General features: G+C 53.8%; 1 protein-coding gene and 1 long non-coding RNA gene across 3 annotated transcripts in view; one reads left to right on the forward strand and one right to left on the reverse strand.

The window, feature by feature from the left end:
• Positions 1-7,147: 7,147 nt before the first annotated feature.
• SNX19 (sorting nexin 19) lies at positions 7,148-53,204 on the reverse strand. Its single transcript, XM_006122288.2, has 11 exons — positions 50,970-53,204; positions 50,001-50,139; positions 47,581-47,681; positions 46,645-46,764; positions 43,816-43,946; positions 41,836-41,932; positions 41,051-41,201; positions 36,923-37,052; positions 13,744-13,928; positions 12,464-12,551; positions 7,148-11,466 (listed from the first exon to the last, which is right to left on the reverse strand). The coding sequence occupies exons 1-11, from the start codon at positions 52,596-52,598 to the stop codon at positions 11,331-11,333; spliced, it is 2,907 nt and encodes a 968-aa protein (XP_006122350.2). The 5' UTR covers positions 52,599-53,204; the 3' UTR covers positions 7,148-11,330.
• A 4,671-nt stretch (positions 53,205-57,875) lies between these two features.
• The window catches only part of LOC142820556 (uncharacterized), a 12,496-nt gene continuing 197 nt past the window's right edge, over positions 57,876-70,174 (forward strand). The window contains exons 1-5 of one of the 2 annotated variants that reach the window (XR_012897777.1): positions 57,876-58,096; positions 58,835-58,979; positions 67,013-67,175; positions 67,327-67,417; positions 69,520-70,174. The exon at positions 69,520-70,174 is cut by the window's right edge and continues 197 nt beyond it. This is a non-coding gene — a long non-coding RNA (uncharacterized LOC142820556). The remainder of the gene's footprint in view (positions 58,097-58,834; positions 58,980-67,012; positions 67,176-67,326; positions 67,418-69,519) is intronic. The other variant, XR_012897778.1, reaches the window with a different exon arrangement.

The raw sequence follows: 70,174 nt of genomic DNA on the forward strand, positions 1-70,174 counted from the left end.
TGAGGCGTTCCCCCACTGGGAGAAGCTTTTTCCAATTTCTCCGGCCTTATTGCTCCCTCCTACTTCAAGTTTAGAATTAGAGACACAATAAAGAGCCCTTTAATGGGAGGGGGAGCATTGGGGAGGGGGAAAAGCAGGTCCCTTGCTTGAGCCCAGGATTCATCTGCCTCTCCCTGTGGAGATAAAGAGGCCCTTTCACCCCAGCAACCAGAAGGTTCAAGCTGGATATGTGCTTCCTAGATAGGCTGTAGCTGGGAGCTGCCAGCCTGGGGCCTGCTTGTGGTGACATTTTTACCTCAGATTAGACAGTATGTCTCCAAATGCATTAGAGTCAAGGCCTAACTGGTTGCTGGGGAGACAGGCCCTTCATCAGGTTGCAAGTTTGAAGGAGAGCTGCTGTATCTATGAAACCAGGCCTCCGTTGGCTTCAATGGCTGCTTTTCTTCAGATTAAAGTTAATAACAGCCTCCCCCTACCTTCTATGTTGGCAGCAGACTCACAGCGGAGCCCAGACCTGACGGAGGTGGGAGCTTAATGCTTCAAATCTCCCTACCGGAGAGCTCGCTCCTCACCGGCTTTTGTTCTCTGCTTTTGCTGAGTGATTTTCATTACAAATATCCTCTTATGGTGTGTGCGTGTGGAGAGGCCAGGAGGGGTGAGCGGCCCACACAAAGAGAAGGAAAAGGCCACTCGCTATAGAACCTGTAATTACAGGGGCTCTGCCTCGCCTTGCGGAGGAGCTGACGGGATTCCTACCAATTGGACATGGCAGCGTTTCACACGCACAGCCCCTCCGAGGGCAAGCGCTTGTTTTTATTTCATTACCACTGGCGGGGATGCAAGAGAACTTTGCCCCCCAAAACACTGAGCTCCCAAGCGGTTTGGGGGATTTTTTTTAAATTTTAGCTAAAGCTCGACTAACTTTGAGTGTTCCCCAGCAGCCTCTGTGCTCTCTGGTTCCATGCTGGAAAGGCAAAAATACGGCTGTTATTGCTGTAGCCAAGATGCAGGCAATAAGCACCGGAAAACTCAACAGAGTTCTTGTTCTCTTGCTACGAGCGTGTCCAGCCCGTTCTAGAAAATGCAAGCGGTTCTAATAATTGCCAAATGGGTGCTGAACCAAACCTCTGAAGCTTGTAAGATCTGCCCGCCTTGGAGGAATATCTGCCTAAACAAACTCACTGCTTCGTTATAAGAATTTTTCATCCATCCTGCTACAATAACAATTACAATGAATACATAGAATTTGGATCAAGATACTCAATTCAGATACAATTAAATGAAAATAGAATGTCACCTCCTAATTACAGCCAGTGGTGCATGCATTGCATGAGTTTCTTCATCCATATTAATATTTACACTGCACCATTACCATTATAACCAACAGCCTCATACCCTTTAATATACTTTACACCACAACTCCCATTTTAGAGATGGGGAGACTGAGGCGCAGAGTGGCTGACTAATTGGTCCAATGGGAAGTGGATTTGTCCATCTGGGAAGTGTAAGAGAGCAGCCGAATACGAGCAATTATCTTTGAGACCTCCTGAAGGATGGGGGCAGTCCCAGAAGACTGCAGATGGGTCCACAGTGCCCAAGATGTTGGCAGAATATGTGCCAGTGTATGCCAAGGATCCCCATGCCTCAACTGAACACTGACAAATACACAGCTGGAATAAGCCCGGCTCATCTGTGTGTTAGTATTGATAAAAGTGATTGTCTAGGAAGGAGTCTGCAGAAAGGGATTTAGGGGTCATAGTGGACCACAAGCTACGTATGAGTCAACAGTGTGACGCTGCTGCAAAAAAAGCAAACATCCTTCTGGGATGTATTAACAAGAGTGTTGTGAGCAAGACACAAGAATGCATTCTTCTGCTCTACTCTGTGCTGAGTAGGCCTCAACTGGAGTAGTGTGTCCAGTTCTAGGCACTACATTTCAGGAAAGAGGTGGAGAAATTTGAGCAGGTCCAGAGAAGAGCAACAAACATGATGAAAGGTCCAGAAAACATGAGCTAGGAGGGAAGGCTGAAAGAATTGGGCTTGTTTAGTTAGAAAAGAGAAGACGGAGAAGGGACACGATGGCAGTTGTCAAGCTCCAAGGAGGAGGGAGAAAAATTATTCTCCTTCACACCTGACGGTAGGACAAGAAGCAATGGGCTCAAATTGCAGCAAGGGAGGTTTGGGTTGGACATTAGGAAAAACTTCCTGCCTGTCAGGTTGGTTAAACACTGGAATAAATTGCCTAGGGAGGCTGTGGAATCTCCACCACTGGAGATATTTAAGAACAGGATAGACAGACACCTGTCAGGGATGATCTAGACTAGTGTTTCTTAAACTTTTTGAGATTATGGAACACCAAACAATATTTTTTTTATGCGGAAGACCTATGAAAATTTTCTTCCAAAAAATTGTTGTCAGATAAAAAAAAGACAAAAACAAAGAAGACCTGGAAGTTGTTCATGGAACACCAGTGATCCGCAGAACATAGTTTAAGAAACACTGATCTAGACAGTGCTTGTTCCTGCCGTGAGGGCAGGGGACTGGACTCAATGACTTCTCAAGGTCCCTGCCAGTCTTAGGAGTCTATGGACGTAGGTATTCAAATTCTGATCTCCAACAGAAGGTGTCATGCCCTGGCCAGTAGAGAAGATTCCTTGACACCAGAGAGCCTACTGTGGAACATTAAAAAGGACAATATCCCCTCCCTGACTCTCATGAAGATAATGGCATAGAGTGTAGAGAGAAAAGACTTAGAGGTGACCTGGTAATGGACTTTAAATAGGGGAAGGGCTATTCAAGAGAATCTAATGATCAATTGCTCTCCATGGAAGGCAGGACAAGAGGTAATGGACTTTAACTGCAGCAAGGAAGGTTAAATTGAGAAATAACAAAAATGTTGGTAACTCTAAGGCTAGTTAAACTCTGGAATAGGCTCCACAGGGAGGTTGTGGAATCCGCCAGTGGAGGTTTTGAAGAACAGGTTGGCCAAACACCTATCAGCATCGGTCTTAGGCTTCCTCGGTCCTGTTTCTCTGCAGGGGGCCGGATTGATGAAAATTCAAGGTCTCTTAGAAATCTACATTACTATGATTCCTTGACAGAGCAGGGAACCTGTTTCTTTCAGCCCCAGGCTTATTCTTTAACTACTGGAGCCTCCTTCATGACTACTATCTCGATCTTCAGTTTGTTCTTGAGTGTAGTAGGTAAGAAGCACGTCTCCTATTTTTAGTAATTTCTTCCTGTTGCCCTTGGCTACACATTCTAGATCAGGAAGCATGCTATGCAAATGTGGGGGCATCTGCAGAAAAGCTCACACGTGGGCCAGCATACCTACTGGTCAGAGATGGGAGACCTGGGTATTAATCCCAGTTCTGCCAGGGGTGAATTGTGAGACCTAGGGCCACTTTGTTTATTTGTATCTCCATGTAAATCTGGGCTAAAAAATCCACCCACCTCTGTAGAGTGTTTTGATAGCCAGAATAAAAAGGAAGGTGCATTCTAAAAACAGCTATAAGACCCCAGTCAAAATCACTGTGCTAAAGTCAGTCCTTCCCTACAAATGCTTAGGATCTATACAGAAGCCTGTATATGTGTTCTGCGACCCACCCTATAGCTGTGAAGGTTGGATCAGGATCCTGGTTTGAGTGTCTATTGTTCCCCCACCTACCACAGATACATTCCTCATGGGGGAATTCAGCAAGTGTTGCATTGGGAGCCATCGTAAAATTGAAGAATTCCTGCAGGACTGATACATTCAGGCCTCGGCTTTTGAGTTGGTTCTCTGTAATGAGGTTCAGTTTTCTAGCACACCAGAGGCCAGCTCCCAGGGTTCTACTTTGGATCAATCTAATTCCCACCCTCTTTTTTCCTTCCCCTTTTTACTTGTTAATTTCCATCTGGGTCTTAATTTCCTTCACCCTGAGATCTGTCCAGGCCTGGCCTCTGCCTACGTGTGATCACACGCTTTAGTCCTTTACTTTTCGGGGAAAGGTCAGTAATAGAGTTTTAGTGTGCGGAGAAGAAAGGCAGGGGCAGAAAGACAGAGAGTGCTCACAAAGTTCTGGCTGTGAGCCTCTCTGAGAAAATGTCAGGTTGGGGAGTCTATAACAGTCTTAATCTGCAGTACAAGGGGATTAAAAAGGCCATTCTCACAGGACAAAAAAGAAAAGTAGAAGCAGAAGAGGAGGGGGAGGTAAGAGGCAGGTTAAAAACCCAGAAATAAAGAGCATCAGGATTTAAAAAGCTCTGTCCCCTGGTGTAATAAATGCATCTGAAGTGGCCGGCATGGAAAAGGGGCCTTAGCAAATGGCTTTGCTTTTGCTTTTCACACTAAGCACATGCACTTCAGCTGTCTTCAATCAAGACAGACTGTTTTGTTTGGCTGGGTTGATTTCCAATGGCAAAGGAGTGGGAGGGGAAAACAGGTCCTTAATGAGTTTCTGCCAGACTCAGCACTCCAGAGAACTGGTGGGTATTATTTTAAAAGACTGATTTATGGTCTTTGATCCTCATCACCTTTGTCCACCCTCGGGACTGGCGCTCAAGTGAGCCCCACATGTGAGGACATGGGGGGAAAAAGGGGGTCTGGGAACAGGAAGGGAGTGTGCTGAATTCTGGGAGGATTTGCTACAGGGATGCTGAGCAGCCTTTGGAGTGGCTCAGTGAGGGGGATGAAAAGATTAAAGGAAGGAAGGAGATTTTTAAATACAATTGAAAATAGAAGTTCCTTGGGGAAGATGTAAAGGCCCCTGAGGTGCAGGGCAGCCCGGGCCACAAAGACCGTAAGCAAGGAGGATGGATGCTCTGAGATGGCCACAAATTATTTGCACTACTATTTACTGACCTGTATGCCTGCGAAGGGGGACCCCTTTGTGCTAGTGCTGGATACACAGAGTAAGGAACAGTCCCTGCCTACAAGGCTGTACAATCCACTCCCCAGCCTACAAAGCTTATCGTAGGCATGGACAGATGTCCCATTAAAGTCAATGGGACTATCGACACTGCATTAAGTAGAGCATGTACGGGAATCTTCAAAGGGGAAACGGAGTGACATGAAGTGATATCATACAGCTGGTCACAGCTGGAAAGAGACTCCCCATCTATTGCCCTATCTGCTAGATGGCACTGCTGCCAGCAAAACACTTTCCTATGCCCTTCCACTGATTGTAGAAGCAGAAGTGGGTTATACAAGTGAATACAAATCGACTCTGTTTAATGAGCTGTTCACCGTAGAGTTAGGGCCAACATTAGATTTCTACCTGGCTTTCAAAGAGACAACTTCCTTATCTATCGCCTGCCACCATCCCCATCCCTTGTGCTGTGCTTTCACCCACTTTCTTTAGTCAAGCAGGGTGGATAATCATGAGACACCCCTAAAGAACATCTGGAGGGCTGCAGAAAGTGATGTAGGCAGTTCAGTAGGCAGAGGTTTATCGATGAGATCCAATCTTGCAGAATGGAGTTAGCAAGCGCCAGAGGTGGTCGAGTGCCTTGAGAAGTTGTACTAAAATGTAACAGTACTGGCGAAGTTCACACTGGAAACAGGAACTCACATATCCAGCGGGGCCTGGAAAATGGGGTGGCAATAAGATAAGAGGAATATAGCTACCGGAGCACCATTATTCCAGTGCTCAGGTGAAGGGAAAGGCCTTTGAATGAATCATCATCCGCCATGCTCTGCATCCCTAGGTGGTGACTTCCCTAGTGCTCTGACACTATCCCTGCACAGAGTGATGCAGCAGGTACATCACTTGTCTACTCCAGCAAGGCTGTGCCTGCACATCTGGTGCATTGGGAAACTTGGCCCCTGTGCGCATAGTCCTGGGGGTGCGCTGGATCAGCATTTAGCCATGGATATAGTTCCAAGCAGGTTCTGTAGAGTGTAGTCCCCCACCCCCCCCATTGGATCTGGTATTAATTATCCAGTGTTCTGCAGAGAGATAAGTACTTAATCCTCAAGCTGTTGACACTGGAAATGGACCAATCTTCCCTGGGGTGGATATTATGGAAAGGAACTTGGCTCCAGCAGCTCTCCCTGCCACATGTGCTGTGCAAATGTTCTCTTACTCATAGGTAATGGATTTCATAGAGCATATGGGATCTTTCTGTGGCAAAGCTAATCTGCAATAATATATGACCCAAGCGCTTAGTTGTATACGATTTCTCCCATTTTTTAACCTAATATTTTAATTCCTACTTGGAATTTTTCTTTTCTAACTCTCTCCTCCTTTTTGCTTTTAATTATCAATCACCATCACTACACAAAGGCATGTAAACTGGTGAAAATGGTGAAACGTGGGCAATATTTGTGCGACAAAAGCTTTAGTGTTACTTTCACTTCTCTTCTGTGCCAGGATTTGCCACCTACGCTCTGGGACAAGCTATTCACCCACTCTCTGGTCTCTCCTCAGTTTTTGGTCATCCTCCCTGTTTTATACTCTTCTTTCTTCACCGTGCTTGGTGTGCAAGGATATGTTCCGCTCAATATGCATTTAAAATCCACAAGCATGTTTGCATTTTTAGGTAGAGTATTATATACACATGACAAGAGCACACTTCACAGGTATTTTGGTACACTATTTGTCTACATTGCTATGTACAGGTGTTGTTATGCACAGTATTATCATACACAAGTAAGTCCTCACAGAATTGGTGTCTGGTTTTGTCCCCAAGTGAAAACATAGGGAGTTGGTGCACCATTACAATTCTGCCGCTGTTATAGGGGGTTGTTGTTATTATTTGGGCTGTGGTAGAGTTTAGAAGCCCCAACAAAGATCAGGGCCCTGTTGTGTACTCTATATACACAGTCCCTGCTGCAAATGGCAGGTGTGGAAAGAAGCACATAGACGTGAAATGACTTGCCCAAAGTCACCAAATATGGGAGCTGTCGATCTCGGAATAGAACTGAAGCCTCCAGTCCGGCAGGGTCATGCCCTGTCTGCTGGAGCACAATGTCTCTCTTGTGGTACAAGCTGAACCTCTCTAGTCCAGTTCCCTCGGGACCTGACTGGTGCCGAACCAGAGAATTTGTCTGATCAAGGGAGGTCAATATTGTCTGGCAGCATCGCCAACACTTCCACTGCTTACTAGGCTCTTAGGAGACAGTTAGGGCTAAGCTGGAGCTAAAGAACAGCCCAGAACCCTGAGAACCAGAACTGGGAGCTGTAAACAAACTTTCTGGGACCATGGGAAAGTTGGCCACACCCAAAACGGGGTGGTCACTATTTATTTTTGTTTCTTCCACATGACAGCTCACGCAGTGCTTAAGGCTCCTCCACAAAAGTAGCACAGGGCTTGTCACATCTGAGCCATGCTCTGTTCTGTACCTTGGGTAGGGATGGGTAACTGCGGAGCTTTTGCTTATGAATCCCAAAATATTGAAGATTTCCTTGCTGTTCTCCTGTTCCTGCAAATGCCCCCTTATTAACAGGCTGTGACAAGCCCCTGAATTCCTGCCAGTAAAATGAGTTTGCGGAGTGTGGTGTAGCGAGGAGGAGGCAGCTGGATTCTTGCTAAAGAGGGATTTTCTGTGAGGGATAAGAGGAGATACATTGTTAACTCAAACCCACGGAACACTTTTTCCTCTGCACTTTTTCCCCTTTTCATTTGCAAACTCGGGCCAAGTGGCCTGTGCAAAGGACAGAAACCCTAAGAGAAGCTTGATCTTAATACGATGCGCATAGGCATGTGCAGGGGGTGTGCCCAGACACAACCTAATGTCTCAAAAAAAATGGCTTTGCGTTTTAATGTAATCACATGATATGCTCTTTTATGTAAAGCTTAGTTGTTAATTTAAAAAAAATTAAAGTTTAGTTAAGTTTTAGTTTGTTTGATGAATAAAATAATGTCCTTTATGACTGAGTATTCAATAAATGTTCACCTTAAAAAAAAACCTCCCTGGGTGCACACCCTAATGAAATGTGCTGCGCACGCCTATGACAACGTGTGCTGGGCAATGGCAGCAGACAAGCTGGGGCTTTCAGAGTAAGCCAGCAACAGGCTTTCTCTTCCTACTTCTACCCCTGTGAATGTGGGCAAGTCACATCACCGCTCTGTGCCTCATTCCACCACGTGTCAGCCAGGAGCAAATAACGCAGGGGAGCTCCGGAGCAGCATGCAGTGAAGTCTGCAAAGTTCTCTCAGCTCTGTGGACAAAAGGGACAACACAGCACAGCACAAGCAGCAGCGTGTACGCTTGACACGCCTCCCACTGCAGCACCAGGGCTCTGGCTATGTCCTGCAGAGTCTGCAAGAGGAACTCACTCCCCAAGCCCAGTATGATGAATGGGAACTGATTCATTCATCCACACCTGCCCTCAAATAATGTCAGAGATCAAGGCAAGATATCTGAACCCGAGTCTCAGCCTCTCTGCTTCCCAATCCTATTTCCTCCAACGTACAAAAGTGGCTTTAAGGATTGCAAAAATACCCCTCTCCCCTGCCTTCTCTGTGACACTGCACGGTCTGATTTATAGGCGAGGGGCTCGCCCACCTTCTCACAAAGCAGCCTTTTTATTTTGGCATCTCCGGTTGACGTTGGGTACAAGTTGGGACATCCAAAATCACGAGCTCATGACCACGCAGCAGCCCAAGAAAACCAGCCAGGGCTTGGTAATGTTCTTTCAGAGACTGGCCTTGTCTCTTCGTGCCTCTCCTAGGCTTCTTTCGGGCGAGGCAGGTCAGGGCATGCCGTAAACGCAAATACTGGGCAAGGGGAGCAAAACAGCAAGCCTGCGAGTCAGGAGGAAGGAGCAAAGTGGGACGCTGAAGGTCAACCTGTTCCCTAAGAATGAATAAAGGAAAGTGAAGCTGGGAAGACCTACGGGGTCCCGACTTCCACACCACGTGTTCTGCCACCAGGGAGGGACTATCCTCTATAGTATGTTCTCCAATTCTTTGCTCAGATTCACTCTTGAAATGACTCACCCAATGGCCTGTATCCCTTTCCACTTGGGAGGCTAGTCCTTCCCCTAACGGATCATGGCACTGTTAGGAAGGCTTCACACGCAGGCAGCCTAAAATTTCCCTTTGCTCAATTTCATCTGATCCCTCTTTGCTTGTAGACTCCCCCAGGCCATCCTAAATAGCCCCCACCCTTGGCATCTCTACCTTTCACAACCTTGTAGGCAACACACACCAGAGTTGATACCCACATGGTGGCTGTCTCCCTCTGGGAAGAGCAGGGTCTGTGTCTTCACGGCCAGATGCCTACCCCTCTGGCTACACGTCCTCTCTAATGAAAACCCTGCGCACCCGAGTCCAGCACAATGATTAGGGAACAGCAGGCCGGTGTGGCCGGCTAATACATTTCTCTTTTTGTGCCTGGAGGCTTGAGTGTGGCACATGCAAAGGAATCACATTGGGGTGTTGTGCAGAATGCAAATGATGGCCAGGACCTTGCAGGCATCTCTCATGCCAACTCTCTCCCACTCACTGTTTTAGACTGCAGAGACTCACAGGAGGCAGGGTCCCCTTGGACGGCAAAGTCCAATGCCAGCCAGACTGCGGCTCGTGACCTGATGAAACATGGCCCATGGGCTGAAGGAAACGACAATACTTTTGCTGATGCCTATACTCCCCGCTCACCTTTGTAAAGTTAGTTCAACAGCTGGGCACCATAAGCCTTTGGTATGTAGAGATCGTCACCCGGAGCATCATACAGTGATGGGAGATTATATATAATCACCTTGTGTTGCTTCTATAACATCCCCTCTTTCTAAAGCACTGTGCAAACAACAGAGCAACACTAATAACACCCCTTTTTACAGCTAGGGAAACTGAGGCACAAACAGGTTAAAGTGACTTGCTCACAGACACATGGCAAGCCAGGGCAGAGATGGAGGGGTGGAGGAGATTTGCAGTCCTAGGGTTCTCACCTATCCAGAGCATTCAACCATCCTGCCTTGAACTCTGACATTACCTGAGGGCAGGTTTTCATGAATTATTCAAGTTCCCATTCACCACAGTGGGCCCGTGGAGTGAGTTCCTTTTGCAGACACAGAAGGACATGCCCCTGTACTCGCTGCCTCCTTTAATCACCTCCCATGCATCATCGCACGGTGAGGTGAGGCATCTCCAAGGACTCGCAGCAAGAGGCAGTGTATGGTGATAGCAACTAGCGTATTGCCCGTGGGCCTCATATGGGTTGGTTCCTTTTCTCCATAGAGCCCGGCCATTGTAACCCAGGGACCTTCCCCTCCCTTCCCCCCACACTTACTCGATGACATGGGGTGGATGAGCCATTGCCCCATAATTTTCCATTTTCCCTGCAGGGGCACATGACGTGGGGGGAGGGGGCTCTGCATTTCTTTTTCACCCCAGATTCCTCTCCTCACCCTGGGCAGCAAGGAATCTCAAACCAAGATGATCTTGGAGTTGCGATGGTGGGAGGCTGCTTCCCCTACTGCTGAGGAGGGCATGGGCTTCTGCTAGTCACCCGGCGCTTTGAAGTTCCCAGAAATGTGGATGGTTGCTCATGATGCCGACTTGGGGCCATGGAGGAGGTTCCACTCCGTCATTCGGGGAGGCAGAGTTCTTCCCTCTTGCTTCACGCTGGGCAGACAAATGGGCAGAGTGAGCGATGGGCAGAGGAAGGAGACCAGGGGGAACGTGCCTGGAGACGGGAAGGACAGCACCAGAGGCAGGAACTCTCCCCGGGGATGTCCCCATCTCATCCTCGGGAGGAATGGAGGTGGAACGGGGACATCACCACTCACAGAATCTGAGAAGGTCAGGCAGCTCCTCATTGGGTGAAGGCTGCATGGGGCTCAGAGTCCTAAGGGGTGAATTCATTCCCGAGGAATAAAGGCTGGATCCTTCTTCTCGTTGCCCTGGATGGTGTGGGAGTCGATGGGCGTTCTTGTGACACCACGTCCTGGGGCCACATCTCCGCACATCATTGCCAGAGCCCGAAGCCTTCCACGTGCCACCCTGACCACTCCGGGAGAGGGCAATGCAGACGGAAGAGGGCAGGGCGTGACATTACTTCCGAGTGGGTTTTGTGGCTGGCCTGGTCTCACTTAGCAGCCCGCTTGCCCCAAGAGAGATCAGGCGCTTTCCCGCCATGAGCTCCTTGCTCTCCAGCACGTGAGTTATGGAACGGGCACTTGTGTTACACACAGACATCTGCCCTTGCCCTCACTGGGTACAGTCAGTCGCCCCGCCAACTAGGAGAAGCCTGGAAGAAGCCTCACATCAGACCAGCTGGGGAGTTGATTAAGAAACTCCTAGGCCTGCCCAGAAAACACTGAATGCCAGTCGCCGGATGCCTGGCAGTTCTTCACTTTTCTCTGTTGCCCGTTCTCCTGTGCTGTGGGCAACCGCGGCACTGCTTAACCCGGGGACGTGCCTGTGGTCTGGAAGCTGTTGGAGACAGATGAAGCTACAGCTGCTGTTCTGGGGTCCTCCCCCGAGTTGTTAAGTATCAAAAACTCCAGCAGGACATCCGAGAGGCGATAAACCAAGTGCCTGAAAGAGACAGAAGAGAAAACAGGCTCAGCACTGCACGGAGACGGGAGTCCCACCTCTCTGCTACCAGAGGCGACTCTGCACTCATGCAAGCAGGGTGTGCCATTAGAGCTCACATTCTCTCAGAGACCCGGGATGGGGTGTGGGCAAAATCCCACATACTGAAAAAGAAACACTTCAGTGGACAGGTGATTCCCCTCCTCCCCCAAACAATGCTTGTCTGCTGCTGCTGCTGAGAAGTTTGGAAGGTTAGAATCAGTCCCAGGGAGAAGGATTAGTACCGGCTGGGTGTCTGTGTGGCTCAGAGATGCATAATGCTCAGTGGCCTGCCGTCTGTGTATGCAGCACATCCCCGCAGGCCCACGAAAACCAGGAACAGGACTGCCCTGTCTGGCTGTGCCCATGGGGATGACTGTGCCTCCAATGGAGCTATAAAGTGTAGAACGGCGTAGCTATGGCAGCACCAGCAGCAGAGGCACAGCTGGGTCACGCAGAGAGCACGCCGGCCTGAAAGGGGTGGGCATGTACTTGGCTAGCTCAGCTGTGCCTCTGCTGCCACGGACTGTGCTCCCGCAGCCACACGACTGTTTGTTCTCACGCTGGCTCCAGGAGAGCTAGTGTGCGAGGGTGTGTGCACACCTGTGGTGCAGACATCATAGTAAAGCCTTTCCAAACAACTGGGCAACCCAGGACTGGGTCCGGCTTTGTCTCCTGCCGCACCCTTGGTCCCAATGAAATCAGCAGCTCGGCTGAGCGAATTCATGGCATGGTTAGATCACTATTTCTGACCGTGCTCTCAAGTCAACGTCTCAGGAGATGAGCTTTCAGAGTGAGGCCCCTTGATCTGAGACTTTACTAGTTGCAGAGAATTTCCCCATCACCTGAAACTTTCAAACCAGGGGGTTTTCCACAGTCCACCACACAACGCACTGCTTAGTTGTGGCCTAGCAATGGCCGTCGCTTTTGGAGGCTAAGGCGGCCCTATCGTAGAGGCTACCTGTTTATGATGGGTTGTTGTAGTGATTCCAGCACCAGGTTCCAGCGCAACTGACATCTGCTTGTTCCAAGGATCTCCAGAATTAAATCTGTAACATCAGAGACACGTTTTATCTTTAAAAAAAAACCTCCGTGTTTTAACTACTATACAGGACACACTGCACTTGTTCAGGAATTTCCACTCAGTTGATATTAAAAAGGCTCTTTTACCTGATTAAATGTCCCCAAAAGTGATACTGAGCTGGAGAAATGCCGGTAAAATACACATCTTAAAGCCCAGACTTAAAAATCCAGCTCTAGACCCGAATGTAAACCTCCAGCTAATTATAATAAACAGCAGATGGGCAAGAATCTTAATGCACTTTACAAATGCACTTTACAAATTATCCACAGATAGATTACTTCACCCACTTCTGAAGTGCAGCCACCTCTGGGGTGAACCGCAGAGGGAATGTAAAAGAACACCAGCTGGCCAGCACTTCAGGGTTAATGGAACAGTGGCCCAGGGATAAGCCAAAGGAACTCTGTTTTATAGCTCCTCTGAGAGACCTGAGGTGCCTTCAGCAGAACAGCCCGTGCTTGCTGTGCGGGGACATGAGCGCCCTAGGAAGCGGGTGAAGGAAGAGCACTGCCTACCTCGTGGCCAGGACAAGGAGGAGATGAGGAGGCCTGCATCAGAAGTCGCCAAATATCAGGCGGTCTCCCGCCGGGCGCTGGACTTTGCTGAGGTGGCACTGTGAATTATCTCACAGGACTGTCCGCTGGGAGCTAGTGCAGACCCAACTGGTGGGCCATTTCCCTCCTGGAGTGGTGTGAATTTGCCGTGCCGTGGATGGAGCACAAAGGGTGTCCAGAGGGCACAAAGTTCAGAAGGCGGGAGTTAACACTTCCCAAAGGGTTTCATACGAGAGGGGCGAGCGAAGCAGGGATGGCTTCAAGTCCAGGCCTCCACCATCACGCAAGGAGGCTCGCTCGTGCCCTGAAACCAGGTCCCTGAGGTGACAATGCAACCTGTTCATGGGCAGAGATCCGCAGCCGCTACTTTGCCCTGTTCTCGGGGGGGGGCACCCAACTTATGACAAACTCCCACTGGTTTGCCAGCAGCCTCTCACTGCTCCCGGCCTGTGGCGCTCCGTGGCTCCAGGGGTTACTGTCACTCCCGCTCTCCGTCATAACAAAGGGGTGGGGTGGATTTCAGCGCCTGAGCCCTAAAGAGCCCAAGCGTGTGAACCGGTTACCACAGCCCGGGGCTCTCGGGTGTTTACCGCAAGGCCAACTCACCAGGAAGGATTCCCATCAAGCTTTGCAAGGCCTGCTGTGCCGCTGCCTCCTTCTGCGCCTGTGTCCTAACAGGTTTAGGCACCGCCGGTAAGACTCCCCCGGGCCATATGGATTCCTGCAGCAGTCGTAGGTATTGGACCCAGCGCTGGGTGCAGGTCAGGTTAGCCACCTGAACTTCCAGCCATCTGCCGGCAGGCAAGGGGAGAGAGGAAGCGAGAGAGGTGAAAGATGGGAATTAGCTCTTGAGCCTCCCCGTCTGGGGAAGGGTTATAAAATGCAAATGCAAATGCGGCCTCTTTCACTGCAGCGGTCACAGGGCATTGCAGCCGCTTCACAGTAATTAGCTGCTCCTCCTCACCCACCTGAGGCAGGCAGAGATGGCTACCCCCATTTTACAGATGGGAAAATTGAGACACTGCGCACAAAGGCCAGATTCTGACCCTCTTGCGTGCCCCGGGGAGGAGTTACTCCCATGAAATCAGTACAGTTACTCCTTTAACCGGCTCCTGGTGGGATCAGTGCTCCACAGATCAGATTAGTCCTTGAAGACTGTGCTTTGCGCTAGCTCTTAACACTGGCTTGAGGGCAAACTAAGCCCGGGGCTTCTTGCTCCAAATCTGGGGCCTTAATGCTGAGAGCATCCTTAGTGCTTTTGGTTTCAGAATCAACCCGGCTCAGAGACTGAGATCCTCTCAGCTGAAGACAAACACAGGCCTCCCGGATGTGTCACTGGAAAAGGAAGACCGCTCCCAAGGCTAGGGTAGCATGCGGGGTAGTCGGTTTCCCTCCGTTCCCTGATCCCATTGCCAGCATGGTCTGGCGAGGGACTCTGGTCCAGCATCCAGAGCCCTCCTTGTCCCGTCCCACTGCTAGGAGATAAAGTCAAGTCAGGACCCTGTGTGAGTGATTTGGTGTCACTTGTACCAAAATCTAACCTCGGGCATGAGGAGCGGCTAAGGAAAGTGCCAAGGGGAGGCACTCGGGAAAAGAAGGAGCTGTAAGGAGACACCCGAAGATCTTTGCTAATGTCGGTTCATAAGACTAATGCTATATCGTCCTAGGGCAGGAGGTGAGATATACTGCTGGCTTTCCATCCCCTCTCCCTTAGCTCTGCTCACCTCCATCGCTGGAGAGCAGGGAAATGATTGCAATGTTCCTCCAAAAATGTGAGCCGTACGCCTATTAAAAGGACAGTTATGTACCCCCCAAAGAAACTTCTCGCTGGCCCTCCTGCTGGGTCAGGACTGTGCCCTTTATATGGTAACAACCTGCAAATCCCAAGGCGGTGGCCACGAGAATGTCATTCCAGGTTGGAGCCAGGAGGCATGTGCAGCCAGTGCAGGAAAGTTTCGTTGACACCACCCGTGCTGGCCAGCAAATGTTACTAAATCAAGTGTGGGTCCCTAGCCGCCAAGACATTCCAACGCTCTCCCAAGTAACAGAAAATGCCTCTGCAGCCAGCCAGCCCTCAGCTCCAGAGCTCCTTCTCCTGCCAAAATCAGCCATGCTGAGTGGAACCCGCCACGATCCTAATCCGGATGTGCCCGTCCATGCCAAGGCTCCCTCTGACTTTAGCAGGAGCAGGACTCAGCTCCGCGGCATGGAGAAGGCGGGTATGATCGCCCCAGCACTGGGACGCTTGTCTCTACCAGGAAGGGGCTGTTCAAGGAAGAGCGAGGACTAAGGGAAAAGTTTGCAATTTCTCCAGCCCTTCCATTTCCCACCTCCTGGTGCCCTGCAGCCTGGAATTCAGCATGAGCCAGGGAGTCCACACAGCAATGAACAACCCAAACTCTCCTAGCCTGAGCTGGATGGTAGGGGACAGCCACGGGCGTCTAGCTGCTGTCCCAGCAGATACCAGTCCACAAGAGCGGCAGGAGACCTGTCCCATTTGGCAGCCTGCGCGGGTGCTCGCAATTCCATCATCACTATGCTCCAGTGGCTTGTAGTTCATCCAAGAGCCAGGCCCTGCCAAGACAAACTTTATTTAACCTGCGCTCTGCCAGACTGTCTGCATTCTTCTCGGGCTGCCCATTCGGGCCCAGGGCTTCTTTCCCGGCTTCCAAACGCAAGTGGACAGAACGAGAGCAGCACTAAGGATAGAAACACCAAAAGGTAACCGAGGGAGAGAACTCTGCGTCCTCCCAATGGCTGTCTGGGCAGGGTTGCAGTGATCTTACTCCTAGTGCACCCCTCTCTCACGCCATCTCCCTAGCTATAAGCTTCCAGGCACCCACGTGCACACACACACACACACACACACACGGGTGCACACGTGTCTCCATGTTAAAAACAGTGACTCAAAGTAAAGACAAGAACATGACACCAGCCTTGGTTCTACCGAGCTGTAAGGCCTTTGGAATGCCCCTAAACAGCCCAGTTCCCGGCCCTACTCTGCGGCGCCTGGATGATTATTCCAGAGACTTGGGCCAGCAGGGGAAAAGATACCATCAGCAGCGCTTTGTGTCTTCCTCTGTGCCCCACGGCCCCAACCAGGTTCAGAGCCCTCTTGTGCCATCCCAGCACGTCCTTGGGGCTCAACAGACGCGTTTCCCCCAGCTGTGGAGGGCAAGGTAACCAGCTCCTGGTGTAGATGAGGACAACATGCATGTTTGAAAATGCGTTGGCTTGCGCTCAGCTTTGCCCCCAGCATCAGCATGCTGGAACATCTTTCAAATCTTGCCAGTCATGCTTAGTTGGGCCAGGAACGCTCTAGGGTCAGCCACCACCAACGCGCATGGTGTACAGGGCGTGGCACTGCGCCAACTCTACGGGCACTGTCATGCTGAAAATCCCATTAATGAACAGATTTTCAAGTGCAATCTATTTTCCCAGTCTAGGCAGCAGCTAAGAGGGTTGCAGAACTCCAGGGACGTAGCGTCAAAGCATAGCAATCGGGCCAAAGATCTTTCCAGGGATGTTAGATCAAAAGCTGCACTGGATTAATCTCAGCTATGCTCAACGACCTTTCTCTACTTGCTTCTGACAAAGAGCAAACACGTTTCTTGGCAGGAATGCCAGCGAAAGAGCGATTTTGGAGCTAATATTGCAGAAAGATAATGTTGAACATGGAATCATGAGTATCAGCAGTGGAAGACTCACCCGGAAAAGTTGCTCTCCTCCAGTTAGGGGACTGAATGTGCAAATGGGTGCAAGCCACAGCCCAGGACGGGTAGGGATTATTTAGTACACTCTATAATTTTGCATTTTCAGTCTAGTTCAGTGCCTCCCAAGCTGGGAAGTGAGTGCAGCACCAGAGGAGAGGACGAGTCCAGATCTGCTCCCCATCAGGCACCCACGTTTCTCCCTGCTCCGAGGTCAGCCCCTAATGCAGCTCGTTTCAGGAGCAGTTCATGTGAGCAGGGATGCGGCAGTCTGCTGTCCCAGCTGTGCTCAGCTGCAAGAGCACCCACGAGCTGGCTCCTTTCGATCCCCAGTGGGCACCGCTGTCCCAAGCAATCTGTCTGCTCTGGGGAGCAGCCCCACACACAGAGAACAGAAAAGAATCAGCATTAGGGAGTGAGATGAGGAAAAAAGAAAGGAAAGAAAGCGAGACACAAAGTGGAGGAGAAACAGAAAAGAAAAGGGACCACGGTGGGGACTCCCTTATGCCATGTCAGAACAAGGCTGGGAAGGTCAGAATTGCTAGACAAAATTAGACAAGAGTTTCCTCTAACACCAAGCGTGGCCGATACCACATGTAAGAAATGCCCAATGACCTGACCACAGGGGAAGTTCCTTCCAAACTCCCCACTCTTCATGGCTAGATCACTGGGGGTATGTCTACACTACCCTCCTAGTTCGAACTAGCGGGGTAATGTAGGCATACCACACTTGCAAATGAAGCCCGGGATTTGAATTTCCCGGGCTTCATTTGCATAAGCGGGGAGCCGCCATTTTTAAAACCCCGCTGGTTCGAACCCCGTGCAGCGTGGCTACACGGGGCACGAACTAGGTAGTTTGAACTAGGCTTCCTAGTTCGAACTACCGTTACTCCTGGATCAAGCCTCTGTATTTCTGTGGACAATAACTTTGTATTACAGAGTCACGGAAGTCACCAGGAGCACAAGGCAGTCACCCGAGAGCGCTGAAGGAACTCAAAGATAAAATACCGAACTAATAACTGTGCAGTTAAACCAGCTAACAGAAAGTTGGGACTCATTAAGGAAGGGATAGAGAATAAGACAATATTGTGTTGCCTTTCTACACATCCATGGCATGCCCACATCTTGAATATTTGGGCAGATCTGGTCGCCCCATCTCAACAAAAGATATATTGGAAGTGGAAAAGATACAGAAAAGTGCAACCAAAATCATTAGGAGAATGGAACAGCTTCTGTATGGGGAGAGACGAATAAGACTGGGGACTTTTTAACTTGGAAAAGAGATGACTAAGATAGGATAGAGTCTATAAAATCATGACTGGTGCGGAGAAAGTAAATAAGAAAGTGCTATTTACTCCTCACAGCACAAGGACTAGGGATCACCAAATGAAATTAATAGGCGGCAGGTTTGAAGCAAACAAAAGGAGGTGTTTCTTCACATGACACAATCAGTCTGTGGAACTCCTTGCCAAAGGGTGTTGTGGAGACCAAGACTGTACCAGCGTTCAAAAAAGAACTAAGGGTAAGTCCATCAATGGCTATTAGCAAGAGTGGGCAGGAATAGCGTCCCTAGCCTCTGTTTGTCGGAAGCTAGGAACAGTGACTCAGCATGGCTGCTCTAAAACACCTGGCATTGGTCACTGTCAGCAGACAGGACTCTGGTCTAGATGGACCTTTGGTTTCACCCAGTCTGGCCGTTCTTATGTTCTACATTCATGTGGGAGGCAGGAGTAATGTTTTAGACCCTTAGGCTGTGTCTACACTGGCATGAATTTCCAGAAATGCTTAAAACAGAATAGTTTTCATTATAAGTATTTCCGGAAAAAGAGCGTCTACATTGGCAGGCTGCTTTTCCGGAAAAGCCCTTTTTCCGAAAAAGCATCTGTGGCCAATCTAGACGCGCTTTTCCAGAAAAGAGCCCCGATCGTCATTTTCACGATCGGGGCTTTTTTCCGGAAAAGACTACTGGGCTGTCTACACTGGCCCTTTTACGGAACAGTGTTCCGGAATAAGGACTTATGCCCGAGCGGGAGCAGAATAGTTTTTCCGGAATAGTGGCTGATTTTGTACAGTAGAGCATCGTTGCTTTTCCGGAAATTCAAGGGCCAGTGTAGACAGCTCGCAGCTTATTCCGGAAAATCGGCTGATTTTCCGGAATAAGTGGCCCAGTGTAGACACAGCCTTAAAGTTTCCGGAATAAAAATGCCTCTTCTTGAGGCTGAGTGGATCAATGAATCGAAACCCCAGAGGATTCAAACCCAAACTCCTGTGACAAGCTGCCACGGCCACCCGGCACACCAATTACACTCAGCTCCAGCCCACAGATGTGCACCAATGCCATATGACAGCTAAGGGTTAACATTTTTCGTGCCTGAACTTAAATGTGTAAAGCTGCCAATCTGGCACCTTTCACTGGCGCTAAATTCACAAGTAATTTGTTGTGTTATTAAAGCCCTAATATTTTAAGGTAGACACCCAGACGAGACACGCACACACACAGAGGAAATCAGGTAGAAATAAACCTGCTGACAAACACAAATAGAGCTGGGTTTATTTGGAAGAGCGATAAGTTGCTATTTTCACTCTGGTATTTTACCCAGAAATAGGGCCCCAAAAGAAATTACAACAAACCCATCCCTGAACCATCTCCTTGTGTTGCAGAGGAGACCTGAAATAGACAGCAATTGACCCCTGAGGCTCAGCCACCAAAAAGCGCTGAAAATGCCCAGTGTCAAGAGCCAGAATGCAGAGGCAATGGGCCCTCGCCTCTTGTCTGGAGGAGCATAACTTGTCCATGTGGTAAGGATCCTCTTTTTGAAATAGCTATTGATGGAGGAATGAAGTGGCTGCTAAAAACGAGCTGATTTAATACCAGGGCTTAGGATGGAACTCCAAGGTCAACTGAAGGGGCCCCATAGCTGGAACAGGGGCTCGGGGATGAGCGTGCACAGTGGCCCTGTTTCACCAGCAAAAGATGATGGGCGCTGCTGATCTGGGAAGATCTTGCAAGGCAGGTACGGGAAGGTCTTGTAGGGAAGGCACGGCACTGGGGCTCAGCAGAAGTGGAGAAGGAGCGGTGTGTGGACTGAAATCTTGCTTGACTCTTAAATGCAAGATGGGCTTCTGTGCCCAGAGAGAGCTTGGCTGGCCGCCTACTGGATTCCTTGCAGATGGAAAAGCCTGAGTATAGTGTCCTCTCAAGCTTGGAAGGGAGCCCTTGAGACTTTGTCTACACACAGGAGTTGCAGCAGTTTAACTTAAGCCTGTTTTTAAACCAATGTAACTAAAGCAATGCAAACCCTTGTGCAGACACACCGATTTACAAGTGGCTTATTGGAGTTTAGCTTAAACCTGTTCCTAATGCACTCAAACTAAACGGAAGTAAGCCTGCCTTCAACTGAAATGCAGGTGCCCATGCAGGCTTTTGCAGCAAGTTAGCTAAATCAGTTCTCTAGCCCTTGAGTTAAATCAGTGAAGCCCCACATGCAGACAAGCCCTTGGGCCACCAATCTCAAAGGGCACGTCTACACTATGCAGAAGATCAATGCTGCCATGGTAGATCTTCTGGGGTTCAATTTAGTGGGTCTAACGAAGACCCACTCAATCGCACTCCGAGGGCGCCACCATCGGCGCTGGTACTGCAGCTCCTCATGAGGAGTAAGGGAAGCCAATGTCAGCCTCCCACTGTGTAGATGGCACGGAAACTCAATTTAAGTCAGTTGACTCCAGCTACATCATTAACCTAGCTGGAGGTGCATATCGTAATTCAACCTTCCGCTGTCGTGTAGAACAGGCCAGATGGATTCAAATCCCTGTTTGCGAGAAGTGAAACAAGAATGTACCGATCCCAGAGTTGCAGCTCACCACTCCCTCCCATGATCAATGACTGAAACAGAATTTAATTCTCCAATGAATGCATCTCCCAGGCAATCGGAAAGTGAAAAGCAAGGCTCCCAAGGGAGTACAATACGCCAAAGAGAAGGGTGAGGCATGGAGATAAATTCCTGGCCTCGTCTGCAGGGCGAGGATGGAATCCCTCTGTCTGAAACTTCAGAGGGCATTGTTACTCCAAACTCAGCATCACAAATGTCCTGCCAGGGTTATTTTGACTAGACCCAACAACTCCTTAAAAAACTAGTATTCTTCGGTAGCCACAAGTGGGCAGGACCTCCGAGCCTCAGCTCTTATCGGGAGTTCTTCCTTTGTAACATCCAGTAGGTAGATTTTTAAAACAGACACACTCCTCCTCTATAAAAGACAGGCACCTGGACAATTCGATTCAATTCGATTTCTTATCCCAGGTGCTCTCCTGCTGGTTGTCAGTATCTGCAGCAGTATTCTTCATTCATCTTCATTCATATGCTCTCCCCAGGGATAAGTTCACTCGCAATACAAATGATTTTTAAATGACTCAAGGCACCACACGCTGCAACTGAATCATGCCCAAAACCACGGGGAGCAGGAGAAGGGGAAAGAAATGAGGCTACATACGATTTTGTTTTGGGGGCTGTTAGAAGAACAGAAAATAAAGAAGGAAGATGGAAGTCCAGCAGTGGCTAGTAGCCAGGAGGGGTAGAGAGGGTGTCCCTGGCCTCTGTTTGCCAGGTTAGAAATGGGTGACAGGGGAGGGATCACATGAGGATTCCCTGGTTTGTTCCCTCCCTCTGGGGCACCAGGTATTGGCCACTGTTGGCAGACAGGACACTGAGCTGGATGGACCTTTGGTCTGACCCAGTCGGGCCGTTCGTATGTTCTAAGATATCCTCCCTCACCAGCCTCCACTTCCGGCACCTGGTGATGCTACAATGACCAGAATTTCTCCCTCGTGCTGTCAACAGAAACGCACGGAGTTCAGAGCTGGAAAACTTGGATCCACTGCCTGCCAGGCAAACCAGCCTTCATACCGTTTGCTGAATTGTTTGCAGCAGACAGGCAGGAAAAAAAAGAGCCCTCCATAAATCAAAGACTATGAAGCACCCTGAGCCCTTTTAAAGAGCTGGCCAAGAAGAAAGGAAAAGAAGTAAACCATCTCCTTGAATTACTGGAAATGTTCGTCTCTCGCTGCCCTGTAAAAAGTTTACAGTGGTTTAAGCTGCGAACAATGTGTTCCATACCCCCAGCCCGAGGACAATATGATGAAGTGTTTGTTCAGTGGTGCAGCAGCCTCCATCCTTCAGGGCTGAGCGCTTTCCCATTGAACAGGCTGTCTTGCCAATTTCACACCTGCTAAACACACCGAGCACGCTCCGCTCTCCCTCGTGCTGCAGGGAAGGGAAGGCAGCAGAGTGAAGTGGAGCTGATCCAGATCCAGTAGTCTCATTTACACCAGTACCAAGGGGGTCAGAATGGGAAGGCTTTACAGTCACTGGTGTAAATAACTCTACTTGATTCGGGCCAATGGGGCATCAGGCCTTTTCTTTTTCCCTTCTTACCCCACCGACAGGTTTGAGACAATGGGGACTATGTGTGGGGGGCAATTGTGTTCTGCTGCTCTCTGGGGTGCACCCGATATGCAGCCAGAAGGATTCATTCCTCTGGAGCTCTCAATCTTTCCCCGGGATTAAAAGCACCAAAGCTGCAACTGAATCATTCCCAAAGCCACTGGAGGTAGGCGAGGAGGAAAGAAACAGAGAATAATGGTAATAATAATAAAGTCCCATGTCCTTGATTTATAATGAAGACAGAAAGTTCCCCTGCCTCCGATAAGGTCTTAAGTATTATTGAAGCACTCGGCAATGCCCCACAGTGACGATGGTGACTGAGAGCCCTAAATTGCTTCATTAGCTCAAGTCTGACATGACACACAGAAAAGCACAGTTAACCCTTTGCCGACGAGATAAATTAACCCTTACTAAAGCGCGGACTTTTGCAGTCAATCCAAGGACAAGAGACGGTTAAAACAATGTAGTGACAGAGTTTGCCTGTTTCTAGATGGAAACTTCTGAGACAGACACAAAGTTTAGAGGGACAATTCCCAGGTGTTGAGGGAGATCTGGATTATGCCATTATCCAACAGGATTTCAATATGCTTCTTTTTCTGTCTCTTCCACACACACCCACTGCTCTCACCTGGGAAACAGAAATATATAGCTAGCTCAGATTTGGAGGTAAGATGGTATAAGATAGACTCTCTTACAAATAGAGTCCATCACAGACCCTCGCTGTGCAGAAGAGTCTAAGATTGTGTAATTGACAAGCTGAGAGGCAGGCGAAAGGGAAAGTAAGCTGGGAGTAGCTTTAGGTACCCTTTTCTGTTACTGTCCTTCGCTTGCTGTATAGTCCCCAAGGTGTGAGTTACCCCAGCTCAGATGGCCTTCAGCTCAGTAGGAGGAATTCCGGGGTGAAGCAGGGGGTGTGTGTGCGTGCATTACTCACACAGGATCTCTTTGGTGGTCCATGCTGGGGTTATTGTATCTGGGCAGCCATGCCAATGCAGCTGTGCATTCCATGACAATGCCTTGTACCAATGGGATTGGTCCCAGTCTCAAATCAGTGCATCCTGCATTGGTGCAGCACATCTGCACTGTGAGTTCACATGGGTGTTCACCCATCAGTGCAGCCACCTTCAGACAAATATCCCCAGGAGAGAGACGCTCTGAGTTACTACAGGGTTCCTGAGCTTCGCTGAGCGAAGCTATTGCGTGGCTGCCAGAGAGACGCCTTCCAGACTTTCTGGGACTCCTTTCTGAATGCAGAATCCTGGACTCGTTGGGTTCACGCGGAGAAACCCAACGCAGGCACTTCTTCACCGCTCCTGCAGAGCAAATGATTGGACAAGAGAGACGGTTCCCGGGTGGAGTTTCGCATCCAGACACCTTTGCGCTTGGGCAGGAGGGGAAGGTCGGAGCGTTCTCAGTTCCGTTCTTGCAGAGAGGGGGGTACATCACAGTCAACCCCCCTAGCATCCTGACGGCCCCTTTTTTCTTGGTGGCCTCAGCAGAAGCCATCAAATGGGGCATGGAGACTCAGTCCCCTCCTTGTCCCCGGGGAGATCCCACCAAGGACGGTGGCTGTGCGGCTGTGGAAGAAGCCCGTACGGTGAGGTGCCACTCTAGTCCTGGTCCAGCGATGAGCAGAGGGCCTCAGGGCTGTCACTGCACATGGAGGGTAAAGCCAACTGGCAAGGAAGCGTGGCACCAGGTGAGGCGTAGGGTCCACCTGTTGGGACAGCTGTACAGCTCAGTTGCTTCCTCTCCATGTTTTGTGGGATGGGAGGGAGGTGAAATGACCCCCAATTCCAGACCTCTCCCTGCCTCCTCACCTGGTAAGTGCCTGTCGCCCCCCAGCTGCCTGTTAGGGGGGGTGGCCAAGTCAGACTGTAACACCGGGCAACTGGCCTCCTGGTGCACCCGGCCCAGCTGGGCCCTGCCCACTTGCAGAGCCAGCACTGTCTCAGGGCGATGGCGGCTGTCACAGCAGGGCGCGGCCGCCCGTTGAATCCACGCACACGTGACAGGAAGAGCAAGATGGGAACAAGCGGCGGGGGCGGGGGAGGGGGCAGCGTCTGCAGCAGGGAAGTTCTTGCTTGTTTCCTGGGGAAGGCATGGCCAGCCCCGCTGCAGGTGCTGGCGTTGTGTGGAGACGGCGGCAGGCGCTTTCATGGCGTTCTCCTGGCAGCAAGATTCAGATTCGCTGCAGTCTCCGGTAGCGGGAAGAGAGGCCATCAGCAGCACCCAGTGTTCTCATTTTTCCATCCATGTGCAGAATGCATTTTGTTATCTGCACCCAGGCATGTGCGGATGTGCACCACCGAAAGACACACACGCTGCCGGCTGTGGGTGCTTTGCTCATCAGCCGGGCAGCATTTGAATCTCTCCTGGGTGGCCGCAGCGCACCACTTACAGGGAACCCTGCCAGCAGCCTGCCTCTGGCGCTGCTCAGTGTCCTGGTACCCCGGTTCCAACCTCGGTCCAGTTTCCCAGGGGCTTTGCTTGGCAGGAATGACATCCGTCTGGATCAAGGCTTTGCCCTCTTTCCCTTGATCCGCTTGTGCGGCTTTCCGCCACCAGCAGGATGGCAGTGGGAGTGGTGTGTTGCTTTCTGAGTCATGACAGCGCCTGGACCGGCGCTGCGGAACGAGCCGGCGACGGGAGCAGGCAGAGACCCCACAAGCCCGTGTCCTCGTTCGCCTGCGTCTTACCCCTAGAAGGGAGGGAGGTGGAGCAGAAGCAATGACTTCCGCTTGCCACTCTGGATGCGGTGCGAGGGAAGGGGGGAATCCCTCCCCCACCTCCATGCAGGGGGGACACCAGCCGTTCTGGGCCAGCAGAGCGAACGCCACCGGCTTCAGGGGAAGCCCTTGACTTGGCCATCTAGGCAGGACACAAGTCAGGACAAACCCCTCCCCTAGTGCCATAGGATCTGACATGGCTGCAGGGACGCCCTTTGGTTCTGTCTCTCCTGCGAGAAGGGCAGGCGGGGGTCCTTGGCGAGGCCTACCCTGCAGTCCCGGCAGCTGGATATTCGATCCCGCCCTCTCGCCCCGTGTTCCAGATGGCTCTGGCAGCCACGCCGCTGATTCACCTCCCTCCGGGCCTCAAGGAGCTACAAAGCGCAGGTGCCCGGAGACTTGGGGCCAGGCCAAATGCTGGCAGTGTGAACAGGCAGGTTTGCGCAGGTGCAAGAGGGTCGGGAATGCCGTGCGTCTTGGCCCCTTCTGCAGGCCAGGGGAGCCCGGAGGCTGCGCCAAGCCATTTGTTTTTGCCGGCAGCGTTGGCAGAAAGCGCTCGGGAGAGAGGCGGAAAAACAAACCAACCCCCAAGGCTACAAGCGCCTTGAGTCACACTTGGACGTCCAGGGCTGCCCGTGCTGGTAAGATCAGCTCATTCCAGCCTCAGTGCCCAAAGCCAAGGGGGCAGGGAGACGATGCGGCCTCCCCTTTCAGCTCGCCGAGTGGAGAGCGCCCAACAGGCTGGCCCATGAGCACCCGGGGAGCTCATCGCGACTGCCGCGGGGCTCCCCTTCCAGCCCCGAGGGGGAAGGACGATCAGCGACGAGGCTTTGATTTCGGAGTAAGCCGAGGGGCCTTTTTGATTGCGGTGCCCAAGAACTTGAGCGGCCACCGGCCTCCGGTCTTACCTGTGGCACCCTTTGCTGGCCCAGTCCTGGACCTGCTCACAGCTCGGCTACGGCCCCTCACTCCTGACCGGCTGCATTCGCCCCTGCTCCAAGCTGGGACGTCCCTTTCCAGCGGCACGTGACAACCATTTCCAGCCCTGACGGGGGAGGACAACGGCGGGGAACCTCAGGCCCAGAGGCTGGATGTGGCCCCAGCTTGCCTGGATTCAGCCTCCGAGGACTCCCCAGGCATTGGGGACCCTGCGCTGGCACTCCAGCCTCCCCGGTGTCCCTCCCCAGGGCCGGAGCACACAAAATCTACTAGTCTGCGCCCCCAGCCTCTGGGACGGGAGGGGGACATGGGGAGGGGGGTGTCATCCCTCTCCTCAGGTGGGGGCCCTGCCGGTGAGGGGGTTGGTTGGTTGGTTAGTTTGTCGCATCTCCCTCGCGTGCGGCCCCTGACTGCAGTTTGGGCAGCTCAGCGGCCCCCGACCCAGAAATCTTTCCCGCACCCCCCCACCCGCTCTCTTACACATCCCTGAGGTCTGAGCCCTGGGCGGGCCATGGAGAAGGAGGCAGCGGTTCTATCGCTACAGCAGGAAACTGAGGACACGCCCTTCCCCCGTGCTCGCTGGGGCCTGGCTCGGACACCCAGCGAGCCAGGAGGGCACGTGGAGTCAGGCCGGCTGAGGCTGTGGACGGTCACGGAGCCAACCCCGAGCGCTGTTCCTGGCCGGCCCTCCCACGGCCCCTTGTGGCCCCCTCGCCCTCCGGAAGGAGAGGAGAAAGCCTTCCACGGAGCCCCCAAGCTGCAGCACGCCCCCTCCCGCACGGCGCGGATCATTCTGGGCAGCGCTCCTCCGTGTGCGGGTCCCGTCCCTGCCCCCCCGCACCAGCACCAGTGTCTGAGCCCCGCCCCACCCTCCCGTCCCCCCGTCAGACAGGGCAAGGCCCACAGCCGGGGAACCGCGGCGCAGGGAGTCTGCGGGGGGAGCAAGGAACTGAAGTCTCCAGTCAGTGCCCTAACCACTGGACCACCCTTCCCCCGTTGGTCACTGAGAAGAGCGCTGGGAGCGAACTGGACGAGGGAGAGGCACAAGGGAGAGGGGATGGAGAATCCAGCTGGGACACGGTGAAACCTTCCCATTGCTCCTGGGTGCAGGGCAGATTTCAGCCACGGGCCGGCTTCTCCCCTCCATCTGCTCCGCACGGGACCCTCACCGCACGGGCACTGCCTGCACTGGGGCTTGTCCCCCCGCAGAGCCAACTCAAATCCCCTGTGACGTCCGCTGCCCCCCCGCCCGGCGCACTGGGGCTTTTCACCCCAGCTGGCCAGCCCAGGGGGGAGACTGGCCTCTCGCCAGGGCGTCCGTCCCAAGGGTCTGTGCACCGAGACGTAGCCTCTGTCCTCTCTGCAAAGCAGGCAGGCTGCAGACCAAGTCAGGGCAGAGTCTGGCCTCTAACCCACCCTCCCTGCTGGGTCACTAGCCCAGGCGTAAAGCCCCTCTAGGGCAGTCAGAGGTGTCCGTGTGGGGAGGGAAGGGGGCTAGGCTAAAATCCAGGAGGAGCCCGGGCTGAGCGTGCCGGGAAGACAGACGCTGGCTGGAGAGGCGCCCTCTGCGGAGACAACTCCAGGCTCAGCTCTAAACACTCTTTGCGTCCACACGCCACGTGGTCGATATGCAGCTAGAGACCGTGGCAGCCAACAAGCATCACCCCCGTCAGTGGCCTGCCCTGGCGCAGCTTTGTCATCGAGTGACACACAGGGGCGAGTGCGCCGTGTGAACGGGCTCCCTGAACTGGCCCACCAGTTTGTCTTCCTCCGAGCGCTGTGGGTAGTGGATATCCGGACTCCAGCTGCCCTCCTCCTTCCCTCAGGGCAGTCGCGACGGCCCTGGGCATGCTCCCGCCCAGCTAGATCTCCTGCCGAGGCATTGCGGGACAGCTGGCCAGATTTTCCCAGGATGCCACGCACGGTGGGCGGTGCGGCCGTGCAAGCTTGGCAGGCACGTGGGCACCACGGGAGCAAACCCAGCCTATTGTAATGGCACGTCCTCCCACCACGTTTCCTCACTCTCGTGTGAACGGCGGCCTGGCCCTGTTCTCAGGCGACCAGTGTTGGGGAGCCAGCTTTCCAGTGCAAAGTCCCGGGGGGGGCTAATTAAACCAGCCACGCAGCTGAGCCACAGCCCCCAGCCGAGATGCGGCGTGGAGGTGAAGCCTGACGGGGAAGGCGGCCATGGAGGTGATGGCAATTTATTGGTTGTCCTGGTGACCAGGGGCCTCATTCTTCACGGGGACTTTACCTCAGTGGGGAGCGACCTCCCTCGTGGCCAGCTCCCAGGCCGAACCGAGGGGCAGGAGGGGAACGGAACAGAGCCTGGCTGGGAATGGGCAGCCCCAGGGCAAGGCCTGTGTGAAGGCCGAGGGGGAATCGTACTCCCCACCACCAAATATTCATCCAGGCGGCCGGTACAAAGGGCCACTGTCTGAAGGGAGAATAAATAAGAGCTGGAATACCGTGGAACCAGGCAGGGTCCAAAGATGCTGCAGCTGCCCCTGGGGCCCGCAGGAACCCAGCCGGGAGGAGGACGCGCCACGAGGCAGATAACGGGATGGGTGTGTGGGGAGGAGTGATGTTAAGAGACTCTGGCCTAGCGGGAATAAAAAACCAGATAGCCCACGGATTCGGGGGGAGGGAAGGCAGCAATGGAGAGCTAGAGCACAGGCCGCTTTCTGAGAAGATGGGTGATTTCTCCAAAGTACATTCTTTAAAGGGCACTGCAAGAAAGAAAAACCATGGCAGGGCATCCGCGGTCACAGCTTCACGGCTGCGAGCAGGGACAGCGCCCAGGCGCACCTGCTCCAGGGCCGCACGTCTCCGTGGTCAGACTAAGGGAGTTTCCACCAGCAGCTTTTTAACCTCTCCAGGCCTCGTACCACTGGAAGGGGAAGTGGCCATGCGCACAGGCTGGCCGTCTAGCCAGTGGAAACTGGGCTCCTGCCATACAGGTGGGACCCCACTGAAATCAGCCTGAGGAAGGGCAGAATTTGACATATGGTGCATAACACTCACGTGTGCCCGCGTGTGCACACACACACACACACACACACACACACACACACACACACACACAAGTTTTGGACTCAGCCCTGGTGGGTGGACACGTCCAAGCAGAGTGGCTTGCGCAGTGTCCCACCAAACACAAGCCTCTCGGTGGCCAGGTGTGTCTAGCAAAGCAGGAGGAGACGAGGCGACAATACAGAATACGCCAGGGCCCTGTGGAAGCGGGGGCCGCCAGTGGTATCCCCTTGCGCCATGCCTGCACCCCTGCCGGCGTCAAAGGTGTCCAAGTCACTCGAAACTAGGCCACTTTGTCAAACCCAAAAGTCTTACGAGTGTGACGGCCACCAGAGTTCGAAGCATGACGGGTCCGTGTCGGCACCACTGTCGTGTCTCTGGCCTGGTGAGGACACGCCGGGCATGCTCAGGGGTGAGGCTGGCACTAAGGAGAGAGGGGGATGGTCTCGGGTGGCTCCACAAGGTAAAATCTGGAGCCATGAGACTCAGCGAGTGAACGGCAGGTGAGGTCTCTGGACGTGGGATGCAGGGAGACTGATCAGTTTCCCCAAAGGATGCAGGGCCCATCCCACCATTTAGGAGATTTCAGACTGGGCAAAATGCCTCAGACCAACGTATAGGAACAGTGCGGTCCTGGCCAAAGAGAATGGCTAAGATGCCAGCCAGTGGGAGGCAGGGATCCCTCTCCAGCGTCCATCAGGGAAATGAGATGTAGAGGTCCAACTTCTTCCAGCTCCCAGGAGAGAAAAGACGGAGACACAACAGCATCACGAGTCACCGGCCTCAAGCCCCGGAGCATCCATCCACGCCCCAGACATCCCCAGGCCTCATCCTGGGGCTAAATCCAACAGCCCAGATACCGCCTGCAGGTCTGTGCGTGTGCGTCTGTGCGTGCTGCCTTTCACACACAACTGGTTGACCCCACACACCGACTTGACCCCCTTCCCTCCGCGCCCCCACCCACATGGATGTCCCAGGCTGCAGCAGAGACCAGGCTATGGTACCACAGAGCTGCGTTGGGGCAGAGGCCTGCGTCGAAGGCTGCCAGCCTTGGGTTACTGATCTGATGGCAGGAAATGGACAAAGCTTCTCCCCGGCCCTGGGCTAACTCTCTAGACACCCATTGAATACTCGCTGGTGCCAGCAGGCACCGTGAGCCTGTGTCGAAAGCCTGGCTCCCTTGGGAAGGTCGTGCAGCCATTCTGCACCCGAACCGGAGCAGATCCAGGAATCCACCTGATCGCAGGGAGCTGTCCCACACTGCAGAGTCTGGGGTGTTGGGATCTGGGAGCCCGGTAGCAGGACTCTGACCCCTCCGGTGCTCCGTGCGGCCATGCAGCCCGGCTCTCCCTCCATCCACTGACTGCTGCGAGTGCAACTGCAGCGCAGGCGGGTGGAGCTCCGGGGGGAACCCAGGCTCCTCGTGCTTTGCAGAGGACGGAGCTGGCGGGCTTGGGGACGGAGGCCTGGCCTTATGATTGGGTAGGTGTCTGGGGCAGCTGCCGCTGCAGTTGCTTGGTCATTGCTCCCGTGAAGCAATTCTACCCCCCGGCCTCGATCCCCACGGGCCATGCTCCCCCCGCGCCAGCCCAGCCTAGCCACACGAGACCCTCAGCTTCACGCCCGCCCACCCTTCCCAAGTGTCACCTGCCAGAGGACGGCAGGTTGGCCAGCAGCGCCCCCTGGTGCCCACCGTGAGAAGTGCAACACCCGCCACCCCTCTCCACTCTGCCAAGGGGAGGCAGGTGGCATCTGGAGAACAAAGCTGAATCCGATACTTCCCCCCCCGCCAGGCCTGAGGCCCCCCCAGCACAGGCAAACTCACTGCTGGCTAGAGCTCACCCCCGCCAGGGAAAATTGTGGAGAGATATTGCAACAGGACGACGGCAGGTGAACACAAGCACCCGCCCTGGGCATTTCTCGCTAGCACTTCCACTAGCCAAAACCCCCAAAGTTCTGTGCCAGTTCCCTCGCTCACCCGCGAAACAGGCCCAGTCCTCCTCCATCCGCCACAACGCTCGTAGTCTCCCTGGGAGCGAGGGGCCATTCGACTCTCCCCCCGCACAGACATGGCTGCGACGTAGACTGAGACCTGGCCAACTCGTGTCACGCAGGTTTGTCCCAAACACCCTCAGATGGCCACAGCTTCCTGTCCCCATCAGCCCGGCCTGGACTCCTGAGGCACTGCACCGTGGGCAAAGACCGCAGCGCGCCGGAGCCGGGCTGGATGTGGTCCCGGCGCCCCGTGCGTTAGACTGGGAGTCAGAGGCCCCGGCTCTATTCTCTGCTCAGCCACTGCCTCTCGCTTTGCCCGTTTTCCCTCCTGCGCCTTCTCTGTCTTCTGCTCATAGACAAAGCTCCTTGGTGCAGGGGCAGCTTCTGTTCTGTACAGCACCTGGCACCGTGGGGCCTTAGCATCCGTTGGGGCCTCTATGTGCCTTGCAATATAATCATAAAAGCCGCCCACCACCCACTGGACACCCCTCCCCCCTCACTGGAAATTCCAGGGCTCACCGAGAACTTTTCAGCCGAAGCATGTGAGGTTGCAATTTTGCGGCAAGTGAAATGACTAGAGGGCTGCACATTTTGCTGCTTCTACTTCAGGTGCACACCTTGAATTCCTTGCCCCCCTCAAGCTGTGTCTAGCATTTGAGCCCTCTATTTCAGGGCCCCCCTGAAACGCCCCCAGCCCCTCCCTCTTGCTAGAGGCTCTGCGTGGTCCCTCATTCCCCCCTTCGCCAGAGTCCCCCGGCTCAGAACTAGATTTCCCAGGGTCTCAGAGCAGCAGCTCCAGGATCTCAGACTCCCCTTGGGTCTGGCTCTCGGATGGATCCAAAACCGCCCAGACCCTGTTTCAGATCCTGGCTCAGAAGCCAGCCGGAACTGGAGAACCAGCAACGGACATAATCCACAGCCGGAAACCAAGCCCACGAGGCCACCAACATCCCGACTGCTGGGAGGGTGGCAAGGGCTGCCCATCTCACGAGATTCCTGCCACGTGGCCTTGCCAACAGCCTTGCTGGGCCACTGGGCAAGGTAGAGGGGGCCCACTTGGTGCCCCCGGAAGGAACGGAGCCTCAGGCGGAAAGGGTGGGACTCCCTTGACCCTTTTGCCCTCTGCTGCCATATGGAGCCTGCAGATCGCCAGCTCATGAGACTCCAGTGCCGGTGAGCCCTGTCAGCCACTCCCTTGACTCTCACTTCCGACCTGAGCACTGCCTGGCTAGCCCTGCTCACCAACGGCCTACCTAGGCTGCCTCCTGCTCCTCTGCGGTGCACAAACAGGGGGTGTTGCTCCCCACAGGCAACAAAGGCAACAAAGGCAGGGAGAGAGATCTGGAAGAGCCACCGGGGCACATGACCCAGGGAGCAGCAGGACGGGGGATGCTGATCGGCCATCCGCGCCGGGGACGCCTTTTCATTTATTTTACCTCTAGCTCTGTGCCCTCGAGAAAGCCCCGTGGCACCCGGCAGCGGCAAAGCTGACTGCCCCTGCCACGTCTTCCCTGAGAAACCCACACGCTCCTGAGCCCCAGCACGGTCACCACATGCAAGACAGCCAGGGTGTGACAAGATGCAACCTCTTTATCTGTGTGCGGATAAAGCTTTTGTGAGTCTCGGGAAGGGTCGGGGGCCGGGGGGCAGCTCACTAGAACGGCTTACGGCCAAAAAACATCCCCAAATCCCCAAGAACCAGTGATAGAGATGGAAGGTCCGTGGGGAATGTTCAGATCTGGAACCAGAGGGGTTTATACCCAGTGTCTTAGAACATACGAATGGTGAGACGGGGTCAGACCAATGGTCCATGGATCCCACTCTCCCATCTCCAACAGTAACACAGGGACGGTGAGCATGAACTCTGCATGCTGGGAGCGTGTGGCACAGGCCCCATCGTTGTCCACCCCTTATATCCACATGGCAGCCCTATTTCTGGCCCACAGCATCCTCTACTGGACCTGTGGCACCCACACTGGGCGCCCAATACTCCTGCCCCCCAATCCCGCTGCTCAGCCCACCCACGCCAGCAGCCCCTCCTGCAGTCGCACTGCGTGGTCCCTGGCACGGTGGCTTGCCACATCTTTCGTCCCAGCGCCAGGGGCTTGCGGCGGCCAGTCTCCACCCGCTTTGTACTTGGGCGCCTTCGCCTGGGGACGCGGAAGCCACGGAGAATCGTTCAGCCTCCCCCGGTCACTGCGGAGCCGCAAGAGGGGGCTCCCACAAACGCCACCGGCGGAGACGGAGGAGGCGTTTTTAGAGGCAGAGCAGAGACATTATCACCAAGAGGAACCCGAGGGAGGGGAAGAGTGTCAGGCTGGGGGCGACTGGACGTCACTCCCATTGGCTGTTCTGCAGGACATGCGATGGTGGGTCCCCAACATTCATGGGATGGCCGCAGCCTAGAACCGACCGCCACAAACACCGAGGCTGTGTCTACACTGGCGCGTTCTTGTGCGAAAACGGCCGCTCTTGCACAAAAACATGCCGCCTGTCTACACTGGCCGCGCGTTCTTGTGCAAGTAAACTGATGTACTGTAGAAAATCAGGGCTTCTTGCGCGAGAACACTGACGCTCCCGCTCCCGCTCAGGAAGAAGCCCTCTTGCGCAAGAGCTCTTCCACAAGAGGCCAGTGTAGACAGGCAACATGAATTTCTTGTGCAAGAGCCCCGATGGTTAAAATGGCCATCAGAGCTTTCTTGTGCAAGAGAGCGTCTTCACTGCCGTGGATGCTCTTGTGCAAAAGCACATGCCAGTGTAGAAGCTCTCTTGTGCAAAAAGCACATGCCAGCATAGACACTCTCTTGTGAAAAAGCACATGCCAGTGTAGATGCTCTCTTGTGCAAAAAGCACATGCCAGTGTAGACGCTCTCTTGTGCAAAAAGCACGTGCCAGTGTAGACACTTTCTTGTGCAAAAGCACGTGCCAGTGTAGACGCTCTCTTGTGCAAAAGCACATGCCAGGGTAGACGCTCTCTTGTGCAAAAGCACATGCCAGGGTAGATGCTCTCTTGTGCAAAAGCACATGCCAGGGTAGAAGCTCTCTTGTGCAAAAAGCACATGCCAGCATAGACACTCTTTTGTGAAAAAGCACATGCCAGTGTAGAAGCTCTCTTGTGCAAAAAGCACATGCCAGCATAGACACTCTCTTGTGAAAAAGCACATGCCAGTGTAGATGCTCTCTTGTGCAAAAAGCACGTGCCAGTGTAGACACTTTCTTGTGCAAAAGCACGTGCCAGTGTAGACGCTCTCTTGTGCAAAAGCACATGCCAGGGTAGACGCTCTCTTGTGCAAAAGCACATGCCAGGGTAGATGCTCTCTTGTGCAAAAGCACATGCCAGGGTAGATGCTCTCTTGTGCAAAAGCACATGCCAGGGTAGATGCTGTCTTGGGGAAGAGTTTCTGCACAAGAAGCTGCCAGTGTAGATGTAGCCCGAGTGAGGCCTGAGCTTACATGCCAGGAAGCGGATGTCTCGTTTCCAGGAGACGCCGCCACATTGGAAAGTGAGGGGTTCGTGTCAGGCTGACCTTGACGTGACCAGGCCAGGCCAAGTTCCTCTTTCCCAGGGTCCCACAGACAGCCCCCACCTCACCCGTTCCTGGACCCAGCTTCTGAGCCCAGGGCATGTGGCTGGGCAATTGGTTCGGAGAGACCCAGACGAGGTTCCCCTAACTCTTCTCCCCCAGCTAAGCTGGAACTCTGAGAGCAGCCCAGATCTAGGCTGTCGCACAGTGCCCATCACCATGGCGTCGGGGTGCCCGTCCCTTTGACCCAGAGGCAACAAGGGGACAGCGTGAGGGCAAGGAGGGGGACGCGGTCACGGTGTGTTCCAACTGCCCAGCCGTGTGTTATCATCGCACTGACTCGCCCACTCCAAAGGGGACTGCGATTGGCAAAATGTTTCCATCCTGCACTGATACCCCAGGAGCCAGGACCAGCCCCATCTCTGCTCCCCCGTGCAGACAGCCCCTGTGCACACCCTTGCTGCACTCCAATAGGGAGGACTCCAGCCCCCTTTCCTCCCTGGGGGCTGGGAACATTTTTGGCTGCCCCAAGGGAGGGAAGAGGCGGTTTCACAAACGAGGGGCATGGGTCTGGAGCAGAGCCCAGGGCTTGTTTACAGACACGAGCTGAGCAAGCGGCGAGGGCTGTGCAAACTGGAATCTTCTCTTGGCTCGGGGTCCTCTCCACTCCCCGCTGCCCTCTACCCCCACCCCGCTTCTCCTAAAAAGGGCCCCTCCGTGCTACATAATGGGATGCGCCCCGCACCGCTGCAGCCAGGCACCCATGTCCTCCCTTTTACTGAACAAGACCTTTTTCGGTCATCTAGCTTCCCTCCTCTCCTGTCCCCTTGCCATGAAACTGACTATCAGGGGAGATTTATAGCCCCTGGCTCCAGCCACAACTATTCCAGCCATGGAGAGGCGGGCTAGGAGGGCGGGGAGGGATATTTCTAAGAGAGGAAAGGAGGGGAATTGTTACAAGCTAGCAACAGCCTCTGGCATAGGACACTTGTAATTGCAGGTATACGCTACAGCAGCTGGTGCAGGTAACGGACCGAGAGGAGGCTCCAGGAAGGAATGAGAACCCGCTGCAAGTCACCACGGGGGGAGGCAATGCCACGGACACAAAGAAATGGAGATCGCCAGCCTACTGCTCCTTCGCCTTCAGAGCCACCACGCAGCTTGCGCTGCTCCCACGGAAACGCCGGCGCTCACCTCCCACAGCAGAACAGCCTCGCCCCTGCTCTCTCCCTACCCCGGCGGTCATCCCACGCTGGGGCTCAGCAGCACCGAGGGGCCTAGCCCACAGGGCCCAAGAGAGCCACCAGAACAGCAAAGAGAGACGTCCAAGCAATTGTAGGTTGAACCTCCCCAGTCCAGCACCCTCGGGGCCTGACCGGTGCCGAACCAGAGAATTTGCCAGACCACGGGAGGTCAATGTTGTGAGGCAGCATCGCTAACGCTGCCACCGCTTGCTGGGCTCTTCGGGGGCATTAGAGCTAAGGAACAGTACGGAGCCCTGGCAGCCAGGACGGGTGGCTGTAAAGACACTTCATGGGGCCATGGGAAACGTGGCCATGCCCATGCTAAGTGAACATCCGGCTAATTCAAATCATGTGTCCCCTGTGGCAAGGGAGATGGGGAGAGGAGAGGCAGCCAGGCAAACGCCCCCTGCCCCCCTGCACGCAGCAGGAGCCCTGTTACCACAGGACTCAGAGCTGCAGGACACAGGGCGGGTCCAAGCAGCCTAGCTCTGCACAAGAAAAGCGAGCGCCCGGGCCCGGTCCTGAGCGAGCCAGCCTCGGGGAGGTCAACAGCCTGGAGCCTGCCACAGCACGCTGCCCAGGGACAGTGGGTTCGTTCCTTTGCGGGCCATCGTGCAGGGCAGAGCTCCGGCCAGCCCTCTGGGTGTCAGTGGGGGCCCCTTCCCCTGGGATTCTGGGAGACTAATGCGTGTGGAGATTCGTAGCGACGACCCTCCACTGACTCCCCTCGTATTCCCCCGGGGCAGCCGCTGCGCTTTCCTTGCCCAGATGAACCCACGGCCCTTGGAGAGCACCCACTGGAGAGCCAGGGAGACGCCTCCCCTGGACATGCTGCCCCACACCAGGGACAAAGCGTCCCACTCCAGCAGCCTGAGACCAGCGTTCCCTGTAAGCTGAGCTCTTGGGCAGCCACCCAGGAGAGATTCCAATGGCCCCCCGATGATTAGCAGCGCACAGCTGGCAGCAGGTCTTTCTGCCGGTGGTGCACAGCCGCACATGCCTCGGGGCACACAACAAAATTTAGTCTGCACACGCATGGAAAAATGTAGCGGTCACATTGCCTGGGCCCTAGTGCTGTGGCTCGGTCCTTCCAAGGACCCAGGGGCTGCATGTGCCAAGGGAGGCGGCTCAGCCCTCTTCCCCCGAGGACGGGCAGCACTGCACTGCTCTTACCTTTGGATCAGGGACCCGAAGAGCAGGTGCAGCACCTTCTGCATGTTCTCAGTGCAGAGCCAGCTCCAGTGATCCACCATCAGCAGATGCAGCAGGTCCAGGGCCGTGTCTGCCAGGGGCGTCTCAGAACCTGCCAGGAGATGGCGGGGGGCGGGGGGAAAGAGGGGTGTGAGAAAGCCGGCTCACACCCATGTCGCTTGCTGCATGGAGCGAGAACGCAGCTGTGCAATCACAGCAGGATCCCTGCACCCCGGGGGGACAGGTGCCCGTCCCTATGCACCCCTCGCCCCCAATGACCACCTCTCAAGACTCCGGCACATGCCCAATGCTGCTGTTTGCCTAGAGACATGCCAGGATATCCCCACCCTCTGCTGGTTCCCCTGGCATCTGCACTTCCTTCCAGCTCAGCCCGGACATGAGAGCTCTCCCCTCCGCAGCCCCTGCCTTCCGAAGCACCCGCCGGCCTCCCTCACCTCCGATCCCACCCCAAAGGGCCCCTTCTCCTGCCCACAGCTCCCAGAGCGGCCATGGGAGATGCACACTAGGCCAGACCCCCACCCCCAGTTGCGGGCGTGGGGCAGGCTCTGCGGCTCCAGCGCCTCTCAGGGCCGGGTTGATGGGAAAGCCCCCTTGCACTGTGCATGTGGAGTCACCCCTTCCCATGTCCAGTGCAAGAAGGCTTGGGCCGGGCCACCAGCCAGGAGCGGGGGAGAGCAGCGACCAGCAAGGCATGCCAGGATTAAGGCTCCATCGCCCGACAGCCCCGAAACAGACAAACAAGGGGCCCCGCAAGGAGCTTACAGGCAGAATGATACGGGCAGGGGGGGGAGATGGTGATTCCTGGGGAGGAGGGGCGGGAGCGCTGGAGGCGGACAAGGGGGTGCGTGCAGGGGGTGGGTTGAAGGACCTTAGGCTTGGAGACGCGTCCCCGGTGGAGGGGACGATAACGCATGGGGAGGAGACTGGGAAAAGCGGGCGGAGGAGACCTGAGTGGGGGTGCCAGCTATGGGCACGGGGCAGGAAGGGGCTGGAGCTCAGAGAGGGCAGCCCGGCTGGAACTGGGGCAGGAAGCCGTAAGTGGCTGGAATATGGTCTCGTGGGGAAAAGGCGCGTGGGGGAGCTTTCCCCAGGCCTGCGCCTCACTGCTCCCAGCCAGCTGGTGTCCCAGCGCTTGGCTGCCCCATTAGCAGGGCGGGGCTGCCACCTTGTGGCAGGCCCTGCTCCCTGCATGGCAGAGGTGCAAACCCAGCGCAGCCGGTACCGGTGCAAACGCACATCGGTCAGCAGGGATGTGCCAGCGTCTGCCCCTCAGGCTCCCTAAGCAAACCGCGCAGCAGCCGTTCTCAATTGCAGGTGGTCTGTCTAGAGAGCTCTCGCCCCCTGGACCTCAGGGCACGCCGCGCAAGGGGCAGGCCTCAGTTTCCCTGTATGCCAGGGGGCCAAACTGAAGGGCAGGTTGCAAACCTGCAGCTTCCCCCCATTGTCCCCGTCTCAGACCCTTCCGCAGCCAGAGCAGGGTTCGAGTGCTCCCGCCGCTGCGTGTGCTCAAGCGGCCGCACACAAGGAGGGCAGACAGGGCTTTCGCTTCCACTCCTTGCTGCCTGGGAGCTGTCCCCTCGCCCCACCAGGCTGGACACGAATGGCTTGCTAAGATGGGTGGGTCTAAGCACATTTGGCCACCAGCAAGTCACGGGGATGATTTCCTTTCGTGCTTTACATTCCGCTGGGGCTTGGATTCCCCGGCAGGCGCTCCCTGTGCGCAACCACCCAGGCGGTGGGGCAGGACAAGTGATCGGGAATTAACCTTGTTTGCTCCCTTCACGCCCATTCCCCCAGCCCATGTCACTGGCCGGCCAGCCTCGCCGTGCCCCGCTCCTCTGACAGGTCACTTACTCACAGACATGGCCCCTGGCCTTTGGCAATCCTTTCACAGACATTCCCCTTCTCCCCAGACCGTTCCATCCCTTTGCTGCCTCCAGGCCTGGTGATAAGTCAGCCTCAGTTACGCAAAACTTCCAGGAGAGTTCAGCCAAGCACAACCCTCCATGTCTCGGCTGAGCTGCGCAGACCAGTGACCTCAGACCGGGCAGCCAGCGGTGCTGTGCATTCGCGTTCATTACAGGCAGGGTGGGGACCACTACCTACGCGGAAGGACGCCCCCCACTTCCTATAACGCAGCCGTGTGTTCAGTTGCTTGTAATGTCACCAAACTTCAACCGTTTCTTCTGTCGTCTTCTAGGGTCAGAGTCGGCCTCGTGCTGACATTGTTGGGAAAGTTTCAGCTGAAACAGTTTGGCCGCCGCCAAGGACAGATGAGGCGTAACATTGTTTGCTTGTGTTCCACATATTCTTGCAACTGCTCTGCTGACAAGCTCTTTCTCTTGGAAAAGACACTTGAAATGCGGCAGAGTGGGGGAGTCACCGTAATGGCACGGATGTGCCTTTTGCTCCCATTAAATCCATTCAAATCTGGTCACGTTCCAAGTCTCTGAAAGCAGGTTTGAAGCTGTGATGACGTGTCGGGGTTCCCCTGACTCCTGCACCCCCGTAGTGGCACGGACAGACTCCACCAGCCAGTAGAACAGAGGGAGTTTATTGCTTCTCCAGGATACAGCACAGCACAGATGTAATATGGTTATAGGGCAGGCCTAGGGTGTCTCAGCCCCCCTTGAGATGGGGAGGACTGGGCCCCTAAATCCCAGCCCCTTGCTTAGGCTGCTTCCTCCATGATACCAGACAGAAACTGCCCAACTTCCAGCCCTGCCCCCCAGCCAGGGGCTGCACTCCGCCTCCCTTCCTTTGTTCCTCTCCCTGGGAGGTAACCGGTCGAACAGGTACCTCCCTGTCCCATCAGCTACTCTGCTGGGCCGTGGTACCGACAGCAGCCAGTGGGGGTCACCCACAGCCCAGGCCTAGCAACCAGCAAGGTACCAACACTACGTCCCAGAAGCGGAAGGGGACTGAGCGACAGCGGCAGGGGTAACCTGAAATCCAGCCCGGCCTAACTTCGGAGGGCTTGACTTCACGACTGTCATGTTCTTTGAATGGAGGGTTGTTGTTATTTTAACACAATATTGACACTCAAATGTGTCCCCCGACCCGCCTCTAGGAGATGCATCTCTCCATGCTCTTCAGAAACATCCCTTGCATCTCAAGAGCCCTGTCGGGTAGGGAAGAGTCATTCTTCCCCGCTTGCTTGGAAAAGAGAAACTAAGGGCCACACAGGTGGAATAACTCCCCCAGGGAAAAACCAAACAGGAGTGCGGCCTCCCGCTCCCAAAGCTCCGTGGGGGCTGCCGGGGGCACTTTCTCCCGGATACGTTCTGTCGCAGAGCGGCCGCGTGCGTCTGCCCAAGCGGTAGCTCTCCAGGGTGCCGCCCGCAAAGACCACTGAGGTTTGAGCATCATTCCGATTTTCTATTACAGATCAGGGTGTAGCAGAGAGACACGAAACAGTGAGCCGTCCGTTCCTCCACTGTCCACCTCCAATGGGACACAGCAGAGCAAGGCAAAACAGCGCCAGGGCACGGCTTGTTTTCTCCCAGCTGCCCTGGTGATCACCGTGCACCACCAAGTGTGAGACTAGGCACTCCCGTTCAGCACGTACAGCTAGAAATACTACAGTGTGTCAGACTGTTCAGTCCCTTCTCGTACCCTGCAACGGCTGCATCTCTCCAGCACCCAGGTAGGAAATTCCCCGGCCCGTTCTACGCTGGATGGAGCTGTGTGCGCCTTTGTGGCTTTGCCGATTGTCGGCCACTAGCTACTATTTACTGCTGGAGTCGCCGTGGGGTCTAGAGACCTCAGCCAGGGGCGCGGTTCATGTTCAGAACAGAGAGAGCCAGCCCCTCGCCCAGAGAGGCACCTCGAAGCAGCCTGGAGCAAGAAAGGAGTTTGCAGAGAGCTTCTGCTCTCGGGCCACCTCACCGTGGCAAGGAGCTGACGGAGCCATGCGCACAGTACCCACGTGGCTCCGGTTCCTCCCTGTGCTTCCAGCGACCTCGCAGCATGGCACCAGAGGGCTCCCCACTATTCCAAGCACCCAAAGCACGGCAGCAAGGGGGCCCCCCAGGCACATAAAAGCCAACCCCTGGGCGCAGGGCGGGGCACTGGTGGGCAGGAACTTACCAGTGTCGTCTTTCTGGCTCACGGCCTGCAGTGGAACGGGCATGGAGCCAGCCCCCTGGTTTTCCGGGGCCTCACCGGAGGACGCCTCCAGCAGCTTCTCCTGCTTCTGAAGGAAGGACCCCATCCCGGGCAGGGACCCGGCGCCAGAGACCTGGGGAAGCAGGGATGTGTCATGGCCACAGGATAAGTATCCACCATAGGAGCAGCTGGCCGCTGCCCAGAAGCCGTAGTCTCTCCCAGCTCCCGTCAGGGCACTCCCTGGCCTGGCCCTGAGCATAAACATCAGGTCCCGGGGCGTCACCGGGGGCAGCCACTGATTGCCAGGGCACGCCGTTTGTCTGGCTGCTCTCGCGTTCTCCCAGCTCTCGATCCCAGCTCACCTGCCCTCAGCAGCAGCCCTGCTCCCCCGACCAGCTCTGCCCATTCATCGTGTGGGGTGCGGTGTGCTGGGTGTGTACAAAGCGACACAAAAGAAAGGGCTGCTGCCGCCTTCGGTCCCTGCAGCCCTCGCTTCCCCAGTGGCTCAGTGAACGCTCGTCCTGCTTGTACGGCAAGAGTCCTGCTAGGCACGGAGCTCTCTGGAACCCACGGAGCATGCAGAAAATAGCGTCAGACTAGCAAACTCATTGCACGGGTGTCCACCTCCAGCAGCAGCTAGCTCTGGGGTCCCCACTGCTCCGCAACCCTTGTCCACCTGGATTCTTCCCGGTCAGCCCTCCAACAGCCTCCCAAAGACCGATGGCCCTGGCCACCGGATCAGCATCCTTGGGCAGGATGGCACTTACAGCGCTGCTGTCCCTCAGCCCATACAGGATCCTCTCGTGTGCTTCGGCCACGCTCAGCACCGGAGCGATTTTACTGGATGGGAACCGCAGCCTGGGCCTAGGGGAAGGGAGACAGAGCAGAGTTTAATGCCGCGTCCTGAATCCGATGCGAGGAGTTTCTAAAGGCCACCTTGTTGGCCTAGGGTTTGCTTGGTCCTGTCACAGAGCAGCGGGCTGGACTCGAGGACTTCTCAAGGTCCCTTCCAGAATTAGATTTCTATAACCAACCAGACAATAAAGAGAGTGAAAGTCCCACCCTATATACACACATGAGCGAATAGCTCTTCTCTTGTCCACTGGCTGACGCGCATACGGGCCCTCCTCCGCGGATCAATTTGTCTTGTTTAAAGAGCTTTCTAGTCAGCGAGCAGTGGTCACTTGTCCATGAGGGTAGCTGGGGAAGGAAAACTCTAATTTCAATATCTGAGTTTGGATTTGGTCCAGGTGTGGGGATTAAGCCCTGCACTCTCCTTACCAAAAGGTCCACCAAAAGCGGCCAGCAGCACAGTGAGCGCAGGGGTGTTTATCGGGTGGCATACACTGAGGCCGTCTACACATTGGCACCCTTTTCCGGAAAAGGGATGCTAATGAGACACTTCGGTATTGCAAATGCTGCAGGGGATTTAAATATCCCCCGCGGCATTTGCATGAACATGGCTGCCGCTTTTTTCCGGCTCAGGGCTTTGCAGGAGAAAAGAGCCAGTCTAGACAGGATCTTTCAGAAAATAAAGATCCCTTATTCCTGATTTTAAGAGGAATAAGGGTATGTCTACACTACCACCCTAGTTCGAACTAGGGTGGTAATGTGGGCAACCGGAGTTGCAAATGAAGCCCGGGATTTGAATTTCCCAGGCTTCATTTGCATGTTGCCGGGTGCCACCATTTTTAAATGTCCGCTAGTGTGGACGCCGTGCTGAGGAGTAACGAGGAGTAACGGTAGTTCGGAATAGGAAGCCTAGTCCGAACTACCTAGTCCGTGCCGCGTGTAGCCGCGCAGCACGGAGTCCGCACTAGCGGTCATTTAAAAATGGCGGCGCCCGGCTTTATGCAAATGAAGCCCGGGAAATTCAAATCCCGGGCTTCATTTGCAACTCCGGTTGCCTACATTACCACCCTAGTTCGAACTAGGGTGGTAGTGTAGACATACCCTTATTCCTCTTAAAATCAGGAATAAGGGATCTTTATTTTCTGAAAGATCCCGTCTAGACTGGCGCTTTTCTCCGGCAAAGCCCCGAGCTGGAAAAAAGCAGCAGCCATGTTCATGCAAATGCCGCGGGGGATATTTAAATCCCCCGCGGCATTTGCAATTCCAAAGTGTCTCATTAGCATCCCTTTTCCAGAAAAGGGTGCCAGTGTAGACACAGCCTGAGGGTTCTGCATGTTCTTTCCTTCTAAGTGTTTACTATCTGCTGTTGCTACAGTCAGCAAAAGCCGCCAGGCCGCCCAGTGATCCATGGCTGCAGTGCGTGTCTATGTACATATGTAGTATCCTGAAAAGGGATGTTTTGCTTCAAAAAACCGCTCTGAACATTGTTTTAAAACCAGATTTGAGGGAATCTTGGCTGGAAAGAACATTCCTTAGCAATAAACAGACTTTTTAATTGGATCAAAAAGCAATCGGCCCTTCCAGATCTCTCAGACTTCTCCATGTCTACAAATGTAATAGCTGGATTACACAACCCTACTTACGGCTTTTGATAGCAAAAGGTTTTGTCAACTGATGTTCCGTTACCGTATATACTCGCCTATAAGCGACCACTGCTCACTGAACAGAAATCTCTTTAAAAAAGAAAAAACGATCCGTGTCGGAGGCCCGGATGCGTGTCAGCATTTCAAAGCACCCAGCAACAAGTCTGGTGCAGCCTTGAAGCATTATTACCCTACGTGAGGCCTATGGATACAGCCCAACAGGCCGTGCGTAGCCTGAACAAAAGTCCTTACTTATTAGCCTTCTTCCCATCCGTCTGGGATTTCCCATCCGCCTCCACCTCGCTCAGCTCGTCTGTGGGGCTCTGCGGCTCCGACCTGGGGAACGCCGTCTTCAAGGTGTCCACGATGGCGTTGACCATGATCTGCGAGGGGTGGGGGAAGCACGGTGGTTAGCGCCAGGGGCAGGAGGAAGATACCACACTCCAGGAAGAGGTGACCCAGCTAGACCGGCCTGGCCTGTAACTGCCTATCGTGGAAGAGGCGGGAGAATTTGGTACGGCCAGAGCAGCCTTCCCTTTGGGATCGGGGGGACCCAGTGCGGCACCCATCACCCGTACTCCTTCAGGGCCCGCCGCTGTCAGTGGGACAAGACATGGACCCAAACTGCGCTCACTGTGGCTTTCCCATAACAGGCTGCTGGTGGGGGCAAAGGGGCAACAGAGAGGCTCAGAGGAACGGATGGGCAGCTCAGACCTCCACTGAGATCCAGTCTCTCCTTCCCACCTCTGCTCCCATGACTGACAGGTGCTCCCTGCCCTAGGACCCGCCCACACTACAATCGGTGGGGAGGGAAGGGGGCTGATTACAGCTTGCAGAGAGAAACCCCCACGCCAGGGGTGATCTAGCTCACTAGAATACCAGCAGGGAAGCTGTGCATAGCGGGCCGCTAGCAATCATTACTCAAGCTAGCTGGAGTACAGCTGATCGGGGTACCTCTGCATGCAGGGCAGACACCTCCCACTGAGCCTCTCCAGGAAATATATTAGAGGGAGCCTCCCTCCTGCGTGGCACGTCCGGTGAAGACCACATCTTCACGCGGCCCTCCTGGGGCAGCTAGGGGTTCAGAGGAGCGGCAGGTGCCCACTGCCCTTGCTTGGGGGTTGGGGCATGCGAGCAGACACTGCAAAGCCACATCCCATCTGGGAGGGGAGGTGCTAGGATCTGAACGCCGCAGCGAGAGCGGGAAAGACCCGGGCTTCGCTTTGGTTGTGTTCATGGGCAGCCAGGAGAGGAAACGTGGGCCGGCATATCAAGTGGGTTTACATTAGCCTGTAAGCTGCTGGGTGCACAGGACCTTAAACTGCAGCTAGGGGACATCAGGAAAAACTTCCTAATTGGCAGGGTGGTGAAACACTGGAATCAATTGCCCAGGGAAGTTGTGGAATCTCCATCCCTGGAGATATTCAAGAGCAGGTTGGACAGACACCCATCAGGGATGGTCTAGACGGTGCTGGGTCCTGACGTGAGGGCAGGGGACTGGACTCGATGGCTTCGCGAGGTCCCTGCCAGTTCCAGTGTTCGGTGATTCTATGACCTGCTCTGAACCGCTTTCCCAGTGGCCTGGATTGTGGGCATCCCACAATGGACAGAGGCAATTGGAAAACTGAGACTTTGGATAAGTCAAGGAAAGCTTCAGCGTGACGGTAGCCGGGGAGGAGGGGCAGGACCCTGTTTGGGGGATGGCTGGTGCGCTGGGCTCTGTGTATTTCTGTGCTCTGGAAACTGAAACAGCCAGGAAGGGTGAGCTATAAAAAGCATCACTCTCATCCATTCAGAGCCAAACACAGTCTGCATCCAGCCAAGCCGCAGCCCTCGTGGTTTGAACAAGCAGTCATGCCCCAGGTGCCCAAGCTGACAGGGATCTTTGAAAACTTTCTATTGCTCTCATTAAATAACACCCGCCAGACTGCCCTTTAACAATCAGGGACTGGCCACCTGATGTAGATATGGAGAACCAGGATATACGAGATGTGAGGTCAGACTACAAGGCAACGTCTAGCATCCCCATTTTACAGGTGGAGAAACTAAGGCACAGAACTGTTAAGTGCTCAAGGTCACACTGCAAGTTAGTGGCAGAGAGGGGAAGAAAACCTATGAGTCCCAATCAATGTTTCATATAAGATAAGTGCTTGGGTGGCTATCCAGGAGAGATTCAGGTCCTGCCCAGCTGATTAGCAGAGCGCCATAGCTGGGAACATGAGTTTCTACCAGTGGTGCACATCCACACATGCCTTGGTGCACATAACAAAATGCATTCTGCACATAGATGGAAAAAATTACAGGAAACATTGGACCCAATTCCTTGTTCTATCTATTAGACCATGCTCTTTTATCTAATTATTAAAATAGCTGGGCAGTAAGGTTTTCTGGGAAAAACACCCTGGGCAGGAGGGGTGTCAGATACCTGAGCTAGCGGTTATGGGTTGTAGGTAACACACGCTGCCAGCTGGGAGGTTTGCTCACAAAGCTTGCGATCCAAGAGACCTGGGAGACAGAGCCCAAAAATGCCCCAGGCATCAGGACCTTTCTGAATCACCACTGCTTGGGCTCAAGAGCTGAGCCGAGTGCTTGCAAGATGGGAGGGGAGGTGCTTCTCTGTCTCCTTTTCTTCCCCCTTCGGCTACCCGCAGTATCCTCTGCTTGGGGGGGGACGGGGACACCAATTTGGGCCACCAATGCTGTTTGCACAAAGCAAGCAAGGGTGGCCTTGTGGTAAGGACAATGGAGTGGTCATTCTGGTGGCCCAGACTCCCCAAGCAAGCCATGCGATATTTCTATGCCTCGGTTTCTCCGCCTGCGACATGGGGATTATGCTACGTAACGTCTCCACTGCTGTGTCTATTAGACTGTAAGCTCTTTGGGGCAGGGCTGTTTCTAACTAGGTGTGTGTACAGCACCTAGCACGATAGGGCCCCAAAGCTCAGCGGGGCCTCTAATTGCTAATAAATAACAACAGGCCGACAAAAGCCTAGAAGGAGAAAGTATTTTAATGCGTTAGGAGGAGACTCTTTGCATCAATGGAGCTCAGCAGACGACAGCTACGCGCGGGCATGAAGGTACCTTGTCTATTCTGGAGACCACAAAGGGTTTCTTGACAAATGCGATCCTGGCGTCCGTGTTCAGGGCGAGGAACTCCTGCACCTCCTCACTGTTGGCAGTCTCAGGGATGCTGCACAGTTGCTTCAAAGGAAAACACAAGGTTGGGGTCTCAACTCCACCCTACCCATAGAAACCAGAGACACCAGTCCTGGTAAACCTCACCGTCCCTCTCCCCTGATCAGACCAGCTTTTCGGCTACAGCCTCCAGATGTCTTCCACCACACCCCAGGGGACAGTCTCCCACACTGTGCACAGGGAGAAAGTTACGCCGTATCTGAGTGATTTGTGGTCAGTAGCAGGGAAAAGCAGGCCCAAAGCTTTTCTTGTCCCACCCCCCAAAAAAATGAGAAGACAGTTCTGAGTTTGACTTGTCCAAGGTCACATACATGCGGCAAAGGCAGGATAAAAGCTCCGAAGCTTGGTTCCCTCTCCCCTACTTCAACCAGTCCATTCTCACTCGGCTCACTGACGCAGACAGAGCTAAGTCCCCTGCCACAGGCTATGTCTAGACTGCAAGCTCTTTCAAAGAGCCTCTTTCGAAAGAGAGCGTCTAGACTGCACGCGGAATTTCGAAAAAGCAAGCCGCTTTTTCGAAAGAAAGCACCCAGTGAGTCTGGATGCTTTCTTTCTAAAAAGCCTGTTTGCTTTCAAGAACGCCTTCTTTCGAAAGAGCACTTTCGAAAGAAGGCGTTCTTCCTCGTGGAATTAGGTTTACCACCGTCGAAAGAAAAGCCGCATTCTTTCGATTTAATTTCGAAAGAACGCGGCTGCAGTCTAGACGCAGGTGAAGTTTTTTCGAAAAAAGGCTACTTTTTTCGAAAAAACCCCTGAGTCTGAACACAGCCTAAGAAAGAGGCTGCTGAATCTCACAGAAAAGAAACTCACAGAATATCTCACCTTCAAGAACGATTCCAGGAGACCTTTTCTGGCTTCCACCTTATCACTGTCCATGTTCCCAAAGGGGAGATCCGGGAAAAGCTTCTTTGGGCCTTTGACATCTTCCAAACAAAACAGATGCACATGTAAAAATAAGACACATCCATAAGATTAATAAAGGTTTAATCCTGACTCATGATGAGGAGTCGCTTCCTACACCCATAGGGCAAAGGCAGAGAAAGTTAATGCTCTGCAAATCTGGCCTCAAATATATCCAGAGCTTTTATCTCAAGCATTGTGAGAAAGGGTAGGGTACACTGCGGGGGTTTTCCAAAAGGAGGTATGCAAATCGTGCTCTTATTTGCATATCTTCTTCCAATTCTTTTCTCGCAAGAACTTTTTACGATATTTGTCCCATCTACATGGGGCCAAATGTCGGGAAAAAACCCTCTTTTGAAAGCCCCCTAATTCCTCATAAAATGAGGTTTTCAGGGGCTTTCAAAGGATGGTTTTTTTCTGACATTTGGCTCTGTGTAGATAGGCCAAATATCGGAAAAACCTCTTCCGGAAAAAAAGTCAGAAGAAGATATGCAAATGAGAGCATGATTTGCATACCTCCTTTCGGAAAAGCCCCGCAGTGTAGCCCTATCGAAACACTCCCCACTGCCAAAGGTTTGGAGGTGTTGATTAAAAGAGAAAAGCCAACCCAAAAGAACCCTGGAGTTGGGCAAAACGTTGAGTGGAACCGTTTTCCACTGGCCAATGAAGTTTTGTCAAAATCAAAATGTTTCATGGCAACATTTCATGTCAGCGTGGAGGAAATTTTCAAAGGAAAAAAGCATCGAAAGGAATCACTTGGAGGGGCTTCTTTCATTTATACAATATCCATTGTATTATCTGTAGTAAGTTATTTTACAAGTTTCATTTCAAACCCGACGTTTCATTCCAAAATCAGAATGAAAACAGTTCTCCAAACCGGAGGCACCTTGGTGTTTTGGCCGCATGCTGGTCTCCCTCTATCATCGGCCCGGGCCTTGACCGTCTGAGGTGTGAGCTCTCCTTGGAGTTGCCGGGAGCTGTGTGTTCTTGCTCAGCACCTTTGACTATCCGGTCAAGGACCTATCGTCACATCGTGACCTGACAGGCACTCGGAGAGCCTCGAACCAAAACCAGGCACCATCTTGCCAGAGCGCTGGCCTACATGGGCAGGGCTTTCTCCTGGGACCTACCGTGACGCTCTGTGGAGCGCCCCCCAGGATCAGGGGTGACAGCTCCCGCCCTGGGGAGCTAGCCTGGCCCCTTGGCTGTGGATCCCAGTGCTCAGCGGGGTGGGGTGTCAGGAAGGGCAACGCTGCAGAGGCTCCGGCTGCAGGGATTATGGCTAGGGCCCTACCAAATCCAGGCAGAATGCATTGTGGGCCGTGAAACGTTGCCGTATGTGTGCACGTACCCGGCACTATGCCGATTTCATGGGGCGAGACCAGCGTTGCTCAGACTGGGGGTCCTGACCTGAAAGGGGGTTGCTGGGGGGATCACAAGGTTATTTTGGGGGGTCACTGTATTGCCACCCTCACTTCTGTGCTGCCTGCAGAGCTGGGCACCCGGAAAGCAGCAGCCATTGACTAAGATCCAGGCTCTTCAGGCAGCAGCGCAGATGTGAGGGTGGCAATGCCACACCGGCCGTCCTTACATCTGTGCTGTGGCTGGCAGTAGCTCTGCCTTCAGAGCTGGGCTCCCAACCAACAGGCACCGCTCTCCAGCTGCCCAGCCCTGAAGGCAGTGCCACTGCCAACAGGAGCGCAGAAGTAAGGATCATAGTGCCGCCACCTCCCTCCAATAACCTTCCCAACTGTTTTTGAGGTCAGGACCAATTTTTCCTCTAATTGTGTCCATTCATGTGCGGAATAAATTTTGTTGTGTGCACCAAGGCATGTGCAGGTGTGCACCACCTATAGAAACACATGCTGCCAGCTGTGGGTGCTCTGCTAATCAGCTGGGCAGCATCTGAATCCCTCTTGAGTGGCCACCCAAGCACTCAGCTTACAGGGAATACTGGTCAGGCCTCTACAATTACAACACTCACAATTTTCAGATTTAAATATTTGAAATCGTGACATTTATCATTTTAAAAGTCCTATGACCGTGAAATTGACCAAAATGGATGTGAATTTGGTAGGGCACTAATTATGCCTGATAGACACCGAGGGGGTGGGGGTGGAGGGTGGAGATATACCCTGTTGTAGCCAGGAGAGCGCACTTGGGTATTCAGAAATACCAAAGTCATCCAAGCCTTCTGTTAACCCACCGTGTGCTGACTTATCGACACCTACCAGCCCTTAAGGGCGCACTCATTATATTCAGCCACTCAGAGGTAGGAAGGAGGGGCAGGGGAGTGGGGAAGGCAGCTGGGGCTTTTACGTGGCACCAGCTTCAGTGCTGACTTTTTATGAATTTCCGCAGCTCGGGTTTCTCCTCCAGCCTGGTCTGCAGGTTCAGAAACTCGCGGTAGCGCCGGTTCACGGTGTGGTAGGCCACTTGCTGGAGGCTGCTGGCGTTCTCACTCTCCAGCGCTGTCTCGTACTGGGGAGAAAGAGGGAGGACCATTGGTCAGTCATCATCTTTTGGAGACCAGACGAACCTCAGGGAGAAAGATCACCAGTGATGGGATGGGACCCAGCAAACCCACTCACAATCTCTCACACTAACCACTGGGCTGCACGGCCCACCCGAGTGGATAAAAGTGGAGGATTTGCTTGTTTGTTTGTTTTATTTCAATGGGATTTGATTTTGTTATTTAAAATTAGAACACATTTTTGCTTTTGAAAATAAACCTATTGAAAATAAAATCTGAATGGAAACACAGAATCTGTTCAGGCTTAAATTTATTATAATCTCTTAAACCAGTGTAACAAACAAAAAATATGCTGACTCTCTGAACCTCTGGCAAAACTTTTGAGTTAAAAGCCACTTTTTTCTATAGACGGAAAGCATCAGGGAAAACCCATCTACCTGGTGAGGCCAAGCTTGATAAACCTGGCATAGGAGTGGCAAATAAGCACTACCAGTCACCATTTTCCTCCAGACTAAAAATTGACGAGTACAGTCTGAAAATAGCAGCTTCAATAAATGCCGTTAGTTACAGTGTACTTTCCGTATCAAGTCCCAGGCCGAGGCTCTATTTCACTATAAATCAGCATGTCTTTGTGATTACATCAGCCAATGAGAACCCGTCTTTCTTTAGAACATAACTGAAGTACAAATGGAAAAGTTGATCGTGATGGAGGATTTCAGATCAAGGTTTCCCGGTGGACTTGTCAAGCCTGGATTTAAATCCCCCTCCCCTGCTGGGGCAAAGGACACTTTGCTTTGCTGATCCCACTTCCAGCCCCCCGCCCGCCAGAGCAAATCACCTTGACTGTGTAGAGCGTGTAGGGGTGGAAGCCGGTCCCGGTGTGCTCCCGGGCAGTGATGGTTCCGGTTATCCGCAGGTTCTGGACGACGACGGGGCTGTCCGGGCTAGTGAGTGGCTCAAAGCTGAAGGTATGGGAGGAGAGGAGCGGGAGAGGCAGCTGGCACAGGTCCTGGGGGCTCTTGGCTGGGTTCTCCAGGAAGGAAGGTCTCCTCGAGGAAGACGTCTCAGGATCGGCCAGCAGGAAGGGGACAGAGGACAAACTCTCCTCCCTCTCCACCGCGGGGTCGATTTGTACGTCAGGGCAGTGGCCCAACACGGAGGGGAGAGAGCTGCGGGCGGTGCTGTCCTCCAGGTACCCATCCTTGGCACACACACCATCCTCTTGCTCCAAGCCCTCCAGCCCCTCCAGGACTGCAAACGGGTCAGTGAGAAATTCCTCCGTGGACAGGAGTGCCACGGAATCGGAGTCCTTGCCCAGGTCAGACAAGGGGGACTCCACCTCCGAGTCTTCGCACGGGAAGAGGGAGCCCAGGGCCTCTAGCTGGGGGAAGTGCACGGGCGTGCTTCTGGCTTTCCTCCTGTCAGTGTCAGCCCCAGCCTCTCCGCCCGTCGACTCCTTCCCCTCGTCCCCCTCCTGGGGGCTACGCTCCAGCCCGTCCACCTCGTCGTAACAGGGCGGCTCGGAAAGGCTTGGGGACAGTACCTCGACTTTCAGTGGCAAAGAATTTGGCACTGTGGGCTGGCAGGGGGAGGTGGCCAACGGAGGCTCCTCCCCCTTTCCCCTTCTCACCCCTTTGCTGCCCATCTTGGAGAAAATCCCGATTAGCAACAGGTTGACCCAGTCAGGGTCAGACATCTTCTTGACCATGGGCAGGAGAACGTTGCAGGTGACCAGCTCCCCCACCACAAAGCGCCCGGTCCTGGTTTCCAGGTGAGGCTTGGGCACTAGCACCCGCAGCAACAGGTCCACGATGCTCCGGGCGTAGTTCACTTCCATGGCCGGGCTCTGGAGGGCTGGGTGCGGGGCAGAGAGCTCGCCGTACGCTCGCCAGAGCTGCTCCGCCAGCTGAGCTGCTTCCACAGGGCTCCGGGCAGCCCCCACGTGCTCCTTCGCCTTCATGTAGCTCTGCAGGTGGCAACCCCACAGCGTGAGAATCTTCTGAACCAGGGCTTGCTTGTCCACCTGGGCCATCCTCCTGCGGAGCTCCAGGGCCAGGCCGGACATGGCCTTCCTCACCTCGTCCTCAAAGGCTCGCTCGCTGCTCACCGTCCGGTACCACGAGGACACGAAGTCCCGGACGATCTTCTGGATCATGCGCTCGATTTCCTCCTCCAGCTGCCTCTCCGCCTCGGGGCTCCGGGGGCAGGTCTCCAGCAGGACGAACCGCTCCAAGTGGAGCCGGCTGCGGGTGCCGAGGACGGCCTGGGATCCCAGCCATCCCCCCAACACTGCCAGCAAACCCGAGAGGATGCAAAGCAGCCAGATGTTAACCAGTAAGTGGACGACTAATAGCCAGGCTAACAGGGCTCCACAGACCATCAATTTCCTGTTCCCTACCAGATCCCTCAGCCCGCTGGCCGGGCTAGAGCCGGGCTCCTGCGCCCTGAGCATCCTCTGCTTTTCCATCCAAAGAGCCAGGGAGTTCAGGCTGGGCTTGCAAGTCTGGGAGCAGATTTCCAGCCCTGGGGGAGCAGCACCTTGGAACCGTCACATCCAAGCAGCCGGGGCAGAGGGAAAGCGAAAGCTGCTCTGCCCTGTGCGAGTGCCAGACCGCAGCACTCAGCCAGCCTGGCAGAGCCCCCGACAGCAAGGGAGAAAACCCTCTGCTAATGCACCAGCGCCCTCGCTTGCACCCACTGCCTCCCGGCCAGCCAAGGGTGGCTTGACACCCTGCAGCTGGGGGAAAAGCTTCCTGCTTTGCAGAGCACAGAGGCGGGGTGGCCCAGCCTCCCCCCAAACATCTGCCCCCCAACTTTCCCTACACCAAGCCGGTGGGCTCTCAATCCTGCTGCCACCCGCAGGGCCTTAACTGGGGGCTGGCTGCAATCCGCCAGGGGTTTGTCTGGGAGCTGCGCTGCCTGGCATGGCTGGGGCTTGGCTCCTTTGCTGTCCCCCGGCTCTGGGTGGCATCTGGGGCTGGCTCAGGAGCTGCTCCCCTGCCTGCGGCGGCCCCTCTGCTGCAGGGAAAAGGACCTGGGCTGCTGCCTGGGAGCTTCCGGATGGGCCTCTGCCAAGGAGATGCTGGGGAAGGGGAAGAGAAAGGCTCAGCGCAGCCGGAGAGCTTTTCTCAGTGCCATCTAGTGAAAGGCGAGAGGCAGCACAGACCAGAGGGCTGCGACTCCAAACCCGGCCTCTGTGCATGCAGCCATTAGCACCTGCTGGCCCCTGGGGGGCCAGCCCCAGAGCCGTGATGGGGGGGGAGCCAAGGGGGGCACGTGCCCCAGGCACAGTACATTTAGGGGCGCAACATTAACAATTAGAAAGTTTAAATATGAAATATTTCATTCATAGCTGTGCTAGCATCTAGTTGCAATCTCAACGTATGTGCAATTAACAACATGTGCAAGGAATACGATTAATACACAAAATGAAGAATGTTATTGTTTTTTGGGGTGGGGGGGTGTGACGGCACGTTGGGGGTTCCCCGTCTCCTGCACCCCGAAATGGTACAAACAGACTGTACCAGCCAGTGGAATTGAGGGTGGTTTATTGCTCCTCCAGCACAGCGCAGCACAGATGTAATCTGGTTACAGGAACTGGGCTAGGATGCCTCAGGCCCCCTTGAGATGGGGGAGACTGGGCCCCTAAAACTCCAGCTCCTCTCCCTAGGCTGTCTCATCCATCCTCACAGACAGCCACCAACCAACCCCCTAACTTCCAGCCCTGCCCCCCAGCCAAAGCAGCATTCCACCTTCCTTTGTTCCTCTCCATGGGGGGTGTCTGGCCACTGGTTTGCATAGTGACTCATCCTGTTTTGCTGGGTCCTGGTCCCCACGACAGCCAGTGGGGGTTACCCCAGAGCCAGCAGCATAGAAACCAGCCAGGTACCCCCACTACGTCACAGTTCTCCCCCCTCCGAGAGCGAACTGAGCAGGGTCACTCCGCTCGTGACCTAGGGAAGTTCGGGTCCTCTGCGTGGGAACCCGCCCTGGGGACATGGGTGCTCCCCTTGACTCGGGCCGGCCGTGGCGAGGCCCCACATGAATTGGCTTCCCTCTGTCCACTCGCCGCCCCGCTCCAGGGCGACTGGCACAGGCCTGTCCTCGGGGGTCACACCCACCCTTCCGCTGGCCTTGATCTCTGGCCAGGGTCTCTCGGGCCGGGGCCATGAGCCCAGTGAGCCTTCTCTGGACAACCAGGGCGGCTTCCACCCCCGAAGCTCCATCCAGGGAGGTCTTCCCCTCCCATAACTCTCTCAGCAAGCCCAGAGGGTCTATCTGGGGTAGAGACCCCCAAGCCGCTTTCCTCCTGTCTTGGGCCTTCCCGCCCCTCTGGCAGGAGTCACAGGACCGGCAGTACTGCTGCACGGCTGTAAAGATTCCCGGCCAATAGAAGTGCTGGAGCAGCTTCAGCCGGGTGCTCCGGATCCCCCGGTGGCCCCCAACGGGGACATCGTGGGCCAAATACAGCAGCTTGAGGCGATACTTTCGGGGGACGACCAGCTGCCGCTGGACACCCCATGCCCTCGCCTTCCTGGGGGGGAGCCACTCACGGAACAGGAGCCCACGCTCCCGCAGGAATCTCTCCTGGCCACCTCTCCCCCGGGGCTGAGCTGCACGGAGGCCAGCCTGGTCCCTCAGCCTCTGCAAGGAGGGGTCTGCCTGCACCTCAGCCTGGAATTCAGCTGCTGAGGCAGGGATCGGGACCTGTTCCCCACCTTTGTCTAGGTCCGGAGTCCCAGCCTGGCTGGACCCCGTGTCCACTGGGATGGGACCCTGAGGACGCTGCCAGGAGTCCTTCCCTGGACCCACGTTGTCAGCCCCCCGCTGGCTCTGGCTCCGGGTAGTGACTAGAGCCCGCTGGGATTCATGGGGCCACTCCTCTAGGTCATTCCCCATCAGCACCTCGGTGGGCAAGTGCGGGTGCACCCCCACTTCCTTGAGGCCTTCCTTGACTCGGTTGTAATCCCCTGGCTGTAGGTCCTCCAGCTGACTGAGCACTCCGGCCGCCTCCTGGTTCAGTGCGGGGATGAGCTCCTGCAGCCAGTCAGCTGGGGGGACCCGTTGCAGTCCACAGGCCCTCTCAAAGGCACTGAGGAACCCGTCTATGTCACCCATGTCCTTCAGTTGGGCCACCACGAGCCTCTCCAAGCGTCTGGCAGTCCTGGGACCCTGGGGCCCATCCGCACTTGGCGCAGCCGGTGCCCCGCCGGTTCTCCGCTCTGCCATGGCCAGCTCATGCTGCCGCTGCCTCTCTCGATCTTGGCGCTCCTTCTCTCGATCTTGGCGCTCCCTCTCTCGGTCCTCTACTTCCAATTCCCTGATCCGCAGCTGGATCTCCAGGCGCCGCAGCTCCGCTGGGCTGGCCCCTGCCCTAGATGGGCTACGGCTTGCAGGCCTCCCGGGAGACGCTGTCTCATCTCTCCGTTGGGTTCCAGCGCTCCTCCCCCTCTCTGAGCCTGACACACTCTCAGGTGGGGTCTGGCTGCTTCCCCTGGGGACAAGATCCTGGCCCCGTGGCTGGTCATTCTCTTCCAGCTGGGTAATCAGCTGGGCCTTGGTTGCTTTCCGCACAGGCAAGCCCCTCTCTCTGCACAGCCCCACCAGCTCTGCCTTCAAGAGTCGGGCGTAGGCCATCTGCCCGCTGGTCCCCTTGGTGCAGACTCACCAGTCTAGTGCTGCAGCGCCCCACGATTCCCAGGAACCGCTTCGCTCTGTCTCCAGCACGCCTGGCTCCAGGGCTCTTGCTTCCACTGCGCCTTGTCACTTGCCGCTGGGAGCTTCATCCACGGGGTGCAGTGCATCCCACTTCTGACACCAGTGTGACGGCACGTTGGGGGTTCCCCGTCTCCTGCACCCCGAAATGGTACAAACAGACTGTACCAGCCAGTGGAATTGAGGGTGGTTTATTGCTCCTCCAGCACAGCGCAGCACAGATGTAATCTGGTTACAGGAACTGGGCTAGGATGCCTCAGGCCCCCTTGAGATGGGGGAGACTGGGCCCCTAAAACTCCAGCTCCTCGGGGGTACCTGGCTGGTTTCTATGCTGCTGGCTCTGGGGTAACCCCCACTGGCTGTCGTGGGGACCAGGACCCAGCAAAACAGGATGAGTCACTATGCAAACCAGTGGGGGTTACCCCAGAGCCAGCAGCATAGAAACCAGCCAGGTACCCCCACTACGTCACAGGGGGGCGCAGTTCAGTACCTTGCCCCAGGCGCAGAAAACCTTAGTTTCAACTCTGGCTCCCCCTCCCCCGCTGTTTCAATTCCCATGCCCCCCTGCGGCCCACTCCCATGGGGTCAACGACATGCATTGCTCCTCACCTCCCCGAGCCCTGCTGGCAGGGTCTGTGTCACTGTTCTTGTTTTACGAGGGGGAAACTGAGGCACAGAGCCGGCGAGGTGACTTCCCATAGTCCGTAATAGAGCCTAGGAGTTCCCTCGCCCACAGCCCCTTGCTCTAAACACAGGATTGCGTGGTGTGGTTTTATACCATCCCAGAGGAGGCTGGAGAACGTGCACCCTAGAGCCGAAAGGCAGAAGCGAGAGGTTAGAAATGCCGTGTCACAATAGCACTCGGCTAACAGCACCTGATCCAGTTAACCACAGTGAAACCGCCCAGCATGGAGAGGAATGAAACGGGGTTTTCAGATCCGGACACCCCCCACTTTAGGGAAGCTCCTCGCTGGTGTCCTTGGAATCAGAGCAACAGACCCGAAAAGCTTTGAGCTTTGGGAAGCGCAGGTCTGGATCCAGGCGAGGCACAAACTTTACAGCGTGACCCCTCGACTCTCGTACTGAACAGCATCCGCAGCCACTACCGCTTTGGGGATCAGGTGTCAAGCGCTCAGGAAATACAGCCAGGCCAGCTCTGCGCTACAGCCTCTGCCTCCGCTTGGTCTGTGTCTGGGGAGGTCTGCCTGCCTCAGGGCCTGGCTTCCCAGGGAGAAGTTTCCAGACTAGGGGGGCCTCTGTCCTGTTTAGCTCAGCGCAGGCCACTTATTGTGGAGCAAGCGAGCCACTTGGTGTTCACAGGGAATCACTCCAGGTGCAGTCGGGTTCTTACGTGGCCTTAGATAATTATGTGGCCTCCATTCAGGGGGCAGTTGCCGTGGGTCCCAGTGATTTAAAAGTGCCCGGCGCTCTGGAACAATACTGCAGCAGCAGCGCCTGGAGCCCGGGGCTTTTGAACCTCCACCAGAGCCCCAATGACACAGCCCAGGCAGCGCTGAGCCTACCTAGCACCTAGCCCTGCCCCTTCCACCTAAGGCCCTGTCCCTTTGGGGGGGGGGGGGGGGCACAGACCTAAAACCCCTTCCCATTGCCCAGGTAATTCTGGGACCAGCCCTGCCTCCATTCCAGTGGCACAGAGATGAAGGCACCGAACTTTGAAAGTATTTAGGTGCTCAAATAGCTTTGAGGATAGGTGACATTCCCAAGGTCAGATAGAAGGACTGTAGCAGAGCAGGGTGTTAAACCCAGGTATCCTGAGTCCTCAATTAGCACGCTAACCACTGCCCCGTCCTCCTTCGGGGTCTAGTGATTCTCCCACTGGCTCCCTCTGGGGTGTGCACCCTGCAGTAGAAACAAGCCTCCCAGGCCAGGCATGTGCTGGCAGATAGCTCGGGGCTGGTCCTGCCGTGGCGGGGGTGTTAGAAAGCGGCACACAGAGCCCCACCAGGCTGCACCGTCTGCCTGCAGCAGAGAGCCATGCTGGAGTTCTCAGCCCACATGGCCATAGCAGGGCAAAGGAGCTGATTCCACTTGGCCTTGCACAGCTGGGAGCCATGAGCCAGGCTGACGAGCTCCTTAGACGCCAGCGAGCTCAGGCCTGGCTAACACCCAGTAGCCCCAGTTGGGCTGAGAGGCAGGAAGCCTCAGGGCCTCGGTCTGCTTGTGGGATCCGAGCAAGAGGGCCGCCGTGGAGCCGATTGCTGGAGCTCAAGACAGCGGTGAATAGTGCAGGTAACGGTCCTTGAGGGGCTCAGTGATGGCAGGGGGTGAATGGGCAGGGAAGACAGATCCTGCCTATGCCAGTCAGTGCTCAGGATGGCTGGGCCTCAGCTGCAGACTAAAACCTATGTCTGCCATGGCAGCTCCCAATGTTCCCCCTCAGCTTTTCCCTCCACAGGCAGGGCTTTTTCCCCCATCCATGTGCGGAATAAATATCAGTGTGCACTGGAGCACGTGTGACTGTGCACCCCCCCGTAGAATCACACAGCCTAGCTGTGCGGAGAGTCAGCCGGGCGGCATTTGAATTGCTCCTGCATGGCTGCCCGAGCACACGGCTGGCAGGGAGCCCTGGCACCCCTTGGCGCCAGGATGGAGCACGGAGCAGTAGGAGGGGCTTATGCAGCTGGGCCCAGCTTGCTGCTGCAGCATCCTGCCCCAGTGGGTTTCTGGACCAAGCGGAAGGTGCTGCATGAATGGAATCTGCTTTATCTTAGTCCCCAGCTGCATGCTCTTGGGGGGGGAGCATTGGAGTGAAAGCCAAGGTCACGCAGATCAAAAAGGCACCTGTCTCCCCAGAGGGCGGCCAGATCCCCCTCTGGGCCCATGGGACGGTCTCTGGCTCGGTATCTCCAGGAGCCACCACCCCCCACAGAGCGGAGGAAGCCAAAAGGGAGTTTTGCAGCTCAGGGAAAGGAAAGGACTTTCCGTGGGATTTTTTTTTAATTGGCGTCTTCCAAATAAATCTCTCAGAAATTCCCGGATCCCCACATCAGAGACCCATGCTCCTAAGCGAGCTGCTGAGAGCCACACTCCAAGCCAGACCCTCTGGCTAGGGCCGATCTGTCCTAAGGGATGCCTGGGGAAGAGCCGGAGACGCGGAGAGGTCCGTGACAAGGTAATGCCAAGGGGCGCCGACGGAGCTCTGCTTTCCTGGGGTGCTCAGGGCCGACTCTGCCCGGTGTAGGCGGGGATTAGGTTGCACGGGCAGGCCTTTGTGTAAAGTAGTGAAACCTTCTCCTGGCGGGTGGAATTAGCCGAGCTCGGTGCCGGACTCAGCCTGCTTTTGTCTCTGAGCAGAGGCCGAATTAGTCTGCACAGCAAAGTCCTCCCTGGTGGCCTGTTGTACTGAGGCTTTGGGGGGAGGCTGGAGGCCCAATGAGGAGGATTCAATGTAACCCCGCGGTGTTTGCTCTGTGCAAAGTTGCCTTCTAAACGGCGGCTGGGAGTCCCAGTGGCTGAGGGTCATACGGCAGAGGGGCAGGCCAGGCCCTCGCTTCCGTGCCTGCCGTGTGTTCAGCGGCCCCTTGACGTGAATTGCACTAGTGACGCACGTGCACAACGTGCTCTCTCCCCTAGGAGCACCATACCAAAGAGAGCGTTGTTTTACTAACCTGTCCCCTACTGAGCAGCCTCTGCGGAGGGGCTGTGAGCGCAGACGGTGCCTCTGACCGTGCGACGCTCATTTGTGTGAGCTGGCCGTGCCTCCTTGGGCACATTGAGCACTTGGGGATTGCCGGGGTTCCATGAGCTTTGGCCGTATTTCCTCCCCCGCGCTGCTCACCCTGGGGTGACTTGCACCAGGCCCTGCAGTGGGTGGCACGTGGAAGCTAGCATGGCTCCTCTGGGCCACGCAGATGGCCATGGGATCTGCCCTCCTCCTGCCGGCATGCTGGGCAGTCTGAGCTGAGCGGCACAGGGGTACAGCTGGCGTAACGCCGCCGATGGGAACAGAGGTACCTCAGCGCGAGATGGCAGAGAGTGAGAGCCGGCTTGTCACTCTCTAGCATGATCATTTTGGATGGCTGCAAAACGATCTCTTAATATGGCTGTCAGGTCTGAAGGGCCCAGGAGAGCTGGATAGAAGCTGACAGGGAAGCTAAAGGAGCGGCTGTGACGTATGGGACGACAGGGGAGGGAAATTAAACCCAGGGAGATGTTGAGTAGGTTACTTTGTGTGTGGGGGGGGATGCCCACTGCCCTCCACCAGGAACTTTATAAATGCAAAACCCCGTATTTGAGCTGTGGATTCCAACTCCCTGAAGCCGGATTCCCCAGCTGGTGTAGAACAGCCTGGCTCTGTGAAAGGGACTGGAGCTGGTTCATGGTAGCCGAGGATCTGAGGGCACCTGTAGCCATCTGGATTGCTCGTGATGCTTCTATTCTATGATATGCGCAGAGTGAACCAGCATAGAACTGGAAAGGACCTTGAGAGGTCATCGAGTCCAGTCCCTTGCCCTCGCAGCCGGACCCAGCACCATCTACACCGTCCCTGACAGGTCTATCCAACCTGCTCTTGCATATCTCCAGAGACGGCGATTCCACAACCCCTCAGGCAATTTATTCCAGTGTTTAACCACCCTGACAGTGGGAAGTTTTTCCTAATGTCCAACCTAAACCTCCCTTGCTGCAATTTAAGCCCATCTTCCTAGTCCTATCTTCAGAGATCAAGGAGAACATTTTTTCCTCTCTCCTCCTTGTCACACCCTTTTAGATACTTGAAAACTGCTCCCATGTCCCCTCTGAGTCTTCTCTTTTCCAAACTAAACAAGCCCAATTCCTTTAGTCTTCCTTCATAGTTCATATTCTCTAGACCTTAAATCATGTTTGTTGCTCTTCTCCTGACCTCCCCCAATTTCCCCACATCTTTCCTGAAATGTGGTGCCTAGAGTTGCCAGGTGTCTGGTTTTGAACCGGGCAGTCTAGTATTTGAGCTTTCTGTTCGGGAAACAAATTGAGGAAAATATCAATGTCCATTATTTTCAAAAAAAAAAGTGTAATGTAGATTGTGATGTAATGTCAAATGTGTCCGGTATTTTTGTTGAAACCATCTGTCAATCCTAGTGGTGCCCAGAACTGGACACAATACTCCAGTTGAGGCCTAATCAGTGCAGAGTAGAGCAGAAGAATGACTTCTTGTGTCTTGCTCACAGCATTCCTGTTAATGCATCCCAGAATTATATATTTTTTCCCAACAGTGTCACACTGTTGACTCATATTTACCTTGTGGGCCACTCTGACTTCTAGATCCTTTTCTGAAGGACTCCTTCCTAGACAGTCGCTTCCCATTCTGTATGTGTGAGACTGATTGTTCCTTCCTAAGTATTTTGTATTTGTCCTTATTAAACTTCATCCTGTTTACCTCAGACCATTTCTCCAGTTTGTCCAGATCATTTTGATTTGTGACCCTATCTCCAGAGCACTTGCAACCCTTCTCAGCTTTGTATCATCTGCAAACTGAATAAGCGAACTCTCAATGCCAATATCTAAATTGTTGATGAAGATATTGAACAGAACTGGTCCCAAAACCCACCCCACAGCACCCCACTTGTTCTGCCCTTCCAGCATGACTGTGAACTTGCTGTGCTTGAGGTCACTGCTTCTTCTGCAAACTGAGTTTTAAAAGCCCAGTGAAGGGCATGGTACAGGGCAGCTTGAGAAAAGGGGATCTAGTGTCCTAAACTTCAGTCTCTCTTGCAGCTTTAGGCATAAAACAGCTCCACAGACCTGCCTCCATTAGCTCCCCTGGGTCTGGCATGCTGAAGATCCTGTCCTCTTGCCAGGAAGTGTTAATGCTACTCATGTTAGGGGTGTGGAATGAAGTTGCTCCTAGCGGGGTAGCATTGACCCTTACTGAAAGACAAGCCCCGTTCCCCTCGCTCTGACTGGGATCTGACTCACTAAAATTTGCAGGAGACCTGTGCGGCTGAGGGGGAAATAAACAGTAAGAAACTCACCCAGGTGCAAGTTTTTGCTGGGGGTGAGGGTGACCATCCAGGTTGGCAATCCAGGTTTGAAATGAGGACATCTGGTGCTAAAAGTGTGTGTTGCTGTCGCTGGCACTACAGAGCCAAGTTTCTGTAGCTGAGACTGGAACAGATTCATGTCCTGTGCGGATGGGACACAGGGATCTGTCGTCTTGGCAGTGGATTATAAATGCACACAGATTTCCATTTGTGGAGATGTCGATTGTGTAGACCGTGTGTGTGTGTGTGTGTGTGTCTTTGCCCCTATGTTCAAAAGGAACTGAATGCAAATTGTAATAAGGCTTCTTCCAGCTGCTACTTTCTCAGCAAAGTCCTCTGTGTAAACACTAAGGCAGCTGGGCAGTGTCTGGAAGGGGGTTTTCTTCCCTCCTCTGGGTGACATTTTTACTCTTCATCAAAATCAAATTCTCCAATTATGCTTAAAGTTTCTGAGGTTAGACTGAAAATGGTCAAGGGATGGTTTTGTTTGTGTGGGCTGGTTTGTGTTTGTTTTGGTGTGTGGGTTTTTTTTTTTTTTTTTTTTTTTTTTTTTTTTGCAGAGCTGAGGGGAGGATTGATTAAAAAAAATTCTAAAGACAGCAGACACTTCATTTAACCTCCCTGGCTATAATCAAACCTCCGCCTTTCCATTAAGTACAATCAGACGATAACTTTTTAACCAACCCTACTAAACGCTCTCTTTCCAGTGAGCCCTACAGAACAAGTGCATTGCCTGTTGTGTCTCTTACATAGCCTGTGACAATACAATCGCAGCACCAGAAAGAGATTCAACCACAGAAACCATCAAAAAAATCTTTTTAATGCTACAACCCCTTCCACAGAGAGAGCACCTTTTATCCTGATGGGTCCCAAAGAACTTCTCAGTTCAGGGACCTGATGCTTCTTGCCTTTACACGAATGTAAATCTGGAGTAAATGTAACCCCACAGAGAGAACCCAGGAGCGCAGAGACAGACCCATTGGTCCAGGTGCTGTTCCATACTAGTTCTATATCCATTAGGTCTGGTGACTTCAGCAAGGTCACTCCTGAGTTCATAGAACTGGAAGAGACCTCAAAAGGTCATCAAGTCCAGCCCCCTGCTCTAGGCAGGACTAATTCCAACTCAATCATCCCAGCCAGGGCCTTGTCAAGCCGGGACTTAAACGCCTCTAGGGATGGAGACTCCACTACTTCCCTAGGTAACCCATTCCAGTGTTTCACCACCCTCCTAGTTACGCTAATGTAAGTGAAAACAGAGTGGGGATCTCAGCCTGCAGCTGTGTCTGACACTGCTTATGGAATGTGTCTGTTCGGACATGAGGCGAAGGGTTGCAAGTGCTTTGGAGGATAGGGTCACAAATCAAAATGATCTGGACAAACTGATTGGAACTGGGTGAATATCAGATTTTTCCATTCAGCCACCACACTGAGCAATCGGGTGGGGGAGGAGGGGAGAAGAACCCCAAAATTGGTTTTGATTGCCCAACACCTTTTCTGAATCTTTCCAGCCAAAGGAAGACCTCGCAAATATTTTGGTTTGGGTGGCTTTGTTTTCTAAGTTTTTAATTTAAAAAAAAATTCAGTGGGAATTCTGAAACAAAACCCCTTTCTTAAACAAAAAATCAAAAGCTTTGGTTTGGAAATGCTGAAAGGAACCACTATAGCACATCTGAAATCTGTATTATCTGGCGAAAACAACTGGCAAAATCTGACCTGGAGTTTTCCAGTTGTTTGGGGCAACCACTAATTTGTAGCCCCCCCCCCCCCAGTGAAACAGTATTTTTTTTTTTTTTAATGAAACATTTTGCTCAGTTGTAGTCCTGGCTCTGTTTACATGGCAGAGATGAGGTGTAATTGCATTGGCCTCGCTCTTAGATGTAGCAATCAGGCCTGAAAGGTGTTTTTAGTGGCACGAAGGCATGGCTGAGTTCCACCCCCAGAACTAGCTGCTTTTCAGAGGTAGATGCCTGAATCCTGCCTATGAGGACAGACAGGTTGTACTCTTGCTTCCAAGAGAGCACATAAGAGTTAACCTCACTGATTCTAGTAGTGTTGAGTGCCAAATTCTAGTCTTGGTTACACCCCCTTACACCTGAAATAGCGTTAGTGCCGATACTGTGCTGGCCAAATAACATACAAATGGTTAAATAACTTATCTGAACACTGACTAAGATGCTGATCCGTTGAATTGTTCAAGGAATGGTCTTAGGACCAGAACTGCTGGGGTTTTGTTTTGTTTTAACCATGGTGCAGCCAAGTTGACAAGGAGATCTCATGTGGCAGGTTCCTCTTGGAAACCATTCTGACATGAGATCCCCGAATATCACCGAGCTGAGCATCTGCAGAAAAGACCATTGTCCAGCATTTCAGAATGTGCTAAGAGTCGTGGGCATGGTTCCTGCAGCGGTCGGATGGGCTGGCCAGTGGTCCGAGGAGAGACACGCTGGTGACTGTGCATCGCTCGAGTCCCATTCAACCCTGGCTTTGCCACAGACTGAGTGTGGGAGTTTGGCCAAGTTGTGTGGGACCTGTCTCTTTCAAGCATTCGGCACCCAGCTGTGGAGCCAGCTCGGCTCCCATTTCAGTGTCTAAAAGAAGTGGCCAGATTGCCATGAATGTTCAGTCCCCAACAATTCCCCCTCCTCTTCTGGGCGTCGTTGGGTTTGGAGCAATTTTGCACATCTGCCCCTCAATCTCTCAATGGGTTTCCCACCTATAAAATGGGGAGAATAACCCTTTGCTGACTCGTGGGGGTCAGGGTGAGTTGGTTGGCACGAGACCAGGGACATACCAATCCCTGAACAGGTAGGTACTTTGTAAACATCCTTAAGGACATCACCTCTTTTTGTCCCCCCACCCTCCCAAATCCAGTGAAATGACTCCAAAGCACTGAGCCATTCGTGGCAAGGAGTCTAGGTGTGGACACCTGTCTGCAGAGAATGAGAATTGCAGGTTGCAGCTATCTCTAGGCTGAATTTTTTCCTTCTGGGGGAGAAATCGGGTCATTAGTCTTAATTTCTCTGGATGTCTCACCCTGTAAAGGGATTTAAATTCAAGGCTATTGCTGCCTCTAAAGCTTCAGACATAAGGTGGAAAGATGAGGTAGCATTGAAGCTGAATGCTGATCACGCTTTGGCCCCTATCGATCGGGAGTAACTCCCCAGAATCCAATGGAGCTGTCCGCGGCAGAAAGCTGGCAAGCCGGAGAAGAATCCGGGATTGTTTACGGTGATTAGGGTAATGATAATGGATAGAGATGAGGGGGAACAAGGGGACTGTGGTGCTGGAGTTATCCATCTCGCTGAGCGATTCTGGCTGCGTCAGAAACTGCTCAAGTGGATTAGCATCCCACCGGAGACCCGAGATGGATTGGCTGCCAGAGCCATCAGCCCCTCCAGATCCATTAATATTATTTAAAAATAAATAAATCTTGCCATGAGTGGAGTTCCTGCGAGTTTTACATTGAGTGAGAAGCCATTTCTTATGTGATTTCAGCCCAAGAATGGGGAACTGTTGAAGTAAATGGCAGGAGAGCTGGAAATACATTTTGATCTCGACACCAGACCTGACAAATGACTTCATTGCCATGCAGAGAATGGGATTTTTATCGCTAGATAGAAAGGGGATGTGCGGGGGGAGGGGCGGTGTGTTTTATCAGACTGTAACTCTTCTGTAGGATATAACAGAGAGGTGTAAAAGGCCACAGGGAGCTATTCTTCTGCTGGTGCATGGTTGGCCTGGAAAGCAGCCCAATTAAGAGGGATTAATTTATACCCAGTGCAAAACATGAATCTGACCGTGTATTACTGTTGTAGGCTGTTCGGAAGAGCACACGCCACACGCGGCGCAAAAGGCATCTTGTTCATCTGAGCCATGTGTGCGCTAGCTACCTACTGCTATTTAGATCCTGGGCACTTCCCAATTAGAGCTGATTTGACTTCCAAAGCTGGCTTATTAATGGGACCCTACCAAACACATGGCCATGAAAAGCGCATCACAGAAACATGGGGTTGCCCCATGAAATCTGGTCTTTTGTGGGATTCTACCATACGCTATATGGATCAGGCTGGTCTCCCCAGAAGTTCTCAAACTGCGGGTCTTGATCCCCAAGGAAGTCATGGGGGGAATCACAGGATGGCCATCTGTGACGTAGTGGGGGGTACCTTGCTGGTTGCTATGCTGGGCAGTGGGTGGTGAGTGACCTCAGCTGGCTGCAGCACGGCCCAGCTGGGCAGGGGATGAGTCATTATGCCAGGGGGCTTCAGACCTGTCTGACGAGTTGTATCAGACAATCTGCCTCTGTCAGGGGAATATTGGGGGTTCTTAAGTGCTCACAGCTGTACTGCGCTTTGGGTGGAGGGCTGCATGCTTGTCTTGGCCCACGGTTGACATCTCTGCTGACGTTGTGGGAGATACTTGAGGGGGGGGGCTTTGTGGTGGTAGAATGCAAGTGACTGAACTGACTCTCACAAGCTGTCTGCAGGAGTTCCCACCCCTGAGCAGTAACTTTGCCTCATCACCCCTCATTTTGACGATGGCTTCTGTGCCACAGACATTCCTGACAGAGGAAGGAGGGTCTCGTGGTCACAGATCCAGAAAACATGGCTTCTGTTCCCTGATCTACCACAGACTCCCTCGGTGACCTTTGGCAAGTCACTTAGTCGCTCAGTGCCTCAGTTACCAAATATGTAAAATGGGATGAATGCCTACCTTAGTGAGGCCATGTAAGAATAAAGACACTGATGGTTTGGAGATGCTCAGATACCATGGTGATGGGGCCCTATAAGGCCATTAAGTCAGCTGTGTTCCAAGGGGCCAGGTGGGAGATGTTCAGCAGCCAGCTTTCCCGGGATTCCCCTTGGGCATGGTGACTCCTGGCTTGGGACCATGGCGCAGCTGAGACAGGATGATCATGTGGCTACAGCACTGAGCAGGCCTCATGTCCTTGCCACAGGTTCCCGGGGCAAATCCCTGCTGGACAGATTTGTAAAGGGGGTTAAACGATTAAAGACACAGGCGTGAGAATCACACGGGGCACCCATGCCCCCAACAACCCCTGATTTTCAATAAATCCAGCAAGGACCCTAAGGAGCCTAAATACCTTTAACATCTGGGCCTTAGTCGCTCTGGGCCTCCCTTCCCCCACTATTGGTGGCAATACCAATTTTCTCCTGGGCTCTTTTAGACCGTGATCTCCTCAGCAGGAGGGTTGTCTCTGGCTGTACAGCACTGGCACAACCGGCCTCTCCACCATCAAGAGCCTTTAGGTGCCACAATCCACCACTGACTAAGAAGCAAGCCAGTCTCCAAGGGGTGCTGATCAGCCCAGGCACCTCCTGGACCTTGCGGTGAGTGAACAGGTGCTGTGGCACAGCCGGTGCGGGGGCCCTTAGCCTTGGTTTGGGCCTTTCTTGTTCCACTCTGCTTAGCATCATGTCCGTCAATAAGCAGACGCAGTAATATCCACCTCGCGCTGAGCCATGACTTCTTCCTGCCCAGGGAGGCGTGCCAGGCTCCGCAGGTCGGGGTTGTGCTTGTCTGGACATACGCTCCATGGCCATCCAGGGGAGGTACAGTGTGAGGCTCACAGGTAAAGGGCGTGGACGGGATGGCCAGTCCCTCCTGGGACTGAGCCTTTACTACCCAGTGCAGGGGGCCAGGAAGGTCCTGGCTTATGATGTATCCGCTGGGAGGTTTTGTCTTGCTACACTAGCACCTCCTGCCGATTCCAGCAGGGCTGGGCTGAAGAGCTCTGCCTTGTCCTGCCAGGCTGCGCAGGAGTCACAGAGCCAGGCAGGTGCTGTGGGCATTCTAGCAGTGGAAGAACAGCATGGCCTCCTGCCCAGGCCTGAGTGAAATGGGGGACCAGCCCACCTGGGCAGCTCCTCAGTCATGTCAAGGTGTGACCAGGTGAAACCCAAGCTGAGGCCCGTACTCCTGTGTCCCCTCTTTGGGTGTGTCCGCACTACACAGAGGATCATCGCTGCCACAGTTGATTTTCTGGGGTTTGATTTAGCGGGTCTAGTATAGACCCGCTAAATCAAACTCAGAGGGCACTTCTGTCGGTGCTGTTACTCCTGCTCCGTGCGAGGAGTAAGAGAAGCCCGCTGTGCGGAAATGCGATTGACTGTAGCACCTGGCCAGTTCCATGGGAGACAATGGCTCCTAAGCACTTGCTTATCGCTAAGTGTGTGGCTGAAGAGGAATGGGAGTACACATGCCTCAAGTTAGAAGTCACTCACATGCCTAACTGGAGGGCCCTGGTCAGCCAAATTCTTATCTGGCATAACGCTCTATCCTGATGCAGGGGGCTCCTTGGAGCGCATGTAAACAAAGACTCACAAAACTGCAGCGAGTGTTCTGCACATTTTGCAAATGTGTAAACTGACCCACGCCAAAATTAAGGGAGCTCTCCAAGGTCACACAGCAAGCCCAAGGCACTGTGGCTTACAGAAACCAAGAATCTCTGTTTGTTTGGATTCTATTTTTCCCACCTCTGATCCACACTTGTCTAATCAGGCAATGCTGTTTAGGTGACAGGAACAACATGGCTGGTAGTAAGAAAAGTTCCCAGGTGAATTTTTGCACACTGGTTTACTAACACATTCCTAGCTCAGTGATAGAAATGTAGCCATGTTAGTCTGGTGTAGCTGAAACAAAATACAGGACTATGTAGCACTTTAAAGACTAACAAGATGGTTTATTAGATGATGAGCTTTCGTGGCCAGACCCACTTCCTCAGATCGAATAGTGGAAGAAAATAGTCACAATCATATGTACCAAAGGATACAATTTAAAAAAAAAAGTGAACACACATGAAAAGGACAAATCACATTTCAGAACAGAAGGAATAAGATTTTATAAGATCAAGAATACATATTCCTGCGCATCCAGAAATATAATCTATGCTATCATGTGCCGAAAGTGTCCGTCTGCTTTGTACATTGGACAAACATCTCAGACACTTCGCCAAAGGATTAATGCCCACAAAACAGATATTAGACAGGATCACAAAGAAAAAACGGTTTCTTGCCATTTCAACCAGAGAGGACACTGTCTCAACGACCTAATTACCTGCATCCTACTCCAGAAGACTTTCAAATCTGCACTTGAAAGGGAATCCTCTGAACTGTCATTTATGCTAAAATTCGACACTCTTCAAGGGGGGCTCAACAAAGACACCAACTACCTTACCCATTACAAAGATAGCTTCCCCAATTATCACCTCTAATATCATTAACTCACAGACATTTACCTTCCTCCCCCCCCTGCATCCGCTTTCTGTTCTGAAATGTGATTTGTCCTTTTCATATGTGTTCACTTTTTTTTTAATTGTATCCTTTGGTATATATGGTTGTGACTATTTTCTTCCACTATTCGATCTGAGGAAGTGGGTCTGGCCACGAAAGCTCATCATCTAATAAACCATCTTGTTAGTCTTTAAAGTGCTCCATAGTCCTGTATTTTATTCCTAGCTCTCAAATCTAGGACAACGGAACTGAGAACTTACCTTCCTTCAGCAACACTTATTTCAAAATGATTTTACAAGCTTTTTTAAGAAACGTAGCCCTTAGGACTCCGTCAGCTAAACCCCATGCAGTGTGACAGTCAGACCTTTATTATGCCTACTGTATTAATCTTGGAATGAAGCAATTTGTTTTCCTTCCCTGCTTTTATGGGGCTTAAATGCAGGTACCGTCCCCCTCCTCCCAAATCAATGACCAAAGTGATGAATAATAAAAGCCGCTGTGCTGAGTGATTCATAGAGATCTGGAGGATGTAAGTTTCACTAGCAATGACTGTTTGTTATCCATTAACTCTGTGGACTAAGAAGAATTATGCAGATTTTAAGAGCTGTATCAACATGAGGACATCTTGCTGATTGGATCCATGGGCCATCCTTCTGCTAATCCGGCCTGCAGAGGAGCTGATTATACGAGAGTGCATTACCCGTCTGGAGATGCAAAGTGAAGGGCTGATATTTGTAGTATTTGAAGATGGGCGTAAAGTGTGGGATTTTCAAAAGCATGCCTGCCGCTATCCTAATTCTTCTCCGTGTTCACGGCAACGAGGTTTTTACCATTGACTTTAGTGGGAGCTGTTCTGAAAGCCCCGCTCCAGGCTGTTTATGCGCACTGAGTGGAATTCATCCCTTTGCAGTGGAGCCGCCTTGCACTCTTACATCGCAAAACTCTCAAGCTACAAGCAGCTTTGTGCTACCTGGCTTACGGATGGCTGTTCAGGGTGGGTCAGGCAGTTTCAAACACCAGCTGAAGACAAAGGGCTGATGGCTTAAGTGGACTTTCCACCATGGTGAGAATCCTTTGTTTTGCATTCTCCCCACACC

This window comes from Pelodiscus sinensis, chromosome 26 (assembly GCF_049634645.1).
Source record: "Pelodiscus sinensis isolate JC-2024 chromosome 26, ASM4963464v1, whole genome shotgun sequence".
Taxonomy (NCBI): Eukaryota; Metazoa; Chordata; order Testudines; family Trionychidae; genus Pelodiscus; species Pelodiscus sinensis.

Excerpts from the sequence above, each read along its gene's own strand:
- SNX19 (XM_006122288.2), bottom strand. The coding sequence starts at position 52,598 with ATGGAAAAGCAGAGGATGCTCAGGGCGCAGGAGCCCGGCTCTAGCCCG. Across the intron at positions 47,682-50,000 it reads GCTGCGGAAATTCATAAAAA|ATGTCAAAGGCCCAAAGAAG; the intron begins GTCAGCACTGAA and ends TTTGTTTGGAAG. Across the intron at positions 46,765-47,580 it reads TCCTGGAATCGTTCTTGAAG|CAACTGTGCAGCATCCCTGA; the intron begins GTGAGATATTCT and ends TTTCCTTTGAAG.